Source organism: Cibotium barometz, chromosome 49 (assembly GCF_041138505.1).
Source record: "Cibotium barometz isolate CiBa-2024 chromosome 49, ASM4113850v1, whole genome shotgun sequence".
Lineage (NCBI taxonomy): Eukaryota > Viridiplantae > Streptophyta > Polypodiopsida > Cyatheales > Cibotiaceae > Cibotium > Cibotium barometz.
The window spans coordinates 7279469-7351557 of NC_141094.1; the positions used below are offsets into that span (position 1 = coordinate 7279469).

A 72089-nucleotide genomic window follows, 5' to 3' on the forward strand; every position below is an offset into this window, starting at 1 on the left:
CCTCCTCCCGGGCAGCATCACCGGCACCTGCCGCTTCATCTCCTCCGATTGCGACGAGGTTTCACGAGCGTCTGCAGGTTAGTATATGCCGTGGGAAAGCCCGTAGGGCTTGGTCATTTCAGAATTTTGATCTGAAGTCATTTCGCCCTCCGTTTTTGCATTCCAAGTACTGCGCAGGCAAAATCGTCCTACTGTGCAGATTTTTTGTCAAGATTAAAATCTGCAGGACAGGTGCCCATTCGTCTGTTTTGGGCTGTGCTACATAGCACAGGTCATTTTATACAGGTTTACCTCTTACAGACAGCATTTACATCTAGTAGTACAGTCATTGGCCATGGCTGACAACAATGATGTATTCCGCATGTTGGCTGCTGAGGATAAGTTGGATGGCACCAACTATCCATTGTGGGCATATATGATGCGACATGTATTGGTAGCAAAGGGGTTATGGAACATTGTGCAGGGTATTGATGCACGTCCTATTGTGGCTGGGAATGCTGCAAACACATCAGAAACAGGTACTGTTGATGATGGTGCAGGCACAAGTGCTGTAGCAGCTGTTCGAGAACCACCACTTTCAGCAGAGCAGATTCGTTGGGATGGTAGAGATGCGCAGGCTCATGCCTTGATTGCGCTGTCTGTCAAACGTACCATTATCCCACATATTCGCTCCTGCAGGACTTCTAAGGATGCTTGGGATGTACTTGCCACATTGTATCAGGCAAGAAATGAGGCTCGTGTTGCTTATCTCCGAAAACAGTTGGAGAGTGAGCATATGAATGAAGGTGATTCTATGGATAGCTTTTTGACAAAGATCAAGGATTTCAAAGAGCAGCTCATTTCTGCAGATGAAATCCTGTCAGACAGTTCACTTGTGCAGACTGTTTTGAATGGTCTACCAGATTCTTATCAGGGTTTTGCTTCCACTCTTCGCTTGATGATGAAAGGCAATCCCAATGCCTTATCATTTGAGGAGTTAGTTTCTGTTTTGCTGCAAGAAGACCAGTCAAGGCAAAACAGGAATATTATGCGTGTCGCAGATCAAGCTTTCGTTGCTAGTCAGAGAAGCGGGAAAGGTAAAGCTGGCTTTTCTTCTAGTAAGCAGAAATCTGCAAATGCTGCGCAACCAAAGAAGGAAGACAAAGATGAGAAGAAGGGTGACAAACAGAAGACATTTTGCAAGTACTGTAAGGGAAATGATCATGTCATCAAAGCGTGTCCTAAGCTGGCTGCGAAAGAGGCTAAGAAGAAAGAGGCTGGTATGGCTGTTGCAGATGCCTCTCCTTCTAACAATGAATCTGCTAATGTTGTGCTAGATACAGAATGGGCATTCAATGCGCAGTGCAGTTATGACCCATCTTTGCATGACACATGTATGTCTGCAGTAGATTCAGATGTATGGTACTTTGACAGTGGTGCCACTAAGCATATCACCTCGCAGCGCAGTTTATTCACTTTCCTTGAGTCTGCTCCCACAGGGAATACTGTCACTTGTGCCAATAACTCCTCTTATCCCGTTAAAGGAGTTGGACAGATTGTGCTGAATGTTGCAAATGGCAACACCTTTACACTTTTTGATGCATTGTATGTGCCAGGGATCAAAAAGAATCTGCTGTCAGTCTCCGCATTTGCCAAAACAGGTTTGGTTGTAAAATTTGTGGATGACAGATGTACTGTTCATGATCTCTCTTGTGGTGACATCATTGTAGCATCTGGTTCACTATGTCGAGGGCTGTATAAGCTCAATATGGATGGCAAATGTGTAGAGGATTCAGCATGTGCTATTATGGATACGCAGGCTATTTCAAATGCAAAACTGTGGCATGCACGTTTTGGTCATCTGAATTTTGCAAGTTTGCTGCGCCTGCAGAAATCTGAAATGGTGTCTTCTTTGCCTAAGCTTGAGGCACCTGTCAAGCATGTTTGTGAGGGCTGCATATTGGGTAAAATGCAGCGTGCTTCCTTTCCCAAAGATGGATCAGTGAGAGCTGAACGCAGATTGCAGCTTGTTCACAGTGATGTTTGTGGTCCCATGCAAACTCCATCATTTGGAAACTACCTTTACTTCGTGACTTTCATTGATGATTTTACCAGGCATGCATGGGTATATCCTTTGAAGGCAAAGTCCGAAGTGTTTTTGTGCTTCAAACAGTTTTTGGTTATGGCTGAAAATGTGTCAGAAAGTAAGATGGGCACCCTCCGTTCAGATCGAGGGGGGGAGTATATGTCTTCAGAATTTAATGCATTTCTGGCTGAGCGTGGGATAAAACACCAATGTACAGTGCCGTATACACCACAGCAAAATGGTGTGGCTGAGAGAAAAAACAGGTCTCTCATGGAAATGGCAAGATGTATGGTTAAGAGTCAAAGTCTACCACATGGTTTTTGGCTTGAGGCTGTCATGTGTGCCACTTATGTACTAAACAGGTGTCCCACCAAAGCATTACAGGTTGTCACTCCATATGAGGCTTGGCATGGCCGCAAGCCATCTGTTGGCCATTTACGTGTTTTTGGTTGCCTGGCATATGCATTAGTGCCTGTGCAACATCGCAGAAAATTGGATGACAAAGCTGTCAAATGTATTTTTGTTGGATATAGTGCTGAGAGCAAAGGCTATCGTTTGTATCATCCACAGACAAAGCGTATTTTGGTTAGCCGTGATGTTGTATTTGTGGAAGATGCAGTTCAGCCCTTGGTTTCATGTACTAAGGAGACAGATATCAGCTCACGTGATGTATATGATACATTGTTGCCTCTTTTCAGTGGTGCACAGTCAAGTGCAATACCTCATGAGGCATTTTTTCAGCCTATGCAGGTTTTAAATGATGGCACAGATCAGCCTATATCTGATGCAGATGTGCATGATGCACTTGACGATGAGAGACAAGAGATTGAGGGCTCTAGGAACATGCCTAGATGGCTGGTGCAGACTTTGCGTGACAGCAAGTTGGATGCCCCTTTGTCTACTCGCACTCGTTCTGGCTCTCATGGTGCCTCTTATGCGTCAGATTGTTATGCATTGGCTGTTTCTAGTATGTGCAATGAAAGTGAGCCTGTTTCATTTGATGAGGCACAAAGTTCAGAAAATTGGCTGGCTGCTATGCAAGCAGAATACGATGCTATTATGAAGAATGGTACATGGTCTTTATGTGACTTGCCCCCTGGCAAGAAGGCCATTGGCACTAAGTGGGTATACAAATTGAAGCGTAAGCCTGATGGCACAGTGGATCGCCATAAGGCTAGGCTTGTTGCAAAAGGTTATGCTCAAGAGAAGGGCATTGATTTTGATGAGACTTTTGCTCCCACATGTCGTATGACCACTGTTCGTAGCATCTGTGCATTAGCAGCTCATAATGGTTGGAATGTACATCAGCTGGACATAAAGACTGCGTTCTTAAATGGAGATTTGCATGAGGAGGTGTATGTATCGCAGCCTCGTGGTTTTGTTCAAAGAGGGCAGGAAAACAAAGTGTGCAGGTTAAAAAAGGCTTTATATGGTTTAAAGCAACCTCCACGAGCTTGGTATGAAAAAATACATGCATATTTGACTGCACATGGGTTTCAGAATAGTCCAACAGAAAGCACTTTGTATGTTAAACGTGTGGATGGTGTACATCTAATCATTGCTCTCTATGTCGATGACATGCTGCTCACAGGACCAAATGAGAGTCATATTGCTGATTTTAAGGCTGATTTGAATGCCTCTTTTGAGATGTCAGATTTGGGGCATTTGCATCATTATTTGGGGATACAATTTAAGCAGTGTGATGGAGGTATTGCTTTGTGTCAGACAAAGTATATTGAAACATTGTTGCGAAGATTTGGCCTTGAAGACTGCAAGCCTATTGCTACTCCAATGGAGACAGGTTTGAAGTTGAGTCTTCATGATGCTGGAGATCACTTTGATGTCACACTCTATCAGACAGCTGTTGGTTGCCTCATTTATGTATGCATTACGAGGCCAGACATTCAGTTTGCAGTCTCACAGGTGAGCAGATTTATGCATAGCCCAGGCATTAAGCATTGGCAGGCAGTGAAGCGTATCTTTCGCTATTTGAGTGGTACTCGGCATCTTGGGTTGTTTTATCCCAAGGGGGGATCATTGCCGCCAGATTTACATGCTTTTTCAGATTCTGACTGGGCTGGTTGTTATGACACACGCGTGTCCACGAGTGGTTTTTGCTTCATGCTTGGAAGCTCATGCATATCATGGTTGAGCAAGAAGTAGCCTACTGTGGCCACTTCTAGTTGTGAAGCTAAGTACAGGGCAGCTTTCACAGCTACGGTTGAGTGTGTGTGGCTCAGACGCCTTATGGCTGATTTGGGTGTTGGGCAGCCATCTGCCACCACCATCTTCACTGACAGTCAGAGCGCATTGGCAGTTGCGCGGAACCCAGTGTTCCATGCTCGTACGAAGCACATTGAGGTGCACTACCATTATGTCAGGGAGAGACTCTCTGCAGGAGAGATCAGTTTGGCTTATGTACCAACACAGGATAACCTTGCAGACCTTTTCACAAAGGCTCTGCCTCGTGAGAAGCTCGAAGCTTTTCGCAAAGCTTTGGGCTTACTCCCTTTTGTGGATTCGTCCACATAGCTAGACACTTCCCTATACATGAGTGCTAGCTCTTGTTCACCGCATCACTCCAGGGGGGATTTGTTACCATATTATAGTAGTGATGTGTGTGAACACACTTAGGACCGCCGGGGCACTTTTTCCCTCACTAGGAGGTTTTTTCCCCCGTGCATTGTATATACGCCCATTATCTTCTAGGGCTTGTTATCTTTCATTTTTGGCACTTATAATACACTACTGTGTTGTGCTCAAGCTTCCTCATCTTCTTGAAGTTGTGTGTGCATTCCTGCAACCCTAATTCCAACATCTAGAGCCCTCAATCTCTTGTCTCTCATCCTCAAGTGCATCATGCACATCTGCATCAGATATAGGCTGATCTGTGCCATCATTTAAAACCTGCATAGGCTGAAAAACTGCCTCATGAGGTATTGCACTTGACTGTGCACCACTGAAAAGAGGCAACAATGTATCATAGACATCACGTGAGCTGATATCTGTCTCCTTAGTACATGAAACCAAGGGCTGAACTGCATCTTCCACAAATACAACATCACGGCTAACCAAAATGCGCTTTGTCTGTGGATGATACAAACGATAGCCTTTGCTCTCAGCACTATATCCAACAAAAATACATTTGACAGCTTTGTCATCCAATTTTCTGCGATGTTGCACAGGCACTAATGCATATGCCAGGCAACCAAAAACACGTAAATGGCCAACAGATGGCTTGCGGCTATGCCAAGCCTCATATGGAGTGACAACCTGTAATGCTTTGGTGGGACACCTGTTTAGTACATAAGTGGCACACATGACAGCCTCAAGCCAAAAACCATGTGGTAGACTTTGACTCTTAACCATACATCTTGCCATTTCCATGAGAGACCTGTTTTTTCTCTCAGCCACACCATTTTGCTGTGGTGTATACGGCACTGTACATTGGTGTTTTATCCCACGCTCAGCCAGAAATGCATTAAATTCTGAAGACATATACTCCCCCCTCGATCTGAACGGAGGGTGCCCATCTTACTTTCTGACACATTTTCAGCCATAACCAAAAACTGTTTGAAGCACAAAAACACTTCGGACTTTGCCTTCAAAGGATATACCCATGCGTGCCTGGTAAAATCATCAATGAAAGTCACGAAGTAAAGGTAGTTTCCAAATGATGGAGTTTGCATGGGACCACAAACATCACTGTGAACAAGCTGCAATCTGCGTTCAGCTCTCACTGATCCATCTTTGGGAAAGGAAGCACGCTGCATTTTACCCAATATGCAGCCCTCACAAACATGCTTGACAGGTGCCTCAAGCTTAGGCAAAGAAGACACCATTTCAGATTTCTGCAGGCGCAGCAAACTTGCAAAATTCAGATGACCAAAACGTGCATGCCACAGTTTTGCATTTGAAATAGCCTGCGTATCCATAATAGCACATGCTGAATCCTCTACACATTTGCCATCCATATTGAGCTTATACAGCCCTCGACATAGTGAACCAGATGCTACAATGATGTCACCACAAGAGAGATCATGAACAGTACATCTGTCATCCACAAATTTTACAACCAAACCTGTTTTGGCAAATGCGGAGACTGACAGCAGATTCTTTTTGATCCCTGGCACATACAATGCATCAAAAAGTGTAAAGGTGTTGCCATTTGCAACATTCAGCACAATCTGTCCAACTCCTTTAACGGGATAAGAGGAGTTATTGGCACAAGTGACAGTATTCCCTGTGGGAGCAGACTCAAGGAAAGTGAATAAACTGCGCTGCGAGGTGATATGCTTAGTGGCACCACTGTCAAAGTACCATACATCTGAATCTACTGCAGACATACATGTGTCATGCAAAGATGGGTCATAACTGCACTGCGCATTGAATGCCCATTCTGTATCTTGCACAACATTAGCAGATTCATTGTTAGAAGGAGAGGCATCTGCAACAGCCATACCAACCTCTTTCTTCTTAGCCTCTTTCGCAGCCAGCTTAGGACAAGCTTTGATGACATGATCATTTTCCTTACAGTACTTGCAAAATGTCTTCTGTTTGTCACCCTTCTTCTCATCTTTGTCTTCCTTCTTTGGTTGCGCAGCATTTGCAGATTTCTGCTTACTAGAAGAAAAGCCAGCTTTACCTTTCCCGCTTCTCTGACTAGCAACGAAAGCTTGATCTGCGACACGCATAATATTCCTGTTTTGCCTTGACTGGTCTTCTTGCAGCAAAACAGAAACTAACTCCTCAAATGATAAGGCATTGGGATTGCCTTTCATCATCAAGCGAAGAGTGGAAGCAAAACCCTGATAAGAATCTGGTAGACCATTCAAAACAGTCTGCACAAGTGAACTGTCTGACAGGATTTCATCTGCAGAAATGAGCTGCTCTTTGAAATCCTTGATCTTTGTCAAAAAGCTATCCATAGAATCACCTTCGTTCATATGCTCACTCTCCAACTGTTTTCGGAGGTAAGCAACACGAGCCTCATTTCTTGCCTGATACAATGTGGCAAGTACATCCCAAGCATCCTTAGAAGTCCTGCAGGAGCGAATATGTGGGATAATGGTACGTTTGACAGACAGCGCAATCAAGGCATGAGCCTGCGCATCTCTACCATCCCAACGAATCTGCTCTGCTGAAAGTGGTGGTTCTCGAACAGCTGCTACAGCACTTGTGCCTGCACCATCATCTACAGTACCTGTTTCTGATGTGTTTGCAGCATTCCCAGCCACAATAGGACGTGCATCAATACCCTGCACAATGTTCCATAACCCCTTTGCTACCAATACATGTCGCATCATATATGCCCACAATGGATAGTTGGTGCCATCCAACTTATCCTCAGCAGCCAACATGCGGAATACATCATTGTTGTCAGCCATGGCCAATGACTGTACTACTAGATGTAAATGCTGTCTGTAAGAGGTAAACCTGTATAAAATCGACCTGTGCTATGTAGCACAGCCCAAAACAGACGAATGGGCACCTGTCCTGCAGATTTTAATCTTGACAGAAAATCTGCACAGTAGGACGATTTTGCCTGCGCAGTACTTGGAATGCAAAAACGGAGGGCGAAATGACTTCAGATCAAAATTCTGAAACGACCGAGCCCTACGGGCTCACCCACGGCATATACTAACCTGCAGACGCTCGTGAAACCTCGTCGCAATCGGAGGAGATGAAGCGGCAGGTGCCGGTGATGCTGCCCGGGAGGAGGAAGCCTGCTCTGATACCAATTGTTGGAATTAGGGTTGCAGGAATGCACACACAACTTCAAGAAGATGAGGAAGCTTGAGCACAACACAGTAGTGTATTATGAGTGCCAAAAATGAAAGATAACAAGCCCTAGAAGATAATGGGCGTATATACAATGCACGGGGGAAAAACCTCCTAGTGAGGGAAAAAGTGCCCCGGCGGTCCTAAGTGTGTTCACACACATCACTACTATAATATGGTAACAATTAAGAGTAGTATGAGTCTTTTTCATTGGAATCACATGAGTGACTTTCATTAAACGATTTACCACGACCAAGATGGAATCATATCTTGCATTTATTGAAGGTAATTTATGGCATTGACTTACGAGGAGACATTCAGACTGATTGCAAGAATACACTTAGCTTAGGGTCCTTCACAATCTCTTCCTAAGCTAGAGACTTATCTTGCCCGATGGAATGCAAATCCATCGGTTGTAGGAGTTTGGTATGAGTTGCTTGTTTGATTTGTACGCTTTTTTTTTCTTTGAACAATGGAGTTGCAATGGATCATTGGGAGTAATATGAGCTTTGAAGGCTACATCAAAGGTGTAAGCAACAAGTAAGTGCTCTAATTTTGCCATTGATTGCATTGATTTTTGGTTTTTTCTTCAAGAAGTAGATAGAAAAATTGCATGCTAGCTTAATTTCACCTTTAGTCCTAGGATATTAGGTTAAATTAGGCATTCCTTGCATCACTAGGTAGCTTAGGACTAGCCTAATCTATGCATAAAAAGAAAACCTCAAAAAATCATCATTAAGAGGGAAAAATTAGGGAAAAACCCTAAGGAGAAAACTAACCGTAACAACTCACTCTCGGGTTGCATTTCTGTGAGAAGTGAACGCCCGTCCTTCATAGAGGAATGGTTGTACCTGATTGATCCCCAACCAATGAGAACGTTCTTTTCCCATGCCACCCCATGGTCTCACTTTCTCCAAATCGAATGTTCGTTCCTTTGTGAAAGAACGTCCATTCCCTGATCTATCCATGGCCGCATTTCTCCGTACTAATAAATGTAAGTTCCCCTGTCTACCTATGTCTAACCATTCCTCCACAAGAGAACATCCATTTCTCCGTACTAATAAATGTAAGTTCCCCTGTCTAGCTATGTCTAACCATTCCTCCACAAGAGAACATCCATTTTGAAATCCAGTCCATGATTGTACCCCTATGTTTGAGAAGACGAACAGTCCTCCGCAGCTCTTATTGAGCCTCACCCATACTCCCACAGACGAGTGTCTATTCCTCTAAGAACAAATGGCCATTTCCTAATTTTCAGAGGGCAAAAATCTCCCTGTTTGAGAGTGTGATCCTACACCTTCACATAACACATTCATGCACCTATGCTCAGGGAGGTTGGTGTGAAACAACCCATTCTTTAACTATACTAAAACTTCCTACATGCATTCTCTTGCTAGATCTGACCTAGCGGGGTCAACATCATGTGGAGCCAAATAGTATTGGTCTTTGATAGCATTAGTGAAATTAAAGAGCACCAAGCACAAAACAAGAGTGATTGGTTGATTCCTAGAGGGACTTGAAGTTGAGGCCTTGCATAATTCCTTAAATGCTCTTGGACACACCTCCTTTGAGCAGTGCTATAGAAGCGCCATGGACTTTGAAGACAATTTCAAGGGAACTCATTCTTGAGAATTGCATAAGGCACTTCCGAAGCTTCCTTTAAAACTACAAGTGAAAAATCTACAGGAAAGGGGAAGGAATCTGCTTCAGGGAAACAAGTAGACCAGCTAGCAGTTGCATTGATGCAAAAAATGACCTAACAATGGAGGATAAGTCAAGGCCATGACCAGGTCCTTCCACCACAATCTCCATTACCTCAAGTGACCCCCATTCACTAGTTGAATTTGATAAAAATTTTCAAAGAAGATGAGGGGAGAGAGGTGACTGGCAACACTTTTTTAGAGCCCCCTGAACCAAGTAGCCCCCCCCCCCCCCACAAATCTTGAGTCATTATGTGATGGAGGGTGAGCACATGTACCCTGTATACCTAGAAACCACAACACCACGAGGGAAAGACTTAAAGATTATGTCTAAACGACCACCTCTGTAATGATACCATTGCACTGGACCTCACCAAATAGTTGAGTGTCTAGTCAGGAGAAAAGAGATGACAAGTACTTTTTTGAGTAACCCTGCTTTAACTCCCTTATGGATAGGGTGTGGGATAGACCACATGTTTGAGGATTTCCCATTGAGAACAGGTGTACTTGGAAAAGGAAATGAAGCTAAACCAAGCGCCAGTATTAACTTGTTGAATGTGCGAGATGGCATGCATTTCTCAATACTATCACACGAGTGCAGATTAGAAGGAGAGCTGATGCTCATGTTGCCGCCTCCGACTTCGTAGAAGTAGGAAACCCTAAGACAAGCAAGGTCTTGTCTTCTAAAGAGGTTCCTGAGCAAGCATGAACGACTAGGTGCACTTGAAAGAAAAGGGCCACAAAGATTGGCAAGAGAGATACCTGTGTTACTATAAAAAGTGGATTTGGCAAAGGTACGACTACAAATGTGTCATCTTCCTCATGTGATGAAGGTACTAAAGGTTTTTTAATGACAACCACCCTTACTCTACCACAAATAATTCAAGTAGTAAATACTCTTAAGAAAGCATTGCCCAGTGCTCCCATTTTGAGATCCCCCAAATGGGAAATAATATTTCATGTCTATATCGATACTTTGGCTTTTACTATTGGTTGTGTATTAGCTCAACCCCGAGAACATAACAAATATTTCCTTGTTAGCTTTGCCAGTTTCCAATTAAATGAAGCATAATGAAATTACACCACCACAAAAGGAGAAGGGTTGTCCATGGTCTATATAGTTAAAAAGTTTCATCATTATCTTTTGGCAAAATAAATTTGTTTTCTTTGCAGACCATCAAGCTCTTCTTTACCTCATGAATAAGCCTTGCACCACGACGAGTAGAATCACAAGATGGCTCCTAATTTGGTTGGAGTTTGATTTTACTATCATGGTATGCAAAGGTTTCTAGCATGTACCGGCTAACCACATGTCGTGCATCCCTAGTGGAGAACCACTGGTGGGAGTCGATGATGATGCTCCCTAGTTCCAAATATGCTTGATTCATGAATGGGTAGAGGAAGTTATACATTTCCTGGCTAATGGCCTACTCGCCAAAATGCTGATCAACAAGGATTGAGAAAGACGGCCTATTAAGAAGATGTTCCCCTCTATCAATTGATCGTGTGGAAATTACACAAACAAGGAAAATACGGAATAATGAGATGAGAAGTCCATGAGGATGAATACGTCTCTATTTTAGAACAGGCCGACTCTGGGGTTGTAGGTGAACACTTAAAAAGATTCTCAAAAGACGCAATTGAATAAGGTGATACAACTGCTCAAAAGATTCTCCTAGCAAGCTTATGGTGGTGGCCAACCTTGTTTGGAGACGCGACTAAATATGTCAAATGATGTGATGAATGCCAACAATAGACCGCAATTCCACATAATAGAGATAGGATGCTGTTCTATCCTATGATTTCCTTACAACCATTTGAGAAATGGGGCATTGATTTTGTCAATCCCATTAGCCCAGCTGCCGGAAACACCCAAGCACAATATATCATAGTGGCAATAGACTACTACACAAAATGGGTTGTTGAAGCGTGAGCCACAAGAAAGGCCGACATAAGGTCCACAACCAAATTTCTTACGAGTGTCTAATCACTCGATTTGGGTGTCCTCTTGATCTTGTCTTAGTGACAATGGCACCCATTTCATAAATGAGGTAGTATGATTCTTGCCAAGAATTTTTGGTCATGCACTGTAAATCTTCACCCTATTATACCCAAGCTAATGGCCAAGTAGAAAGTACCAACAAGACTCTATGTGCCATCTTAACCAAGACCATAGAAAATTACCCGTTGCACTCTCGGCTTATCGGACGGCATACAAAGTGGCCATTAACACAACACCCTTCAACTTAACATATGGAACTGAAGCAATCATTCCCACCATGGACCATAGAAAATTACCCGTTGCACTCTCGGCTTATCGGACGGCATACAAAGTGGCCATTAACACAACACCCTTCAACTTAACATATGGAACTGAAGCAATCATTCCCACCATGGACTTCTTGGTGCCAAGCTTAAGGTTTACATTAGAGGAAAGGCTCAAGAAACTCAATGAAACACATCTAAGAGCTTTGTATGGCATGATTATAGAAAAATTAAGGTGCAAGCAATGGCTTGACGACGACTAGCTCAAAAACAAGGAGGTGAGTGGGACTTTGTGTCACATCTTTTGGTGGAGTTAACGGGCGGGCAGGTTTTACTTAGAATTATTCTATTTTAACCTCAAGGTCTCGCATGATTAAAAAAAGTTATTTTGAAATAAGTAAATTTCCCTTATTGCTACTCATCTTTTGGTGCAAGATGTTCAACATTCCGGTGTTCCAAGGATCGGAACGAGAAGACTCGGGGAGTTATCTCCGAGAGTACCGAGCATGCCGCTTGATGGGTTGGTCTATGAAGGAGAGGGAAGAAATACTTCCAGATTTCTTGGAGGGTGTGGCCTTAACTTGGCATGAGGCTTTGCCAGAGGAGTCCAAGAATGATTGGGAAAGGTTGACCAAAACAATGAAGGAGAGATTTAGGACAGTGGAGTCACCAAATGCTTTACTATTGCAATTGGATCAGATTTTCCGAAAGAAAGGAGAGTCAGTTTCTGCCTTTTCAGTAGTGAGGTATGATGCCTTGTTCATCAAATATCAACAAGTTGCTTTACATGTTGTTGCTTCTTCTTTTTCACCTCCTATGGGAGATTCAAAGAGTTCTTTAGTAATGGAGCACCTTAAGATGAGCAAGTTTATCATGGCTTTGGATCCCTGCTTGCATGGAAAAGTTCTAAGCAAAAATCCCACTAATTTTAAAGAGGCTCTTTGTATTGCTTTGAAGAAGGAGGCCACTCTTCATATTGAGTCCACATTCCAATCTTCTCCGAGTGTGCCGACCCCACCACGAGTAGAGATAGCCTCAACATCTCAGGTACAAGCTCCATCCTTGGATCATAACATTGCACAACTTATGGCAGAATTTGTTGATTTGAAGTTACACTTAGTCAATGATGCAAGGCCACCTAGGGTTCCACGAGTTGAGGATAAACCTAGGGATAGAAGTAGTGTCACATGCTATGAATCTCAAGAGAAGGGGCACTATCACACCGAGTGTCCAAAATTGAGGAAAAGAGAGGATAAAAGTTTAGAACTTTTAGACGAAACATGCTCAGAAGAAGAAGAGGAAACATTGATGCCATCAATGGCAAAAAGGGGGTCGTAAAACTAGGAGCCAAGAAGAAGAAGAAGAAGAAGATAAATTTGAAGAAGAGAAAAATAAGAAGAAGAAGAAGTCGTCTAGGAGAAAAATTAGACAATCTGACTTTCCTCTTAGACAAGGATATCTTAGTTATGACCTCTTAGCAGATCTTAGGGAGAAAATGGCATAAATCACATTTGGGTAGCTTTTGGCACTCTCTCCAAAGCTCAGAAAAGAATGGGGTAAGCTAGCTAGCACAAGGGAATCTAAGAAAAAGAAGAAGAGGGATAATGGGACTCCTATGGGGCTCAAAAGGTGGATATTGATGTAGGAGATGATGTGCCTGTGAGATTGATATCATCATTGAAGGGCAAACAATTTCTAATGCATACATTAATGGAGGTGCGTCAATCAATGTCATCAGTGAAAAAACAATGAAAGATGCCGATTTAAAGTTGTCTTCTACTAACTCTCCCTATCGCATCAAACTTGCTAGAGTGAAAACCTTAGGAATTTTTAGGAATTTGGGAGTGGATGTATGTGGTATTTATATGCCTACAACTTTCCAGGTCATTCCTACAAAGCCTGATGCTAGGGCTTACCCATTGATATTGGGTAGGCCATGGCTTCGCCAAGTGAAGGCAATTCAAAAGTGGGAGACAGGTGATCTTATTCCTACAAGGTGAGAATAAGAAGGTCCACTACAGCATCAAGAGTTGTCGCAAGAAAGTGGTAAGAGGTAAACCTTCAACTTTCAAAAGTTCAGAGTCAGAGTCATCTGACTCTGATGAAGAGGAGACAAGTGGTAGCTCCAAGGATTCCATCTCAGAAAGGGAGATGGAGGGAGTTGCATTTGGTCTTTCCCTGGTGGGAAGGGATCGAGGGGATGCTGAAGACAATGGAGCCTTGGAAGGGGAAGCTTCTTCAACCATGTTCAAGAAAGGAGATGTGGACCTCACTAGTCTTCACCACAACAGAATGAACTTCTTCTTGATGAGATGAGTCCATAGAGCAGGTGCTGAAAGGGAGAATTACTTAAAAATGTTGGATGGATTTCCTAACCTTTTTGCACAAGTACGCCAAGTTACCCTAGTAGAACACAAGATTGATCTTAAGTCCCAAAGTAAGCCAGTAGTACGGTGGCTAAGGCTTTGGGAGTAGTGCAAGCAGAGGTGCTTAAGAATGAGGTAACTAATTTGCTTGAAGCTGGATTTATTTTTCTAGTAGAGAATTCAAAGTGGATTTCCCCAGTTGTAGTCACTCCCAAAAAGGGTGGAAAATGGTGTGTGTGTGAGGACTTTCACCCTCTGAATGCATGCACAAAGAGGGATTATTATCCTCTACCCTTTTAGGATGAGATTTTGGATCAAGTTGCAGATCATGAGTTGTATTCAGTGTGTAATGGATACTCTGGATACTTTCAAATCTGGATTTGTGAAGAAGATCAAACGAAAATCTCATTTATTATCCCTTGGGGAGTGTGCCTATAGGGTGATGCCATTTGGCTTGACCAATGCACCAGCAACTTTTCAATGCTTCGTAAGTTAGGTATTTGCACCTTACTTGGGAAGTTTATAAGGGTCTTTTTGGATGATTTTTGCATTTATTCAAGCCGCATGGATCACTTGGAAAAGTCGAGGTTGGCCTTGCAAAAAGTATTGATGATGCAAAAGGGTGTCTTAATCTTGGAAAATGCCGCTTGGCATGAAGAAAGGTGGTTCTCTTGGGACATGTTATCTCAAAAGAAGGCATAGAGATGGATCCTGAGAAGGTGCAGGCAATTGTGGCCCTCTCACCACCAACCAATGTAAGGGAGGTAAGGAGGATTTTGGGTAAAACAAAGTAATACCAATGCTTTGTTGACATGTTCATTGAGAAGATGTATCCTATAAATCTGTTGACAAAGAAGAATGTTTCTTTCCAATGGGAGCCCGATCAAATTCAATCTTTTTGTTTGCTCAAGGAATGCATGAGTCAAAGTCCAATTGTGCAGCCTCCTAGGTGGGGGGAGGATTTTTATGTAAACCCAAGTGTCTCATCACATTCAATGGGTGCTATACTCTTGTAAAAGGGAGAGAAAGGGCATATGCAACCAGTGTATTATGCAAGCCGACAACTCACTAATGCCGAGGAGAGGTATGGTGAATTGGAGAAAGGTGGTTTGTCTCTTGTTTTTGCAGTAAAGAAGTTCAGGTCATACTTATTACCTCGCCCTTTTTTCTTCCTCACATCTCAACCTTCTTTACAATTCTTAGTCCACAAACCCAATCCTGCAGGAGAGAAGTTTGCAAAGTGGATTTGTGAGAATTCTCTTTCACTTTTATTATAGAAAACACCATTAGGGCCTCTCTTGCAAATTTGCTTACAACCAAAAGGAAGAGGAAGAAGGAATAGGAACAAAGAAAGAAGTATATGAAGATTTGGAGACACCACAACTGCTTTCACTATGCATTTTGATGGAGCCTTTAGCCCTTCCAAGCAATGTGGGGCTGGGGGGATAGTTTTATTTGATCTAGAAGGAAAAGAAGTATGGGCCAAGGGTAGGGAATTTCCAAAGGCTATATCAAATAATGTGGCTGAGTACAATGTATTAATTTGGGGATTAGAAGACTACATAAAAGATGGAATTAAAGAGGTAGAGGTTAAAGGGGATTCACAATTGGTCATCCGACAAACGAAAGGAGAATATAAGGCAAGGAGTCCTAATCTCCATAAAAGGGAAATGGAGTTCAAAGAAGCTTTTAAGTTTTGTAAATTTATGCATGTTAACAAGAAGGATAATCAAAAGGCTGATGAATTGGCTACTAAAACTTTGGCTTCTTTCAAAGTAGCTATTCTTGCATTAATGGATATAGGTTGGCTTGAGCTCCAAGATGTACACTATTTAGATACAGGATACTTTCCTCCTAGATTGAATCCTCAACAGAAGCAAAGGCTTACAAAGGAAAGCTAATCCTTACACAATTCTAGGGGATGTTCTTTACAAGCAAGGTAAGGATAAGATTCTCAGGAGGGTAGTGAGCCTGGAATAATCTAAAAGAATTATGGAATTATGTCATGAATGTTTAGGTCACTTTGCCTCAGCCAGCACAACTTGGAGGATCCTTAACACAGGTTATTATTGGCCTCGAATCAGCAAGGATGTCTATGAGTGGTGCAGAAGCTATGAAGTATGCTAGGCATATGGGCATAAGCAATTGGTTCTCGGACCCTTAAACCCTATCCCAGCATATGGTCCATTTGAAAGGTGGGGATTAGATTTTGTGGGCCCACTTCCTCATTCCTCACATGGGAAGTATTACATATTGGTGGCCACAGATTATGCAACAAGGTGGGTAGAAGCAAAGGCCATGGTCAATAATAAAGCAGTGGCTGTGGCATCCTTTCTCAGGGAACACAGATGTGCCCGATTTGGGTGCCAACCATTAGAAATCCTTACGGATGGGGGAAGGTCTTTTAGGAATGACTTGATTGAAGCTTTGGTGGTGCAAAAATTAAAAATAAAGCATGCTATGTCAACTCCCTATTATCCCCAATGTAATGGTTTAGTAGAAAAAACTAATGGATTGCTTTGTGGATCTTTGTCTAAGCTAGTGGATACTATGAAGAGAAAGTGGGATGTGCATTTGCCAGAGGTCCTATGGGCCTATAGGACAACTCACAAACTCTCTCTTGGTTTCACACATTTTTAGTTAGTTTATGGAATGGAGGCTATTTTGCCAATAGAATTGGAAATCACAAGCCTTCGCACATCTTTTGCACGCTTGAATAATGAAGAAGAAACACATGCCCAATGCCTAGTACAACTGGAGACCTTGGATGAGAGGCGACTTCAGGCACTTCAAAATTTGGCCTGCACGTTCACAAGATTCCAGTTCACGGCCTGCACTTTCACAAAATTCTATCTCATGGAATTCTAGTTCACGGCTTGCACTTTCACGGATTTCCATCTCACGGAATTACATCTCATGAAATTCCAGCTCATAGCTTGCACTTTCACAAAAACACCATCTCACGGGATTAGGCCATCTCATGGAATAACCCTTTACGGTAAAAAAAACTTGCAATCTCACGAGTTCAGGTTTCTCACAAACTACAATCTCACGGCTTAAGAACCTGCACTTTCACGATTTAAGCCTCATCATCATGGATTAAGCCATATCACACATTAACACTTTTCCAACAATCTTCAATAGCCATTATATATTTGTTAAGCTTATTGCTTACTATTCTTTTGGTTAAATTAATGTAGCAACTGCTCCATGAGTACATATCCATACTCATGCACTGGAGAACATTTGCACCAAAGCCTCACCATCGAGACAACTTCCAAGTACATCCCTCGATGGGGGAGCCATGGTGGGCGAAATCCTGGTCAATGGTACAACCCATCGCATGGAATTTTCCTTTAAATTACAAACCTCTCCAAACGACACCACCATCTTCACCAATCAATGATCTTCAATCCTTCATGAAGATGTCTATATTAGTCTCGCAAGTCGACGTGATTCTTTCAATCCTCACCAACAAGTGGCTAATTCAACACAGAGCAGTTCAATATAGAGTAGTTCAATAAGAGTCTATATGACTCAATTCTTGTACTTCATTAAATCTGCTTCATAATAAAAGGACTTGAATATACATAAAAACATAAAAAGCACATGGTCAGAAGAAGATAGGAACAGGTCCTACTCAACAACATTCGACAAGAATCCTGCCACACAAAGGGACATCATCAAAGGGCAATTTCTTCAAATGATGAATGTCACTTCAATGAATCAAATGAAGAACTGAGAATCACCATCTTGTTTTGATTATTAAGTCTATGTTCCTCTGGATCCTTTCCTCTCTTCTCTCCCATTATTAACATCTCTTAGTGTCCCCACTAACAAAAATCACATGTAACCTTGCTGATGATTGCCAAAAACAAATTAAGGCCAAAAAAAAGAAAAAAAAAGGGGCTCACACAAATATAAAAATGCAATAATTCGTAAAAAAACTCCACCTCCCACCCCGTTAGGAATTCCCAATATACCACTAACCTCTTCATTCATTAACTAGCTTTTCTTATTCCTTTCGAAGGAATAAAGACCATTGAATGTCACTCAAAATCAAAGCCATCGACAAAGCTTGTTCATTCTCCCTACACAAAGGTCTTCAACGCGGACACGATCGCCATCAGGAAGGAGGGGATGCTAACCCAATTCTAGGGTTAACAAGAGCTACCGCCATTATCTTACTTTAAGGAGTCACAGTAGATACACCAAAGGGTCATACATTCAAGATATGAAGCAATAGTGTCCAAAGCTGCAACTTGGACGGGCACCCGTAATAGTGTGACGGAGTATTTATGGTAATTCCCACTTCAAGAGCATGTGGTAGCAAGTTAGGATGAAGTCCTAAGTGATGTACTTCATGGATATATTATGAGAGTAGTCATTGTAATAGCATTAGGCCTATTATAAGCCTAAAGTGCCCACCCAGCCACAATTTAAGTGAGTGTGAACACTTATGGCCATGTATATAAGTGAATATCTCTCATAATACAACATACTCTCCCATTGTGCAATTGAGTCTTGCTCTTGCTAATCCTCTTGCTAATCTCTCTCCCTAATGCATGCTAGTGAGTGTGTGTGAGTGAAGTGAGGTGAGAGAGGAGGGACGAGTACCCGTAGTGCAACGCAACAGTGTGACAACGCTCGCCAGCACGGTGGAATTGCTTCTCAAGGAGTTGTAGAGCTTAGAGACCTTAAGGGTTACGAGCTCGGCCATTGGAAAGGTTCTCACGACAGTTGTGGTTCACTAGAAGGTAATCTCTTTTTGGATGTGTTTCAAGGAGGGTTAGGGTGAGCCTTAACACATGTCCACCACCTCTTGCACCTTGGTGCATGGAGGCTTTGAGAAAAATACGATGCTAGCTTTGGGCAGTTGGCCCTAAAATGTCCCGGTTCATTACATTCGAAACATAGAGGGGCCTCTCTAGAAGAAGCAGCATATGAGCGGGGAACAAAAGAGTTGGTTTTCCAAGCTCAGTTGTAGTAGGGAGCATTCTGCTAAGGCTTCTTGTAAGATTGATCTTTAGGGTTTTCTTTAGGGTAAGATCTCTTTTGAGGCTTAGCTTTACTAGGCTTTAGCTCTTTCACGAGAGGCTTTGCTCATATAAGAGCATCTTGCAATGTGCTTGGCCTCATTGCTGTGAGGTAGGAATCCAAGGGTTCTGAAAGATCCCTGTCCCCTCCGCGCAACGAATTATGGGGTGCTAGCAGTGGAAGTAGCACTTCTTGTGCAGGGTAGGGTCCCTCACTCGGGGCCTCGCCCACGTATATCCGGACAAGAGACTAATCCCTCGGTTCTTCCAAAACCGAACTCGGAAAAACTTTCCTCGCCCGAAAAGCACGGGTGATTCCTCCAGGTTATTTTTACTCTAATGTAGTCAAGAGCCTTAACTAACTGAACTGATCTGACCGAACCCGTAAGTCCCATAGTCAGATCAAGGAAAAGACTTGCACTTGGATCATAGAGACCAACGCTTTTTTCCTCATTGAGAGGCACGGTCGCCGTTGATTCTTTTCCATAGAACAATTTTTATCCAGGATTTACTACATCTATCGTACCATAACAGAATTGAGTCTCATTTTAGGGATCCATCAGTCCAGCCTAACCCTATCCAGTAGTCCCGTGGGTTAGCCAACCGCCCAACCACTGTGGTGATGGGATCCATTTAAGAATTTGGTTAGGTTTTATCCCGCACCCTCTAGGATCCTTTACAGGTCACCTAGCGCTTCACTCATAGGCCGCTTCTTTAGTCCCTCATCCACCATACCGGAAGCTCACCATCTAAATCAAACCGAGGATGGTCAAGACCTCGGCCGACCTTGCTACGCGAGATGTCCTCCATTGACTCTCCGTCAGCTATTGCAACTTTATCAGTTAGGTCTCCACAACCTCATTCACAAGATGGTCAAAATGCTTCCCCGGCATTCTTGACATAAAACAGTCATTTAAAAATAGGTCAAAATGCTTCCCCAGCATTCTTGACATAAAACAGTCATTTAAAAATAGATCATAAATACAGTTTCTACTCGTCTTTCCACATTGTTCCACATCAATCCACATTATTTAATCCACATCCATTTCATATGTATTCCCATTCTCATCCAATCACATCATTTTCATGTCATCACATCTTTTCTCATTTATCCTCATCAGATCTCATTCACTCACATCTACCTATATCCACATCTCATCCATTCATATCTACCCCGATCCACATCACATCCATTTCACCTCACATCTCATTCATTCACATCTATCCCGATTCACATCACATCACATCACATTCATTCACATCTATCACATCACATTCATTCACATCACATACCATCCATTCACATCTATCCCAATTTACATCACATCACATCTCATTCATTCACATCCTGATTCACATCACATCTCATCCATTCACATCCCATATCATTCATTCACATCCCGATTCTCATGACATCACATTCACTCACATCCATCCAATCGTTCACATGTACGACTACCCACATCTATCCATACATTCATATCTATCACTTCACATCCACATATATTCATGTCAAATCACATCACATTCTTTCACATACATCCAGATCCATTCTTTCACATACATATCCACATCCATTCTTTCACATACACATCCACATCCATTCTTTCAGATACATCCACATCCATTCTTTCACATACACATTCACATCCATTTTCATCACATACATCCACATCCATTCTTTCACATATACATCTACATCCATTCTTTCACATATACATCCACATCCATTCTTTCACATACATATCCACATCCATTCTTTCACATACATATCCACATCCATTCTTCACATACACATTCACATCCATTCTTTCACATACACATCCACATCCATTCTTTCACATACATCCACATCCATTCCTTCACATATACATCCACATCCATTCCTTCACATACATATCCACATCATTCTTTCACATACATCCATATATGACATCACATAAAGATAAAGAGAAAGTGGTTGAGCCCCTTGGTATGCCTGATATTTCTATAAGGCATTCTCTTGTTGGATGGAGAGTCTAGTGGCTCGGAGATGAGCTGTGAGACCCCTCTGCCCCCTCCAGCATTCTGGCGTAAGACAGTTCTTTAAGAAAACAGGGTTTCTATGCAAGTTTTTAGTTTGATTTTATTTTAAATACAAGGACTATTTCTTGAATCAATATCCTCAAAACTTCTTGATCAGAATTCTGAATTTCATACCAGAATTCCTCGAATTTTATAACCTTGATCCTTAGATCAATTCAAAGGGTCTCAAACTTAGTTTCAGATTTGGCAGGAGTTTTGAGTGTATTTTTCTAAACTGGTCACACCTTCTTTCCTCGAAACTAACGAAAGAGTTTGGTCTTGGTCATAGTCTGATTCAAGGTTCGAGTCGGATAAGATTTTTCCTAAACTATCTTTCTTGAAAAGGTTTGATAATTCAGTTACTATTTTACTAAATTTCTTTCTTTGAATATTCACTTATCTGATTTCTAAATTAGTTACGAATTCCAATGAGAAATAAATTAATCATTTATTTGAATATTTTGATCTCGATAGATTTCTTGAATTTTCTTTTTACAATCCGTGTGAATATAAAACGATAGAAATTTCTCTCCAAGAGTATTTAATGATTCATTTATCAAATACTCATAGAATTTAAGAGAATTCTAAATTTGATATAAAAATTCTTTATGCATCTATTTATGCATAAAAATCAACTTCAATGGGAATAACACTTTTATAAAAAAATCCTTTTATGTATCTATTTATGCATAAAATCAAATTTAATAGGAATAACACTTTTAAAATATAAAGAATTTCTTTATGCATCTATTTATGCATAAAAATCAATTTTTATAATAATAACGCTTTTATAATAAAAAAATTCCTTTATGCATCTTTCTATGCATAAAAATCAAATTTAATAAGAATAACACTTTTATAATAATAAAATTTTCTTTATGCATCTTTCTATGCATAAAATTAAATTTAATAAGAATAACACTTTTGTAATTAAAAAATTCCTTTATGCATCTTTCTATGCATAGAAATCAAATTTAATAAGAATAACACTTTTATAAAAAAATTCCTTTATGCATCTTTCTATGCATAAAAATCAAATTTAATAAGAATAACACTTTTATAATAATAAAAATTCCTTTATGCATCTTTCTATGCATAAAAATCAAATTTAATAAGAATAACACTTTTGTAATAAAAAAATTCCTTTATGCATCTTTCTATGCATAGAAATCAATTTTAATAAGAATAACACTTTTGTAATAAAAAAATCCATTATGCATCTTTCTATGCATAGAAATCAAATTTAATAAGAATAACACTTTTATAATGAAAAAAATTCCTTTATGCATCTTTCTATGCATGAAAGTCAAATTTAATAAGAATAACACTTTTATAAAAAAAATTTCCTTTATGCATCTTTCTATGCATAAAAATCAAATTTAATAAGAATAACACTTTTATAATAAAAAATTTCCTTTATGAATCTTTCTATGCATAAAAATCAAATTTAATAAGAATAACACTTTTATAATAATAAAAATTTCTTTATGCATCTTTCTATGCATAAAAATAAAATTTAATAAGAATAACACTTTTATAACAAAACAATTTTCTTTATACATCGTTCTATGCATAAAAATCAAATTTAATAAGAATAACACTTTTATAATAAAAAAATTTCCTAACACTTTTATAATAAAAAAATTTCCTTTATGCATCTTTCTATACATAAAAATCAAATTTAATAAGAATAACACTTTTGTAATTAAAAAATTTCTTTATGCATCTTTCTATGCATAGAAATCAATTTTAATAAGAATAACACTTTTGTAATAAAAAAATTCCATTATGCATCTTTCTATGCATAGAAATCAATTTTAATAAGAATAACACTTTTGTAATAAAAAAATTCTATTATGCATCTTTCTATGCATAGAAATCAATTTTAATAATTAATATCAGTAATATCCATGCATATTCATAGGTGAATATGTACATGGAGTAATTAGAATATTTTATTTAGATGTAAAAATGGTGGGAATTACTCTTTTGGAATAACATAAAAATAAACTTTTTTTTTCACAAAATTCTAGAAAATTTTACCATAACCTCCTTTGTATGGCTAACCATTTCTCATTTTTATCTTTCTATAATTAACTTAATTAACCCAATTTAGAATTATAAAACTCTAATCTATATAATTTTCTAAATTCAAGAGAGTAAACAATAAGAAGATTTTAATTAATCACTTAGTTAATCTTTCTAGGATTAAGAAAGGTTGGAATGTAAAGAAGAGAAAGGGGTGACCTTTTCATCAAAGGCATATTATTTGAATTTAATTCAATCATATGCAATTCATAAAAATCAAGAAAAACATAGATTTTTCATTAAAATTTTTAAACAAGTAAGAAAAGTAGCTTACATGGAGCTTGTAACTTCTCCTTTGGCTTGAGGGATTGAGGGTTCTACTCTTGTTTGAAGCAAGAGTGGCCACCAATTCACTTTGGAGAGGATTAGGCCAAAAATAATTAAATTATTAAAAAATTCAATGTAGATGGCTCAGGGACAGGAGTAGAGTAATAGTGCATAAACACCATTAAGCTTTTACAAAGGAGGAGGCTTCTATTTATAAGAAAAAGTGAGCCTCTAACCAAGCAAACTGATTCTAGAATTTTTCAGATAGTTTGAATGTTTGACCATTTTTGGGTCAGTTCAGCTTACTTTTTGGATCTAGTTTTGAAATAGGAGAGAGGAGAGATGAAAATATCTCATTTTATTGATTAAAAATTGGAGGTAATGATGAGAAAAAGGCGCCTACTTCATGAGCGGAGATCCCCACTCTGAGGTGTCAAAATTTATTTTTTTAATTCTTTTCTTTGGTCCTTAGTCCACTCTTCATCTTATGTGAGCATTTACTCATTTTTGGGGGGTTTTCAATTTATCTCCTCCCTACACTTGGATTGATCCTATTAGCCCATAGGAACCTTAATTAGACGATAATCCCAAAAATTTCTGAAAATCTGGACCCTTAAGCTAAGGTCCTTTATACCTATTTTCAATTAATTCCAATTGCACATTGGAAAGTTCTTTTTGAATTTGTGTTTCAAGGGAAACCATTTTAGACACTAGGAGGATTTTTATATCCAAAAATATCTCAATTTTGAATTACCTCCCTCTAGTAGACATTTTCTCTGTCTAGGACAAAACAGGGTAAAACAGGATCTTTCTTTTATTTCAGAGAGGGGAATAATTATAAGATCAGAAGGGGAGGTTCTTACACATGCACACCTCAAGGCTGGAGGGAGGAATCTTACAGGTTCATTCAACCCTTAGCAATTGTTGGGAAGTAGTCATGGTTGGGGCATACTTCCAGAGAATGATGAATTTAGAATAGTATTCTTCCAAGGTCAAATTTAGCTGCCTGAGACTAAAAAACTCATTCATCTTGATGGATTCATGAGATGGCGGGAAATATCGTTCCTTCACAGCATGATATCCTCCCATGTTTGGGAGTGTTCAGTGACTCACTTATCATCACGACACCATTGCTTGCACTAGCGTTTAGCATCCCCAGTGAGGCAAAATTGTGCAAGCATGGACCGGTTTAGCAGCTCGAGTACTAGAGCTGAGAAATAATCATACATTGCTTCAATCCAAACCCTAGTATCCTTCTCAATCTTTGAACCTAGGTTGCATTTGATTGAGTAGGAGCTTCTTCTCCTAGACATCTGTATATAGCACATTAGGGAGTGGAGGATGATCGTCCTGGCCAAGATTAAATTTTAGGATTACAAGATTCATACTTTACATTACGCTCATGCTTTTAAAAGTAAAACTTTGAAATCGTTTTATTTTTTAAATATTTACAAGGATAAGTTTTATTACAAAGATTTAAGACTAATATAATTAGTCTTTGAATAAGACTAATATAATTAGTCTTTATGATGAATAAGACTAATATAATTAGTCTTATTCATCATAAAAGAAAATCCTAGGCTCAACTAGACATGAGACTAGAGGGGTCCACATAGGTGAAATATGGGGGTTCCATCGTAGTTTCTAAGACACGAAAGATTGATGGTAAGGGTGGTAGATTCTCGATTGAGTTGTGTCCCAAAACAGCTACTTTGTCGGCGCAGGTAAGACCTGCATTACTTGGTCATATACCCAACGATCCTGTGTGGTATGTGATTCCCATCTATGGTCACAGAGCTATCAAGCCTGGGAGTACCCACCCATGAACCAAAATAAACAGACCATCTTACACTTTTCAATCCAACGTTAATGGTGATGTTCCCAATTTGGTCCGCTCCCAAGGTTATCTCTACTCCACCCTCTTTGGGGATGCGAGAGGGATGAGCAAGAGACAATCTCTCAAGTATCTGCACCATAGTATCATCGAACTCGAAATTTAAAGGGTGACAAGCCGTCTCGAGAAGATGCACTAGAACATTAAGAATCTTGAGTAGGTGGCGTCACCCTCTTCCTACAATCATTCAATCACCAATTCAAATTGTTCTAGTAAGTTATTTTATCAATCAGCATTAGGTAAAACATACATTCCAAACAATCTTAAATAACAAGTCCTAGGAACTAAGATCAGCCTTTGATACCAATTGTAAGGTCCCCCCCTTCCTAAATAGGGAAAACCATTAAGCTAGTCTACTAAGTCTAACTTAGGATAATTTCCTACTCGTCGACACCTTGACCATGTAAGATACAAGGATACAATTAAGAGGTAAGACCTAGTTCTATCTCGCAGGGGGAGCATGGTCTTTCTAAAGGATTCCTAAAATCAAACCACTCATCGAGTGATTGACCTTAACTCGGGCAACCTCTATTCTTGACTTCTAAAAACAACGCTTTTTTTCTCATCTATGTAAGACACATCTGGCTGATTTAGTCTTTTAGAGTAGGGTTGCACAGGGACTAATTTATCTAACATAGAGCTTCAATTAATTTATTGGAAAGCTACCCAAACTAATCAGGTCCACCCATCCATAGGATGTTGCCATCAGGTCATTCCATCCTCCCACTTTCCACCCAACTCACGCGTCAATTTGTTTTCTAATTAATCCTATCACAAAGTTTGATATAAATAAATAAGTTCCTTAATTAAAGGCCTTAGACATTGTTCGGTTAAACTGTCTTTATCAATGATACACAATTCTTACAAATAAAGGATTTCATTATAAAAATAGATACAATGTTCAAAATTATTCATAGCCAAATCCAGGCTCTTTACTTTATTCTGTCAATGATCTAGAATTTGGCCTTCTAGCCTCTATAGATTGGGCAATCCCTACAGGACCATACACCTCATCATCGGCACTAGTGAGGACTCAAGCCGGCCTGTCGCCCTCTCAGGCTCCATTGCTTGATCCTCCTACCCCTCAAAGGGATGCCTACACGCTAGGGAATGCAGCGCTGAGCAACCCGTTTTGACACTGCAAGGTATAGAATAAACACTATGCGCTTTTTATTGGTAATGATTTGATACAATGTGAGACATTGATCTTAATTTTTTTTCCATTTTGGTAGGTGGCTCCTTGTCTTAAGAAAGATCCTATTTTGAAAATGTCTAGAGAGAGATAATTCAAAATTAAGATATTTTTGGATATAAAAATCCTCCTAGTATCTAAAATGGTTTCCCCTGAAACAAAAATTCAAAAAGAACTTTCTAGTGTGCAATTGGAATAAATTGAAAATAGGTTTTTTTTTAAAGGACCTTAGCCTGAGAGTCCAGATTTTTCGAAAATTTTGAATTAAGGTTCCTATGGACCAATAAGATTAATCCAAATGTAGGGAGGATATAAATTGAAGAATAAAAGGAATCCTTTTGCATACATCCACATCCATTTCTTTCACATACATCCACATCCATCCTTTCGCATACATCCACATCCATTTCTTTCACATACAGCTACATCCATTCTTTCACATACATCCACATCTATTTCTTTCACATACATCTACATCCATTCTTCACTTATACATTTACATTCATTTTCATCACATATCATCCACTCATATCCCATATCATTTATTTACATTCTGATTCACATGACATCAGATCTCATCCATTCATTCACATTTATCTGATTCACATCACATCTCATCACATTTATTCACCGCACATCTCATCACCTCTATTCACATCACATCCATCTATCCATTCATTCCCATCTATGTAATTCACATCTTATCACATCTACTCACCTCATATTCTCATCAGTTCTATTCACATCACATCCATCCATCCATTCTTCTCATCTATCTAATTCCCACATCTCATCATATCTATTCACCTCATATTCTCATCTATCTAATTCCCACATCTCATCATATCTATTCACCTCATATTCTCATCACTTCTATTCACATCACATCCATCCTTCCTCTATCTAATTCACATCTATTCTCATCACATCCATCCTTCCTCTATCTAATTCACTTCTATTCACATCACATCCATCCTTCCTCTATCTAATTCACATCTTATCTCATCACATCTATTCACCTCACATCTCATCACCTCTATTCGCCTCATCACATCTTATCTCATCACATCTATTCGCCTCATATTCTCATCACTTCTATTCACATCACATCTACTATTCATTCACATCTTCTAATTCACATCATCACATCCATCCATCCAATCATCTATCTCATTTATATCTTATCTCATCACATCTATTCGCCTCATATTCTCATCACTTCTATTCACATCACATCCATCCTTCATCTATCTGATTCACATCTTATCTCATCACATCTATTCGCCTCATATTCTCATCACTTCTATTCACATAATTTAAACATAGAATTTAAGAGAATTCTAATTTTTGATATAAAGATTCTTTACGTATCTATTTATGCATAATTCAATTTAAGAAAAATAACACTTTTGAAATAAAAATAAATCCTTTATGCATCCTTCTATGCATAAATTTCATTTTAATGAGAATAACACTTTTGAAATAAAAATAAATCTTTTATACATCCTTCTATGCATAAATATAATTTTAATGAGAATAACACTTTTGAAATAAAAATAAATCTTTTATGCATCTTTTTATGCATGAAATCAAATTTGATGAGAATAATACTTTTGAAATAAAAATAAATTTTTTTATGCATCTTTCTATGCATAAAATCGAATTTGATGAGAACAACACTTTTGAAATAAAAATAAATTTCTTTATGCATCTTTCTATGCATAAATCGAATTTGATGAGAACAACACTTTTGAAATAAAAATAAATTTCTTTATGCATCTTTATATGCATAAAATCGAATTTGATGAGAACAACACTTTTAAAATAAAAATAAATTTCTTTATGCATCTTTCTATGCATAAAATCGAATTTGATGAGAATAACACTTTTGAAATAAAAATAAATTTCTTTATACATCTTTCTAATGCATAAAATCGAATTTGATGAGAACAACACTTTTGAAATAAAAATAAATTTCTTTATGCATCTTTCTATGCATAAAATCAAATTTGATGAGAATAACACTTTTGAAATAAAAAAAAATTTCTTTATGCATCTTTCTATGCATAAAATTGAATTTGATGGAGAACAACACTTTTGAAATAAAAATAAATTTCTTTATGCATCTTTCTATGCATAAAATCAAAGTTAATGAGAATAACTCTTTTGAAATAAAAATAAATTCCTTTATGCATCTTTCTATGCATAGAAATTAATTCTAATGAAAATAACGTTTTTATAATAAAAACATTTTCAATATGTATCTTTCTATGCATAGAATAAAAATAACACTTTTAGAATATACAAACGGAGGGGATTACTCTTTTTGAATAACATAAAGATAAAACTTATTTTCACAAAATTTAAGAAAATTTTGCTATGACCTCCTTTGTATGGCTGACCATTTCTCAATTTTAACATTCAATTTATGACTTGAATTAATCCAATTTGAATTCTAATATCTCTAATCTACTCCATTTTTCAAAAATCAAGAGAGTAAACAATGAAAAGAGTTTAATCAATCTTTTAATTAAACTTTCTAGGATTAAGAAGGACTGAATTGTAAAGAAGAGAAGAGTGTCCTTTCCATCAAGGCATAGCATTAGATTTTAATTCAAACATTTACAAAGCATAAAATTTAAGAAAACCATAGATTTAAAATTCACAATAAGCAAGAAGTAAGCTTACATGGAACTTGTAAGCTTTCCTTTGTCTTGAGGGATTGAGGGTTCTACTCTTGTTTGCAACAAGAGTGGCCACCAGTTCTTTTGGAGAGGATTTAGTCAAAAGTCCGAGGAGGAGGCTTCTTCAAAACCAAAGGATGAGTGTAAAGGAGATGCATGTATGCGAGTCTCATCTTTTTTCATTTCTTGGGTCAAGTGCACACCCAAGGTGCTTCATCATATCACGCCACATGTACAAATTGAGAAAGTTTCCAACCAGGTCTCTAAGGTAGAGTCTTCATAGTTACCATTTACACTCAATGGAGAATCTTTGGATTCAATGACAATTTGGGGTCGTTCAGGTGGACTCTTTTTCACTTGTGGTTTGCATTGAGTGGAGTATCTTCAGTGCTTGATGTCATGGAGACACCACAAGAAGACATGTCATTAGATTTATCTTCATCTTGGGAGGATAGGTTAGTTGGTGTTTCTTCATAGTACACAGATTTATTGGAGACTATACCGACAACAACCAAGGTTTTCACTTCAATGTATCAACAGATGTATTCCTTTAAGTATGTTCCACAAGACATGGGTGGTTTAGACATACAGGTGCCGAGCAATACTGAATGGATACAGATTTGGTGCACAGTTTTCAAGGAGTATTATTTTTGGTTCTGCTTTCTTTCTTCAAGGTGTATTGGAGCCGATGCAAGCAATTATTGTGGTCCCTGTGAGCCGATGCATTAATAGCTGAAGTTTGGATAGAAGAGTTTTGGTTGACCATTCTCAAGAATGTTCTTCTTATGTTCTACCAAAGGATACTCGAAGGTTTGTAGCAGATTTTTCATGGAAGGTTGGACGGACGAAGAGTACTCTGTGTTTATGGTCATCCACAAGTTTCTCTATAGATCTTTGTATTGACGCAGGCGAGGACAAAATGTGAGCCTTCATAGTGGACGCAAGTGGTCTCGCAATGTTTTGGATCTTGAGTATCTTGGATGAACTTTGATTGGACCTTTTCCTTTTATGAAATGTTAACTTATACTACGATAACTGCAATGCAAGTAAGGGAGAATGTCACACCTAGAAGTATGCAACGTAGAGCCAAACATCACATATGAACTAACAAGCAAGGTTGGACGATGCAAACACCTATGACACATGGCTCTACCACGTGGCATTGGTGATGTGGCAACCAAGTACAATTAGCCGACAACATTACTACCAACCAACAAGGAGCATTGGTGCATATATATACATAGGTGGCCAAATCGTCATATTCATGTGTTCCTCAATGTTCACAAAGTGTTTCTCTATAGACGAAGTGCTAGCCAAGAGTGTATAGCAAGTCACAAAGCTGTGATTTGACGTCTATGTGTGAGATTCCCCACTCTTCTTTCTATCTCTAGAAAACCCTAGCACATAGGCACAAGTACAAGCCCAATGGATTGAGAGAGAGAGAGAGAGAGAGAGAGAGAGTCATGTGTGTGTGTTAAATCCACAAGTAAGTCTTGATGATGATAAAAATGGCTGTTAATAATATACTTTACTCAATACAGTGCACTGCACGACATCAAAGTAGAAGAGAAGTTTGCACATAATGACAAAAGTCTGGACTCTTTTAAAAATTGTTCTATATCAAATATAAGGGCAGCAAGTCTCGATCAAATAACATGTTTGAACCTCATGCAATGATCATTTCCTACAGCTTAAACAATAAAATGAAGCATGCAAGGGGACCAGTACAAAGACACCGTGTCAACACGTCATAAAGCACTAGCCAAAGCTCATGTGAGTACAGTCCCTTCAAAAATTGAATGGGTTTTTGGTGCATTTATGTCAACTCCTCCCCCTGGGGTCACAAGGAGCTCTGTGACAGTATGTCCACCCCCATCTGCTGAAGAAAGAAAGGTATTTAAGGTTAATGGAGAGTTACCAGAGCCAAAATGCACATATCTTAATTTGAGAGTATGTTTACAAGAAAAGTTGCCCACGTTTTGGGTTTCTTCTGTGTCACCTCCTGATCCTGTAAGACGCAGCAGCCCATACAGCCACAACAGACATGCAGATATTCACAAGTGCTTGCTTCTCATCAGAGACTTCTAATCAAAATTTCTCAGCAGGAGAAATGATTGCTTATATACAGGAATGTTACCCTCCCATGGTTCTTTTCAGAACACTGCTATCTCTGACAGTCTTACTCGAGATGGTTTTGGTTTGCTCCTACGATCCTGTAATGAGCAGTCATCAAACATCCGCCTAAGCTTCTCTCTGTACTCATTCAGAGATTTCCCAGGCATGTGAGGTGCCACCTCGACCAGGTCACCCATCTTTAGTTTTTGGTGGATGTCCTTCACATCTTTATGATTGACTTTCAACCTTGACTTCTCCCAAACTAAAGGATCTTCCTTAGAAGTCCTTTCTAGGTCTGCAACAGTGGAGTTTCCTGGCAGCTCCTGGACCATCATCTACTCCACAATATCAAAAATATAAGAAGCATTTATGGGACTGACACCAGAAAAAATAGCAAAAACTTCAAAAAGTATTTATAAGACTCGTACCAAAAACAAGTGAAAATTTATCTACAAGGGGCCTGCCTTTGTTGGAGATATATATATACACACACACATATATATATCCTGCCTTTGTTGGAGACATACATACATACATATATATATATAGAGAGAGAGAGAGAAAGACAAAAACATAAACAGAGAGATAATATTGGAGATAATAAATGAGGGAGTTCTTAATGTTTTCTAGATCCCTATTATTTTTATCGCTTTAACAACGACAGGCTTTTCTATATTTTCAAACCCACTATTTTTCTCTCTTTTTATAGCTGTTCTGTAAGCAAATATTACACACTGCTTAGACCTAAAGATGGTTGATAGAACCACAGCCAAAAAAAGTTATCATGATTGAGAAGAGAGAGGATGGCTACCTTGTCTTCTTCTACGACGATCACAAAGAGAGGATCATCTTCATGATAAGGTGGCCCATGTGAGCAATCTGAGTATGGGCACCCTTCATTGTGGAAAGGAAAAGGACAAGGGGGCCTTATGTCTCCCTCCACTCGAGACAGCCGTAGCTTCGTGTCCATGATCTCATTTTGCCAAGTCAAGACCCATCTTGCCCACTCCACCCTTTGAAGAACAAATGAAGAGTGTGGCACATTGCCCTCTTTGTACCTCCAGTGTGCGGCAACTCCAAACTCCGCTTGATGGTGCATCTCCATGGTTCTTATCTGAATCTCAAGAGGAAGTCCATCCTCGCCCCAAACCACCGTATGAAGGGACTGGTACCTGTACACAAAGTATGCAGAACATGAAAAAACTTAAAATTCTTCCTTCAGAAGAACCTTACTCAAGTTTGAGGAATTTCAACTGCAACATGTGGAACAACTGAGGGGCTTTTCACACATCTAAATGCCATGGGCAGATAAGAGACAAGATGGATCGGCAGCTTTGCACGTCCACAAAATTCCCATGCATATCAATTGATCTTGCAACATTTCCAGCACCCACCATGAGTGTGAAATCTCCCTAAATGCATCGCGTATTGGTGATTTGGTCCTCTCTAGAAGATCTTACCCGTTCACTTTAGGTTGGCTTATGTAATCCTTTAGTTTCCCTGGAACACATGACCAGGTCTGATGAACAACTTCCAGTGCAGTATAGCAATCTTCCACATTGGCAACAATTAGCCGCAAACCTTGGACATCATAGATCTCATCAACCTTTCGCCCTTTCCTGTAAAAGGTTAGCAGGAAAAAGTTTAGAAAGATATGCAGTTGAACATCTGAATGCTGATACTACATCACATTCTTCTTGCTTCACACCAACCCTACAGTAGAATTAGTTTTACTTACCCAGTCATCTTCTTGTAAATGCTGTACAAATTTTTTGGGCGCCCACAAAGATCTAGGTACTGTACCCCTCTTGCAAGCAAGGATTCATCCAATGTCTGTATGGCCGACACTATTGTTTTTTCTCTAAGGCCCTCTGCTAGTTTGATTGATAAGTCTTGGTGATCATGGTGCTTGAGATGCTTGAAGCACAAGTCCTCCATCTCAGCCTTCCAACTCCATATGCCTAACCTACCCGCAAGGGGAGCAAACACTTCCAAAGTTTCCTTTGCAATGCGGCATCGCTTCTCTTTCCGGAGAGCTCCTAAGGTCCTCATGTTGTGCAGCCGGTCTGCCAGCTTGATAAGCACTACACGAACATCTGCCATGGCCAAGATCATGGTATGCAAGCGATCAGCCTCAACTGATTTGTAAGCAGTATCATTGTCACGAGCCAGCTTGCTGAACTTACTTAATCTTGTCACCTGTCAAAATGGATGTGAAGATAAGCATGCTTGACTACAAACCAAAGTGTTCCACAACATTAAAGACTCAAAAGACGGAATGCAAGCATTACACACCCCTTCCACAACATTAAAGACTCAAAAGAGGGAATGCAAGCATTACACACCCCTTCCACAAGATTGGAAACTTCTGATCCAAAAAGATCTTGAAGATGAGTAAATTCAAGAGATGAGTCGTCGATTGTATCATGAAGCAATCCTGCTGCAACAACTGCCTTGTTAGCCCCGATTGCAGCCAATATTGTTGCCGTTTCCACACAGTGTACAAGATAGGGATCACCATTAGCACGGAACTGCAGCAATTAGGGAAAACTTGAGTCGCGTGGCAAAAACATCCTATCCCAAGCCAAGCATGGGGCCTACCAGAAACATCTCCCCGAACAGAAGCAAGAAAACTCAAAGGCATTCATACAGTCGGCAAACCAAAAAGTATTCAATTGTAGGAAACAATCATCTTACTTGGCCGTTGTGAGCTTGCTCAGCTTCTTTGAAGGCTTGGATGACAGAGGGATCTTTGAAAATCTCGTGTTGGCACTGGGCATTCCACAAAATGCCTTGGGAGGTGTTACAAGCCTCCGGAAATAGGGGCTTACAAAAGAATTCTGAAAGAGAGGAGCAAGCCAACTTCGTAAGACGAGGGGTTCCCGGCCTCATCTCTAGCCCATCTTTGCTAATATCCAAGTCACTCAAGAATGAAGCTGGAGACCTTTGATTCAGATAATATAGATCTAGATCGCCATCCGATGATATAATTTCTTCCTGCTTGAATGGAGAAGTTACCACATGAGATGTTAAAGAGTTTGTGACGAGGTTTCTGTCACTGTTAAACCTGCTGGTAGAGCTCTGGGTGCTGCCAAAGGAGGGCAGGCCTTGCAAGGAGGCAATGGGGCTTCTTTCTCTGATTTTTGGGGAGGTAAAAGAATCAGGATGATTTTCACAAGAGTCCAATAAGGCACAGAGGTCCGTGTGGGACGTCCGCCGTGAGAGAGAGTTTCCGTCAATGGTGGTGGCGTCAGAGGTTGAGCAGGGAGGGAATCTAACAGAGGGGCTGGCAAAGAGGGAGGAGAGGCCACCAATGACTGGCCTTGGAACATGGTGGTGGTGGCCGGAGTGGGTGCGGGTGTGAAACTCTATTTCTAGAGGGGAGGAACAGGGCACACAATGGGAAGAAGGGTGGTGGTGGGGAGAAGGAATGGTGGGAGGGGAGCTGGAGTAAAGCGAAGCCATAGTTGCCATTAAATTACCTTTGATGTGGGTTAGATTGATTGAAAGGACTCCTCTGGGTTCTGTGTAAACTGTATGTTTCGTTAGAAACTACAACCCAATAAGGCCTTTGATGTGGGTTTGCGCTGACAGGCGGCCTGCTTGACCTTATGCGAGATGGGTATATGTGCACTTGATGTGGGCAAACTTCTTATGGGTTCTTATTACAGCCCAAGTCCCCTAAACCTCTGTTAGCTTGCAACCCAGTTCTGTACTTGCAGTCCAGAATTGAGCTCCTTCAGTACAACCTTTCGGAGGCAATCCTTCACAAAACCAAGGAATCCTTCGCAGCACACAAAAACCGACCTCTTTTCACAAAGATCTTAATGAGTGAAGCCTTCGGCAAACCCTTCTTACACAAACTCCTGTAAGAGTTCACGCCTAGGCCTAGATCCAAAAGGTCCAGAAACCCTTTTTTGCAAAAGAGGGCAGCGACAGTAGTACCCTTACGAAAAATTGAATGAAACTATGAAGAAATACCGCGTACAGGAAGGCTGTGCTGGCTCGCGTTTTGTGGGCGATGCTTGCTTTGACTGCCTGCAAACTGATGTAAAATGGCTCGCTCTGCTTCACGTGTAAGCTCTGCACTGTTGAGCTTCACAGCCGCGTGGGGAGAGGGAGGCGCTGTGTAAAGCTTGGAAATGCTGTGGAGAACTGTAGCCCTGTGCGATTTATATCTGTTGGGAAAGGGACAGAGAATTTCCTCTTCGTTTCTGTTCGCCTCTAGCCACGTCCTGGCACGCTGCGTACCGGCTGCTGCCACGTGGCCCGTGAACGCTTCCACGGTTCCAGCCCATGTACCATGTGGGTTTTGTCCCCCGTTCACGTTTCAAATCGTGAAGCTTTTGTGCAATTTGCCTACCTTAGTGTCAACCCCCCAACTATTGCTTACAACAAAAAAAACTTTTTTCTAAACCGGTCCCTACCCGGTTTTCATTAATAAAAATCTTTCTCCTTGCCAGTTTTATAACTAAATATGTAAAAATTGAGGTGGGGGAGACAGCGCAGCGCGGTAAGGGCTCTTGACCTACACCGCAAGGGCTTGGGTTCAATACCCGCCCCCTCCTCCCGTATGCCATGAGGCATGGGGTCTGTCCATTTCGGCACTTATATAAAAATAAAATAAATAAATAATATCCTCTCAACAAAAAAAATATATATGTGTAAAAATTTCACCGATTTTCTTAAGAATGAAGTTAAATTCTTGCCGAAAATTTTGAATTTCAGCCGACTAAAGGCCAGTTTTTCGTGAGCAATGCACCCAACGTGTCTTCCTCAATCCTTTGCAACTTGCAACATACTTTCAAAAAGCATAGTACCGAAAGAAATCCTCATTCAATGGGTTTGAAACCTCATATATTTCTTTAGCCTCCTACCATTTCAAAAGCGACTTGAAGACAAGATGTAAGGTCGAAGCCTTGACCTCCTTAAGAGATGCAGACCACTATTAGAGCACCTAACATTTTCACCCAAATAACCTTCATTGAGAGAAAAATTTGTTTCAACAAAAAGGCGCTCACGTCCAAAAATGGAGCTGTTGTTGAGAAAGATGGAGAAGTGGTGTGCTCTAATTTGTGAATGTGAAGTACGAAAACACCGAGGCTTGAGTTTTAGACAAGCAGTGCACTCATCAAAAGTCTCCATTGTTGGGAAACGTGTGCCTCAATGCATCATCATGCTAGCTAAGATTTTGCATTCATTGATTGAGTTTCCCAATGCACTAGTGTGGTCGTTAGAGCTCACAAGAAAGTGGTTCTCTTTGTGGGTTTGGAAATACTCCACTTGGATAAGTCTCATTGGCCCTTCACAGCTAAACTAGACTTGGGGATGTTGCAACCCCATACATGATATTATCTTGTAAACTTTTGATCTCTGCCTAAGCATCTCAGCGGTATTGTTGAAATGTTTCTCTCTCTTCCCACTTCCTTTTGTACACTATAGAATTCAATATTGCTTCTCTTGATCTCTAGTTACAATAGTTATTAAATATTCAATATTGCTTCTCTTGATCTCTAGTTACAATAGTTATTAAATATTCAATATTCTTGGCCAAAGTGTTTAAAGCAATCACATTTAGTTCTCTATATTTCTCCTAGCATATTCTCTGCTCCTGAAGACATTACTCATGTTAGTGGTCAAAGAAGAAATATGTATTATAAAAACTAAAATGGGTCCATCTACCCTATGGTGAGATTATGAATCTTGATGAGCCCAATTTTAAAATGTGAAGTGCAGTATTACTATGGACTTCTGGCAGGTGCTCTCGTTTGATCCCTCTACCGCGGGCTCCATATAAGCCCTTGATGCATTTGTCATAACAAAGGGTGCACGTGGGTCGTCTCAAGGAGCCCTTGTTATATACTCATACCAGTCACACACATAACCTACTTATAGTACACATTTGTATCTATATTGATTTACATAATATGATTACATAAATACACATGATGTGTGTGTGTGTGTGTGTGTGTGTGTGTGTGTGTGTGTTCTACACATTACACACACACAAACACACATAGATGTATACACCATTTTACCACCCCCCCCCCCTTTTTTTTGATTCACTATACGTGTTTCAAATTGTGAAGCCTTTACAATTTGCCTACATTTGCACAATGAACATCAACCCAAGGTGTTGACAGCCCTACATGTTTGTACCAACATGTTTTCCTTGGTTCTTTACAACTTGCAACTTCCTTTCAAAAGTAAAATACCCAACAAGGTCCTTATTCAAAGGGCTTGAAATCTTAGGTGTGGTTTAAACATCTCAAACTCCTTAAAGTATGGGCCCAATATTAGTACATGTAACATTTTCACCCACACACCCTCCCTAGTGGGAGCAAAAAAGGAGGTCATGTCAAAGATGGAGTTAATGAAGCAAATGGAGAAGCATTGTGTCTTATTTTGCATGTCTCAATTTGTGATAGGTGACTAGTGAGAATTGAAAACATCGGGGCTTAGGTTTGAGTGGCAAGGCTAATGGTAGAACATTTGTAAAAAGGCCCAATGTTAGGAAATTGGGTGCTTTGTCTCAGTTAACACGTAAATAGTATATATGCATTAGGAGAACTAAAACATTAGGGCTTAGGTTTGAGTGGCACGACCGAATGGTAGAACATTTGTAAAAAGGTCCAATGTTAGGAAATTGGGTGCTTTGTCTCAATTAACACATTAATAGTATATATACATAAATTATATACTATTAATAAATTATTAGTATATATATATATATATATATATGTTAACACATATATATATATATATATACATAAATTATATACTATTAATAAATTATTAGTATATATATGTAAGTTAACACATTAATAGTATTTCTATGTAAATTATACATCTTAATATGTACGTATGTATGCATGGATAAGAGAGTCGTATAGTACTATATAATATGTGTTTCTTTTGTGTGTGTGTGTGTGTGCGTGCACGCGCTATCCCTGGAGGACCAATGCAGCAAAGGCAAATAGAACTGGACATAGGACATTACAATGGACTGTACTATTCTGAGCCTGACATGAAGAGGCCAAGTAGAAATCTACCAGTATTCCAGTTTATGTAGAAGTCTTTGGAAGATCCATTTTAGCTGCTGCTTCCTGGTGATATACCATCCTATGGGATATCCCAAATGCCTAAATACATCTTTGGAATGCACCACCTGACCCGGCCAAAGAATAAAATGCCAGTCACATTGTTTCAGGGGAAGTAATTTAGATTTGTCAAAATTGACATGCAATCCCGCTGCTAAGCCATACAATGAAAGAGTGGTCATAAGCATTTGAACTTCCCAGGAAGAATTCTGTGGCATAAAGAAGGAATCATCAGCATATGCTTGTGCCAGATAAGATGTAGCCCCAGGGATTTTAAGACCAGTCATCTGTCCTGTGTTTGTAAGATGATCAAGATACATTAAAAGGGGATGGGTCGCAATGGCATAGAAGAGAGCACTAAGAGGACAACCCTGTCTAACCGATTGACCCAATGTCCATGACCGAGACAGATGACCCCCAAGAATGCACTGAGAAGTAGAGCCAGAATAAAGCCAGTAAACTGCATTTGCCATCTTGGGACCAAAGCCCAACTTGGTCATGATTTGAGAGATAAAATCCCATTGAACAGTGTCAAATGCCTTAGCAATATCCACCTACAATATAAGCACATCTTGATGCGAATACTTAGCATATTCAATTGCAGTCAAGGCATTGGATATATTGTCATGGATTTGTCTTCGCGGCACAAACCCATACTGATGAGGATGAAGTCCCGCATCCAGTATCCTGTGAAGCCTATGCACAATCATTTTGGTAATGAGTTTGTAAACTACAGGCATCAAAGTAATAGGCCTCCAATCTGACATATGGTCACACAGATGTTTTTTGGGCACAAGTTTGACTATGCCATGCTTCCAAGAGTGCGGCAACAACTGATTTTCTTGCTAGGCAACATTGATCATTTGCAAGAGGACTTCTTTCAAATCATCCCAAAAAGAAATATAAAATTCCACTGTAAGGCCATCCCAGCCAGGGAACTTATGTTTGCTGAGGTGGAACAAATGCATTATCAAGTTCTGTGTAAGTAAAAGGTCTCTCCAAGGTAAGAGCATCATCCATTTCCCTATTCCAGAAACATATTGGAGAAATTCAATCCTAGCCTCAGTCATTTGATTTGATGGGGAAATAGGAGCGGAGAATAATTTCTGGAAATAATTCTGGCATTCATCTTGGAGATCAGAGAAAGAGTGCGTCCAAGAGCCATCTAGCTTCCTTACCCTTAGGCATGAGTTTTTCTTTTGAGTAGCATGCAAGCCCTGAAAAAAGGCTTTTGATGAGCAGCCCTTATCCATGAGGGGCTTCATTCTTGCCCTAATCTGCCATTTGTGCAATTTCCTCTGATCATTAACAGTCAATTTAAACTGAGCAAGTGAAAGGGAATCCTTTTCAGAATCAAAGAGTGGCCTTAACTGAGAAAATTCAGTCAATTGTTATTGAGGACAAAAACTGTGAAAGCATTGAGACTGATGAAGATGGAAATGGTGTGCTCTCCTAGGATGCATGGTGGATTTAATGTCCTCAATATAAGATATCATGTACTTGCAAGGAAGGCGACTATGCTGCATACTTTTTTCCGCCAACAACAGCCATGGACTTGTATGCTAGCATCCATGTGTGTCAACATGAGGACTTGTATGCTAGCATCCATGTGTGTCAACATGAGGACTTGTGCTTATGGTCATTGGATTACTGATCATTGGGAGGTTATCATTGGGAGATTTGTAGGGAAGATACCTGGCTGTCCTTTCTCTACTACTTCGATACTTGACTGGAAACAAGTACTTTCTAAGGTCAAATGGGCTCCTGATAATAAATTGCTCGGGGACAAACTCAATGAGGAAAGAAAGTATTCATTAGAGTGCCATCTTTGACATTCCACTCGCTTTACAGGAACCTGTTCGGGCATACAATCTCATGAAATTGGGAATTAGATACATACATGATGTGGTAGATGATCAGGGCTATGTCTTATCTTTTCCTCAGGCCACTGCTTCCTATGCATTGGGAATGCATCATAGGTCTATATGGAAGAAAATTGTGGATTTATTACATCCTTTTCTACCTGTTCCTCCTGTGGTGGCTGACACAGACAGGCTTACGGATTGGCAATTGCAACCCTCTGCTACATGCACTCATCCTGTTCCTCTTCCCGCCTTAACCTCCATCAAAGCTTACAGGCTTCTTCAGCCTGCTCCATGGATTCAGCAACATGCTAATTCTCTATGGCATATAAGGAAGCCCCTCTCATGGTGGCGAAAGAATCTCAGGATGTTATGGAAGTGTAAAATGCCATTGAAACAAAGACTTTTTCTTTGGAGATGTATGACAGGCACATTGTCAGTGGGGGGCACACTTGCTAAACGTCGCATTGCACCATCCACATGTTTAAGATGTCAGGCTCCTTCAGAGACTGTTCTTCATTTGCTTTGGCACTGCCCGTGTTCTAGGATCCTCCTCAGGAGAATTTCAGATTATCTTCGGCTCCGTTTCCCGAGTCACAGATTTGGGAAACATTTCTGGCTCTTTGGCAAATTTATGAAGTCTTTGTCTCAATACTCACTATTTCTCTCTTGGGTGAGATATTGGGCTCTTTGGACAATCTAGAGTGAGCATAATTTGGCATACTTGGGTCGGCACATTCACAAGTCATATGAATCTTTCCGAGCCTCATTGCAGCAATCCTTATATGATGCTTGCCATGAGGGTGATATGGATGCTTCTTGCATAGAGCTTTTCTTTTTATGTTTCTGATCTTTGGGATACTCTCCATTTCAGAGACCTCCCATCATGTAAATTTATGAGCATATAAATATACTGCACTGGATATTACCAAAAAAAAAGTGTGTGTGTGTGTGTGTGTGCACACACATGTTTGCACTACATGTTAGTGAGTTTTTGTGCATCATGTTTGCACATCTGAGTGCATGTGCATCATGTGTGCATGTGTAAGTGCATGCATGCATGCATGTGTGTGTGTGTGTGCGTGCACGCGCATGCACACGTGTGCATGCGTGCGTGCGTGCATGTGTGTGTGTGTGCATGTGTGAATAATTAAGTGAATGAGTGAGTGAAAGTGTGTGTATATGTGTGTGTGCACACTCTGTGAGTCACATGTGCACGCACACACATGCACACATGAATGCATTTGTCTTTACTAAAAACATCAATCTTGATATGCCTTTTAATAATAGATTTTGGTTATTACACATAATCGTAATATCTATAGATGGTATGTCAATTATTTGCAAAATTTATAATATTAAAATTTTGATTGATTGGTTTAATTATTCATCATAATTACTTACCACTTATTTTTAATTTTATCCAAATTGATTACAAGAGAATAAGTGTGCATGTGTGTGCGTGTGTGTGCATGTGTGTGCGTGTGTGTGCATGCATCACATGTGGAAAGAAAGAGATTCACTATTTTATACAATGTAAGCTACAAGTTTGGTTTCATTGAATTTGTCCCAAACATTCTTCAAACCTACCCTTTAATTTTGAAGCACCAAATCTACCTTTTAATTTGTCCCAAACATTTTTCAAACCTACCATTTAACTTTGAGAAGCACCAAATTCATTTTATTGAAACCATTCCTTGATCTCCTTTGCCTCACAAGGATATATAATGTGGTTCAATGTATCCACCATTTTCTACATGTGATGTCTTAACATGAAAGCCCCCTAGTCTCCTTGGTCAACCTCAATGCTCATCATTTCTCAATCATGTAGTGAAATTTTCACGTTAAATTCTATTATAGACAAATAAACAACCAATCATGTTTATGGTTTAAATATACATATCGTTGTTGTCCGATAATAGGTTACCCTTTTTTGTGATTCTTCTACAATTTATGAGTGTAACGTACCCCTCTTCACTAATAAAGAAATGTCCATGTAATTATGAGTTTTTATGGTATAAATATCAATAATTTTATTATTTGAGTCATTTCCACTTAGAATCTTCAAATTTTGAGCCCAAATTTGGAATCTGCGCGCGATTTTACCCTAATATAGGATTTTACAGCATCCAAAACGGACACCGGATCAAGCCTATACGCTAATTTCAATCATTTTAGTTAGAAAACGACGACCTTTAAACCTTAATAAATGCACGACCACACGTCCGATTGACGAACGGTCTGAACCCCTGCGACCAGGAGAACCTCCCGGACAAAAAAAATTTTCGCCCCCCGGGGCGGTCCGGCACGCAAATCGAGACGGGCGCCCCAAATTTGGGTACCCCGCCCCAAAATTTGGTCCGTACACACTTACTAGGGCGCCCGTACAATGGCCGCACAAGGACCAAAGGACGGCCGCCCACTGTTTGGTCCACGCGTACCCTTGGGCGGACACCCAGACCGGATAAGGTACATGCGTACCACTCCTTTCCCAGACAACCGACACCGTACCTTTCCGGTAGACCCATGCAGGCCACTGATCCATAGCCTTTGAAGGTACACCGTCCTTTCGTCCCTGCTTTGCGCAGCGCCCGTACCCTCACCCCTCAGCTATATAAACCCCCGGGGTGCTCCTCAGTCGGCACGCACTTCTGTGTAGCGCATGCCCTGTTGTGCCGCCGTCCGTACCGCCGTAGCGTACTTGCTGCAAGTACAGCCGCCCTTGCAGCCACCCCTCTCACACCCCCTCATTTGGCTCTTTTCAGATAAGCCAATTTTCCTCCATCCTCCTCTTGCCATGGACCAGTGTCCTTAACTCTTCTCCCCCCCCCCCGTGTGAATAGACTTACAGAGAGCCTTGCAGCAACCCCTCCCAGCCCTCTCCACGTTTTTGCCTTTGGCCTTAAGGACATCTCAACAATTCCCCCCCCCCCATTTGCGTAGACTTTAGTAAGGGATTTTTGGCTCAAGCGAGGGTTCGTGCGCCATATTCTTTTGCTCATACGGTGAGCAAACGAGCTCGGAATTCAGATCCGACTGAAGCGTTTCGATCGCAGCAGAGCAGCGAGCTCTACAAGGCGACGCCTAAGATGGCCTCATCCCGGAGACGGCAAAATATTGCCTCAAGAGGCGCACGTAACAACGAGATGGAGGGAGATGCGCCCAACGCGGCTCCAGTCCACCCTTTTCAACCCCCTCAAGGAAACGGTGGCCAGGTTAGCTTGGTTAATTTTCAAAAGAAGAGATTTTTCCTTAAAATTAGTATTAATGAATGGTGTCTTTTTCTTTTAAAATGAGGACATAAAAATTATATGAAATTACGAATGATGTGATGTTATTTTCAATAAATTGCGTTGAAATTGCTATCCTCATGAATTGTGAATGCTATACTTAGAAAATTGCATTGAAGTTGTTATCTTTGGAATTCAAGATTTTTTTTGGCTTCAACGCTAACTCCGTTCCGTGCTTGTGTAGCCGGGCGGCGTCGTTAGCAAAGCCCGGTAATGGTCCAAGGTATCCCTCATACCTTTGGAAGAATAAGGATCGCCGATTGAGGCGAGAGATTATGAGGCTGCCTAGTTCTGAGGGCCCAGGCTAGTGCGGTAAATAAGCCCACCCTAGTGCGCAGACATCCCTCTGAGGGGCGGGAGGATCGAGCGATGGAGCCTGAGAGGGCGACAAGCCGGTTTGAGTCCTCGCCAGCAGCCGAAGATGAGGTGTATGGTCCCGTAGGGTTATGCCCAGCATGTAGAGGCTGGAAGGCCGAATTCTAGATCATCCGGCAGAATAAGAATAAGAGAGCCGGATTGGCTTGTATGGAAATGGATTCATGTATAAACTTTTTATATAATTGCATCTTGTCTTTGGTATGATTGTATTGTGTAAGAAGGCTGTTATAACGAACCTTGTGAAGAAGGGCCCTAATTAAGGAATATGCTTATTTATGTCAAACAGTGTGGTAGAACTAATTAGAAAACAAATTGATGCGTGAGTAGGGTGGAAAGTGGGAGGATGGAATGCCCTGACGGCACCATCCTACGGATGGGTGGACCCGATTAGTCGGGTAGCTTTCCAAATGATTAAGTGATAGCCCCACGTTAGATAGTTAGGTTCTTGGGCAACTCTATTCTAGAAAACTAGGTCAGCGGCTGTGCCTTGCATGAGATGAGGAAAAAAGCGTTGTCTCTAGACATCAAGTCTAGTAGTTGCCCAATTTTTGATCAATTGCCCTATGGGTGATTTGATGTTTAGGAAATCACGCTCCCCCTGCGGGATAGAGCTAGGTCATACCTATGAATCGTATCCTTGAATCTCTGCAGGGTCAAGGTGTCGATGAATAGGAAATTTTTCCCAAGATAAGACTTAGCGGACTATCTTAAGTGTTTCTCCCATTTTTAAAGGGAGGAACCTTACAATTGGTATCAGAGCAAGTTTGACTCCTAGGAATTGCAGTTTAAGGATTGTTTTGTAATAAATGTTTTACCTAACATAATGCTAATTAGTAAAGACATCCTACTAAAACAAATAAATTAAATTGATGTTTAAATGATTGTAGGAAGAGGAAGATGCCTACTCCAAATTTCTAGTTTTCCAATGCATCTTCGAGACTGCTAGTCACTCCTCGAATTTCGAGTTCCGCGACACCATGGTGCAGATATTAGAGAAGATATCCCTCCCTCATTTCTCTCGTATTCAGAGAGGATGGGGTAGAGATTTATGGAGTCGTGGGCCGAGATACTTCTTCATCCGAGCAGATCAGACTGGGAACCTCACCACCGACCTTAAGCGGATTCGTTGGATTGAGAAGCTGAAGATGGTCCGCTTATTTTGGTTCGTCGGTACCCCCAGGGACGACACCTCGGTGACTATAGATGGGGTTCGCATACCTCAGGATCGTTGGGTGTATGATAAAGTGATGCAGGTCTTACCTGCTGATAGAGTAGCGGTGTTGGGACCTACCCCAATCTAGAGTTTACCACCCTTACCATCAGTTTTTAGGGTCTTAGAAACTACAGCGGAACCCCCATATTTCACATATGTGGACCGCTCTACCCTTATGTCACAGTGAAGCCTAGGAATTTCCCTTGATGTCAAATAAGACTAATTATATTAGTCTCAGATCTTTGTAATAAAACTTGTCCTTGTAAATATTTGGAAATAAAATAATTTCAATAGTTTTGCTCTCCAAAAAAATTAAGCGTTGTGCAAATATGAATCTTGTAATCTTAAAAATTGTTTTTACGATGATGGCCAGGATGACCACTCTCCACTTCCCAATGCGCTTTACACCGATACCCAGGAGAAGAAGCTCCTGCTCAAGCAAATGCAACCTCCCTCCTTTAAAGGAGAAGGTTCAAAGGTTGAGAAGGATGCTGAAGTCTAGATTGAGGCGATGGACGATTATTTCTCTGCTGCCGGTACTGGAGTAGCAAATCAGTCTATGCTCGCACGGTTTCGTCTCACTGGAGATGCTAAACTCTGGTGGAAACAGTGGTGCCGTGACAAGGAGGTCACCGAGCATTCTCAAACGTGGGAAGACATCAAGCAGGCAGTGAAGGAAAGATATCTTCCTCCATCCCATGAATCCATAAAGATGAATGAGTTCTTTAGTCTTAGACAGTGCACCTTAACTCTTGAAGACTATTATTCCAAATTTATTACCCTTCGGAAGTATGCCCCAGCTATGACTACTTCCCAGCAAGTGGCTCGTTTCTGCCAAGGGCTAAATGAACCCCTAGATTCCCGCCTTGAAGCAATGAGGCCAACCACTTTACAGGATGCTCTCATACGAGCAAAGCCCCTTGTGAAAGAAATGAAGGCTAACAAACCGAAGAATCAAAAGAGATCTTACCCTGAGGCAAACCTTAGAGATCAACCCTACAAGAAACCTCAACAGAATTTCCCCTACTACAACAGAGGGCGACAAGGCAACTCTTTTGCCCCCCGCTCGTATGCTGCTTCTTCTAGAGAAGGCCCTCTGTGTTTTGAGTGCAATGAGCCGGGACACTTTAGAGCCAACTGTCCCAAGATGGCAACATCATTCCCCCAAGGTAACAGAGGAAATCAAGGCCGTGGAACCCCTACCCACCAAGGTGCAAGAGGCAGTGGTCGTGGCAGAGGCCGCGGAGGACCAGTTGCTAGAACTGCCTGTGTTATAAGTGAAGAACCAACCTTGGAAGAGGCTGAAGAAGAGCGCGCCACCGTCCATGCGGCAGTAGAACACCAAGGTCCGAATAAACAATTTGGTGTAATCCAAGCCCCCGCCACTCATCACGGTAAGCCATTTCAGCTTTTGATCGATTGTGGCAGTACCCATTCATTCCTTTCTCCTAGGTGCTTGCAAAAATTAAACTTGAGTCAAAAATCAGCTAGAAAAATGATTGTAGAGTTAGCCAGTGGGAAAGAAGTAATATCTCGCCACTCTATAGGAAACCTTGATTTTGAGCTGGGTAATGAGCAAACTCATGGTCACTTTAGAGTCTTGCCACTAGGAATTTATGATGGAATCCTTGGGATGGATTGGTTAATTGCAAACAAAGCTAGCATTCATTGTAACCAGGGGAGTATCACTTTTGAAAATGAGCATGGCCAAGTAATATCTGTTCAGGGGATCACAGGAAAACCTAAGTCTAGGGTAGTCAAGGCAAAACATCTTCTCAAGGGGACACGTAAGGGTCAGCAAGTTTTCTTAGTCAAACTCAACAAAGTCATTGAACCTAGTATGGAGACAGAACCCTCTTGGCTCCAAGAATTCTCTGACATCTTCCCTGACGAGCTTACAGGGTTACCGCCTCCTCGAGAAGTCGACCATGAAATCGAGGTGATCCCTGGAGCTCAACCCGTCTCAAAAACTCCCTATAAAATGTCCCTTCCTGAAGCCATTGAACTTAAGGAGCAACTTTCCCAACTCATTGAACAAGGATTTGTATGCCCCAGTAGCTCTCCTTGGGGAGCACCTGTTCTTTTCCAAAAGAAGAAGGACGGGACTCTCCGCCTCTGCATAGATTATCGAGGGCTAAATCAAGTCACTGTCAAAAATAAGTATCCTATCCCTCGCATCGATGAACTTCTTGACAGGCTTCATGGGGCCAAAGTCTTCTCAAAAATAGATTTGAGGTCTGGTTACTATCAGATCAAAGTCAAGGAAGTAGATATACCCAAAACAGCCTTCAATACCCGTTATGGCCACTATGAGTTTACTGTAATGTCATTCGGGTTAACCAATGCCCCTGCAACCTTCAACCGCCTAATGCAAGATATATTCCGCCCGTACTTGGATGAGTTTGTGCTTGTTTTCTTTGATGACATCCTAATCTATTCCAAATCAATGGAAGAGCATGAGGAGCATGTGCGTAGAGTTCTGCAATTGCTGCGCAGACACAAACTCTATGCCAAGAAGAGCAAATGTACCTTCTTTACTCATCAAATTGAATATCTTGGATTCATCGTCTCCAAAGATGGTATCTCAGTAGACCCTGCCAAGGTCAAGGATATTCTAGAATGGCCACCCCCTAAATCAGTTCGTGAAGTTCGTGGATTCTTGGGAATCACGGGTTGGTATAGGATTTTTATCAAAGATTATGCCTTGGTAGCTGCACCCTTGACAGATCTTCTTAAGAAGGATTGCAAAATAGTGTGGCTGCCAATCCATCAAAACAGCTTTGATCGGCTGAAAGTCATTATTACTTCTGCCCCAGTCTTAAAGCTTCCTGATTTCTCCAAGGAATTTGAAGTGGTTATCGATGCTAGTAGTCTAGCACTTGGTGGTGTCTTAGGCCAAGAAGGAAGACCAGTCGCTTATACTTCCCGCAAGCTGAAGCAATATGAAGCAAACTATGCCACCCATGATTTGGAACTCTTAGCAGTTGTTCATTGCCTTAAATTATGGAGACATTATCTCTTGGGAGGCAAATTCCAGCTTGTAACTGACCACAAAAGTCTAAAGTGGATCTTCACCCAGCCTAACCTCAACATGCGGCAAAGGAGATGGATTGAAATTCTACAAGAATATGATTTCGACATCAAATTCCGTCCTGGGAAAGATAATGTGGTAGCAGATGCACTTAGCCGCAAATCTTTCTTGAATGCAGTTTCAATGCCAAATAATCCCATACTAGTCAAGGTGGAAGAAGTCTCATCTCATGACCCAGATTATCAAAGGATGATAAAGTTAGTAGAAGAAGGGGGACACTCAGAGAAAGAGAAGAATCTAATCAAGGGATACTCCACTCATGAAGGAAGCCTTTACTTCAATCACACAGGCTATGTATCCCTAAGGATCCTGCTTTAAAGAAGCTAATCCTCCATGAAGCTCATGATAGCCCTGCTGCTGCAGGACACCCAGGTTATGCAGTTTCAATGCCAAATAATCCCATACTAGTCAAGGTGGAAGAAGTCTCATCTCATGACCCAGATTATCAAAGGATGATAAAGTTAGTAGAAGAAGGGGGACACTCAGAGAAAGAGAAGAATCTAATCAAGGGATACTCCACTCATGAAGGAAGCCTTTACTTCAATCACAGGCTATGTATCCCTAAGGATCCTACTTTAAAGAAGCTAATCCTCCATGAAGCTCATGATAGCCCTGCTCTGCAGGACACCCAGGTTATGCAAAAACATTAAATGCAGTAAGAAGGAGCTTTCATTGGGCAGGCTTGAAAAATGATGTGCTTCGGTACTTGAAACAATGTCTCTCATGCCAAAGGATCAAGGCTGAAAGGGTCAAGATGCCTGGAAAGCTTCAACCCTTAGATATTTCCCAAATGAAGTGGGAGTGCATTAGTATGGATTTTGTCACAAGTCTCCCCACTGTTCAAGGAGGATATGACTCCATTCTAGTAGTAGTAGACTTACTTACCAAAGTAGCTCATCTTATACCAGCAAAAAGGACCTTCAAAGCTTCTGATGTTGCTCGTATATTCATCAAGGAAGTCTTCAAACTTCATGGTGTCCCAAAAAGGATAGTAAGTGATCGGGATTCTGACTTCACCTCAAAATTTTGGCAGTCTTTATTTCAAGCTCTGGGGACTCAACTTTGCTTTAGCACAGCTTATCATCCAGAGACCGATGGGCAGACTGAAAGAGTCAATCAAGTAATTGAAGACATTCTCAGAGCATACTGTGGACGGGAACCCAGAAGGTGGATTCAATACCTTCCTCTGGTAGAATTTGCCTACAATGCGTCTTATCATCAAAGCATAGGAATGTCACCATTCAAAGCACTCTATGGGCAAGAATGCTTGTCTCCTCTAAATTTCTCTGATCCGACCATAAGAGTTGAGGCATCCAGAAAAATGCTCGAAGAAATGGAGGAACAAACCAAAGCTATCCAAAGGGATATTAAAGCTGCCCAAGATCGACAAAAGCATTATGCTGACAACAAGAGGTCTGAAAGGATCTTCAAGGAAGGAGACAAAGTTCTTCTACGAGTGCGCCCCAAACGAAGTTCTCTATCACTTGGGAAATATAAGAAGCTCAGCCCTAGGTATTGTGGTCCTTATACAGTTATCAAGTGTCTAGGTAAAAGTGCCTATAAACTCCAACTTCCAGCCCATATCAAAGTCCATAATGTATTTCATGTAAGTTTGTTAAAGCCATATGTCCCCAGTCTCGATCATATTCTTGATGATGAACAAGTTGTAATCCCTACTCAAGGAGTCCTTGAATTACAGCCCAATAGCATCATAGATTCTAGGGAAAGGCAACTCCGAAATAGAACTCTTGTAGAACATCTAGTTCAGTGGAAAGATTACCCTGAAGAGGATGCAACTTGGGAAGATGAAGCTACACTCTTAAAGGATTATCCCCAATTCATGACGAGATGAGGACATCTCGATTTCTTTAAGGGGGGAAGGATGTAACGTACCCCTCTTCACTAATAAAGAAATGTCCATGTAATTATGAGTTTTTATGGTATAAATATCAATAATTTTATTATTTGAGTCATTTCCACTTAGAATCTTCAAATTCTGAGCCCAAATTTGGAATCTGCGCGCGATTTTACCCTAATATAGGATTTTACAGCATCCAAAACGGACACCGGATCAAGCCTATACGCTAATTTCAATCATTTTAGTTAGAAAACGACGACCTTTAAACCTTAATAAATGCACGACCACACGTCCGATTGACGAACGGTCTGAACCCCTGCGACCAGGAGAACCTCCCGGACAAAAAAATTTTTTGCCCCCCGGGGCGGTCCGACACGCAAATCGAGACGGGCGCCCCAAATTTGGGTACCCCGCCCCAAAATTTGGTCCGTACACACTTACTAGGGCGCCCGTACAATGGCCGCCCAAGGACCAAAGGACGGCCGCCCACTGTTTGGTCCACGCGTACCCTTGGGCGGACACCCAGACCGGATAAGGTACATGCGTACCACTCCTTTCCCAGACAACCGACACCGTACCTTTCCAGTAGACCCATGCAGGCCACTGATCCATAGCCTTTGAAGGTACACCGTCCTTTCGTCCCTGCTTTGCGCAGCGCCCGTACCCTCACCCCTCAGCTATATAAACCCCCGGGGTGCTCCTCAGTCGGCACGCACTTCTGTGTAGCGCATGCCCTGTTGTGCCGCCGTCCGTACCGCCGTAGCGTACTTGCTGCAAGTACAGCCGCCCTTGCAGCCACCCCTCTCACACCCCCTCATTTGGCTCTTTTCAAATAAGCCAATTTTCCTCCATCCTCCTCTTGCCATGGACCAATGTCCTTAACTCTTCTCCCCCCCCCCCCCCCCCCGTGTGAATAGACTTACAGAGAGGCTTGCAGCAACCCCTCCCAGCCCTCTCCACGTTTTTGCCTTTGGCCTTAAGGACATCTCAACAATTCCCCCCCCCCCCATTTGCGTAGACTAAATTTAGTAAGGGATTTTTGGCTCAAGCGAGGGTTCATGCGCCATATTCTTTTGCTCATACGGTGAGCACACGAGCTCGGAATTCAGATCCGATTGAAGCGTTTCGATCGCAGCAGCGAGCTCTACAAGGCGACGCCTAAGATGGCCTCATCCCGGAGACGGAAAAATATTGCCTCAAGAGGCGCACGTAACAACGAGATGGAGGGAGATGCGCCCAACGCGGCTCCAGTCCACCCTTTTCAACCCCCTCAAGGAAACGGTGGCCAGGTTAGCTTGGTTAATTTTCAAAAGAAGAGATTTTTCCTTAAAATTAGTATTAATGAATGGTGTCTTTTTCTTTTAAAATGAGGACATAAAATTTATATGAAATTACGAATGATGTGATGTTATTTTCGATAAATTGCGTTGAAATTGCTATCCTCATGAATTGTGAATGCTATACTTAGAAAATTGCATTGAAGTTGTTATCTTTGGAATTCAAGATTTTTTTTGGCTTCAACGCTAACTCCGTTCCGTGCTTGTGTAGCCGGGCGGTGTCGTTAGCAAAGCCCGGTAATGGTCCAAGGTATCCCTCATACCTTTGGAAGAATAAGGATCGCCGATTGAGGCGAGAGATTATGAGGCTGCCTAGTTCTGAGGGCCCAGGCTAGTGCGGTAAATAAGCCCACCCTAGTGCGCAGACATCCCTCTGAGGGGCGGGAGGATCAAGCGATGGAGCCTGAGAGGGCGACAGGCCGGTTTGAGTCCTCGCCAGCAGCCGAAGATGAGGTGTATGGTCCCGTAGGGTTATGCCCAGCATGTAGAGGCTGGAAGGCCGAATTCTAGATCATCCGGCAGAATAAGAATAAGAGAGCCGGATTGGCTTGTATGGAAATGGATTCATGTATAAACTTTTTATATAATTGCATCTTGTCTTTGGTATGATTGTATTGTGTAAGAAGGCTGTTATAACGAACCTTGTGAAGAAGGGCCCTAATTAAGGAATATGCTTATTTATGTCAAACAGTGTGGTAGAACTAATTAGAAAACAAATTGATGCGTGAGTAGGGTGGAAAGTGGGAGGATGGAATGCCCTGACGGCACCATCCTACGGATGGGTGGACCCGATTAGTCGGGTAGCTTTCCAAATGATTAAGTGATAGCCCCACGTTAGATAGTTAGGTTCTTGGGCAACTCTATTCTAGAAAACTAGGTCAGCGGCTGTGCCTTGCATGAGATGAGGAAAAAAGCGTTGTCTCTAGACATCAAGTCTAGTAGTTGCCCAATTTTTGATCAATTGCCCTATGGGTGATTTGATGTTTAGGAAATCACGCTCCCCCTGCGGGATAGAGCTAGGTCATACCTATGAATCGTATCCTTGAATCTCTGCAGGGTCAAGGTGTCGATGAATAGGAAATTTTTCCCAAGATAAGACTTAGCGGACTATCTTAAGTGTTTCTCCCATTTTTAAAGGGAGGAACCTTACAATGAGCTCAACTTTCAAAATGCATATGAGTCTTGTCTGCTTAGCGACCCCACTATCACACGTGTACCATTCAAGATCTTTGTATGTTGACCTTCACAACTCAATAAGTAGCATACTTATATGATGTTTCATGCATGGCCAAATTTTAGCAGTCAATGACCTTGATTTGAATTCACATGTTTCATATGACAAGGAAGCTCTCACAAACTAATTGAAGCTAACACGTGTTTCATAATCTCTACCCTAGTTTTGTAGGCATTTGTAAAATTATTTTGAGTCGTGTAACTAGTTTTTGCTATAGGAAAATTAAAAGGCTTTAGATGTTTTTTAAAGTCAATCACACTTTTTCTAAATTGTTTAGATTTATCTTATAAGGGATTCAAAATGTTGCAAGTTTTCATGGATTTTTCAATGATAAAGATATAAGCAACAAAGTTTTTTCAAGTCATCAAAATTTAAAGTCAATATAGCACTGACCTTGTGCAAGAAGGAAATGCAACGGAATGAACTATTTCAATGCAATAGAAAATGTGTGTTTTTTTAAAGTGAATATAGCACTGGCCCTCTGCAATAAGGAAATGCAAGGGAACAAACTATTTCAATTCAATAAAAAATGTTGTCGTTTTTTTTTACCTCAAAAAAAATTGAGTCTCTAACGCAACAAATTTGAAACCACAATAATCTTTAATTATCTCAGGGCTTTCTTTCATTGAAGTGTAGAATTTATATAAACATTCCTTTAAAAAGAATGTCGTATGGGTGCTAGGCATTCTTGCATAGAAGTGTAGAATTTATATAAGAATTCCTTTAAAAAAATGTGGTATGGGTGCTAGGATGAAGAAAATGTATGAACATTAAGTGGTACAAAAAAAAGGGGTTTTAAGTACACAAGAAGTTTTTAAGTACAACAATAACTCAAAAAGGGTTTTTAAGTATACAAAAAGTTTCAACATTAGTATCTCCTTGGCATAACATTAAAAAATCATCTTCAATGAAATTGGCATGGATTTATTGTTTATCAAGTGATTGTTAATAATAAAAAATAATCTTCAATAAAGTTGGCATAGATTGATTGTTTATCAAGACTTGACCGTTGATGTTATGGGCTACCACACCTCCAAGAGGGAACTCAATACATTCACCTACTAAGGGAAGAGCAATAGAACACAACAGTTGTAGGGCACTTACCAATGCTTCGAACTTGTGTCCCTTGAGGCCTCCAAGCTCACTTAAGAAGCTCCACCTCCACGTTGTGATCGTAGAGTCGCTCGCACCATCACATAAGGCAATCACACTCTCTCACTCTCCAACCACCACAAGCATGCAACATACAAGTATAGAAGAGGCACAAGTACTGGAATGCTCTCTCTCAATCTCTCTCTCAAGACACAACAAGAGCTCTCAAGCACAAAGGGGGATTGTGTCCATTCATTATGAGAAAATGCCTTGTATACAATTGGCCCTTATTCACACTTGGGCACCCAAAACTTATTTAACTAAGGCCTTGGGTGGCCAAAATCTCAAAATGTACAACTTTATAGTGCCTTTGCATGACACTTATTAATGTCCTCAAATGGAGGAGCATACTTGTTAATCCAAAATGATTAACATCCCCCCCTACCTGATGTAGGTTTTGTCCTTAGAACCTTTTATCGAGATCAAAAAACCTGGTCGCCGAATGCATGATAGTGGAAGTTACAGCGTGATTGAAGCTTTTTTAGGGTTCTTCGGAATGCCGAGTGTGATCTCTAGAACCCGGTGTCGACCATGTCCTCAAATGTGACATGCATATAGGTAGGAAGGCACCTTAGGCAATGATAATACAACGTCATGCCTCTGTCTGAGGGTCCTTGATTCATGTCAAACTGTAGCTTCTCAGCATCTTACCCATCATAGCATTCCTTGGGTTGATCGATCAGGACCATGAGCAACTTTAAGAATCAAATGTTGGCAACTATTACCGGGTACATTTGTTCAAAATGCAAAACTTTGATCGAAATGCAAAGACATTGTTTGCCCAAGTCATTCAATTGATTACAATCAATGTTTAAATACATGAAAGAAAATAAAACACAAAGAAGGGCCCAAGCTCCCACCTCAACACGTAGGTGTCGATTGAACTTGAAGAAGTGATGAGGAAGGTGATGCAAGGAAGGCTCGATTGCGTTTGTGCACAGGATGATCCACAATTGCAAAATGACAGAAAAAGGAAAGAATTTCAAATTTATGGCACAGCCGTCGAACTGGGCGGTCTCCTTAATGAAGAATGCCACATGTCTTTTTACGATTGGTCTAGAACAAGGAACCGTTTCATGGCGTAAAGCATTTTGGACCAGCTCACGGCGTGACCTTTTAAGATCAGTTCACAGCGTGAAGCATTTTGGATTAGTTCAAGGCGTGAACCTTTTTGGATCATGTGTGTGCAAGATTGATACCCTATATTTCTCTTCATGCTCAGACATTAAAACATGCATTTAAAGGAGTGAATGATACCCAATTTTACCTTGTATCCATTTTGTGACTAATGGATACCTTCATCTTTTTATTGCCATGGAAACCAAGGTGGTGCTTTGGCACTTTTGGGTAGGTGTTGTTTGCAGGCATTTTAACTCCATGTGGGAGTGCTTGATTCTTCCCTCCACCCAATTGAACAGTGTTTCTACTAAGTCTTGTGGATTGGGGCTTGTATCAATTTCCATTTATTGAACCTTCTTTTTTCTCCTTTCAAGGTCCTTGTCTAGCTCCTTGATCAAGGTGGTTATAGGTATTGGTTTGGTTATATTTAACCCATCTTGTTGGGTTGGCTTCTTCCTCCACAACATCAATGTTTGTGCACTCTTAGCATTGGTTTTAGTTGGGAGTTGGTTCTGAATGCCTTTACTACCCTTTCCTTTGTATTCGGAGGTGTTTGCAACGGTGACCATTGGGTGGAGTTTGGGCACCCATACTATTGTATTGCCTTGGTAGTAACCTTGTGCCATTAGCAAGTCCTTTCAAACCCATTGCTTACGAATGCTTTGTGAAGTGTTTTTTGTTTGGAGTACCGCCAACTTACCTATGAAGACCATTTATGTCCCTTGTCTCCCTTTTGAACCCTTCTTATTGATTCCTTATTGACCCCCTTCTCATCCTTGTAGAGCTGGATTCCAAGTTAACCCTTAGGCACCCAATGATGTATACCTTGTGACTTGGGATGCTTTTTGCGTAGGGATTGCAGAATTGCTGCCTTTTTTGCTTCATGAATTGATGTCACCGTGTTTGGTTTTTCTATCTCCTCAATCATGGCCTGCTTCCCTGTGTTTATCGAGCTCCATAAGGGTACAAAAATGACATTATTTCCCTTGTTCCAATAGTGATGTCCTCTTCTCCCATTAGATATTACAGTCGCTGGCACAAATCCAGGATCGTCCTCCTCCATGGAACCTACAGCATGATAAGCACCTTCCCAACCAAGGAATTATTTCTGATGGAAACATTAACAATTAAAAATCTCTCAGTTTTTGTAGTTGTCAAGTGCACACTGCGTACTTATGCATTGGTGGTTTCAAGGTGCAATTTATCCCAAGGCTACCCATGTCTCATATGATATCAGGTTATGACTTGATCCTGTATCTATCAATGCAGTGCTCATTGTATGACATTTAGTTGTAGAGAGTCCCACACTGAGTCATGCTGGCTCAATGTTTAGTTCCTCTTCATCTAGGAGAGTTAGTGAAGCCATGTTCAAGTGCAACACTGCGTAGTCAAGTGCACACTGCGTACTTATGCATTGGTGGTTTCAAGGTGTAGTTTATCCCAAGGCTACCCATGTCTCATATGATATCACGTTATGACTTGATCCTGTATCTATCAATGCAGTGCTCATTGTATGACATTTAGCTGTAGAGAGTCCCACACTGAGTCATGCTGGCTCAATGTTTAGTTCCTCTTCATCTAGGAGAGTTAGTGAAGCCATGTTCACGTGCAACATTCTCTTCTAGAGTATCTATTTGGCTTTGGCCTCCCTTTCCTTAGCCTCTTCTTGAGCTTGCTGGATGTTTTCTTTTGTGATATCCTTCCATTATTTTAAAATATGTTCTTGCAAGATCATTTCTTGGGTCAGTGGTCCAAAATATTTTTTAAGTTTGCTCCCATTGATGTAACCCTCCATCTGTACGGCCATTGTGTCAATTCTAACCGACCCCTGAGGTGTGATCTTGGACACTCGGAAGGGTCCTAGGCCTTTGTACTTGAGTTTCTTTTTTCTGGTTCTCCCCACACCATACATGAGGACAAGGTTCCTCGTTTCTAGTTCTTTTTTAAGTTATTGTCAAACCAATGTTTTCTTTGTAGTTTTTTTTACCATAAGTCATGCGATGCAATTAGTCTGGTCTCATCAAGCTTCTCTAAATCGATTAGCCTTTTAGCTAATGCATTTTGTCAAATGTTCTTACACCACAATTCTTAAGCTTGGAACTAGGTATTCCATAGGCATTACTGCCTCAACACCATAAGCTAGACAGAAGGGAGTGTATTCCGTCGCTACCTTATATGATGTTCGGTATGCCCATAAGGCTACTGTTAGCTTATGCTCCCAGTCCATTTGACTTGCTTCCACCAATGTTTTTGTCAAGATAGTACACAAAATCTTGTTTGTACTCTCTACTTAACCATTAGCTTGTGGATAATAAGGTGATGACTTCCGGTGGACTACTAGGAATCCAGCAAGTAAGTGATCAATCACCTCATTAATGAAATGTGAACCGCAATCACTGACCAACTCTAAAATCTCGAGATAATTTTCTCATATAAGAATTTTGTTGTTGTTCGTGCATCAGCTCGCTTAAGAGGCTCTTGCTTCTGCCTATTTTGTGAAATAGTCTGTGGCCACAATTACATATCGGGCTTGTGTGAACGGATGCGACACTGGACTAATAGATCCAAAAAAATCAATCCCCCATTTCTCGAAAGTTTATCTGACAATAACAGGGGTGAGTGGCATCCTGTCCCTTTGTTTGCGGGATAGCAAATCGCTGACATTCCTTGCACCTTTTGACAAACTCTATGGCATCCCTAAACAACGTAGGCCACCATAGTCCTACTTGAAGTACCTTGCAAGCCATAATCTCTCCGGCACAATGTCCTCCGGCTAGTATCGAACGAACTCATCTTCTCTTATGCATCTTCTTAAGACATTGTCCTTACCTAGCTTATATAGTTCTCCTGCAATTAATTGATAAGGTGCAGCAAGCTTGATAAGCCATTGCATTTTATCTTTGTTCAAGGGTCTTTCTTGCGGAAAACCATAAGCTAGATAATCGGATATCTCCTTGCTCCATTCGGGCACCATGTCCAATTTGAACAAACAAGCATCAGGGAGGTCATATGAACAACAGTTGGTGCTGGTTCCCCATTTGGAATTCTTGGCATATGATCGGCCAACACATGTTGTGCGCCCTTTCTCACCGTAATTGCAAAGTCAAATTCCAATAGTAATAGCAACCAGTGTGTGATTCTTCCCGTGGTGGTGGGTGCAAGGCTTGTTCATCACCAAATATAATAAGGCTTGATGGTCTACAAAGAACATGAATTTGTTGGCCAATAGGTAATGTCGATACTTCTTGACTGCATAAACCATGGCCCCAATAGGTAATGTCGATACTTCTTGACTGCATAAACCATGGCCCCAATAGGTAATGTCGATACTTCTTGACTGCATAAACCATGGCCAACCCTTCTTGCTCTATGGTAGTGTAATTCACCTCTGCATCATCTAGTGAAGCAAACTGGATAGTCCAATTTGAACTCACCAGGCTGTGCTAGTATGTATCCAATAGCAAACTTCAATGCATCGATATACACATGAAATGTAAGGTCCCAATTGGGTGGTCTTAGAATTGGCACGCTAGCCAATGCCTGCTTCAACCGATCATATGCTTCTTGGCATTCCTCAATCCATTCAAAGACAATGAGTAGCTTGTATAATGGCCTGGCGATTTCAACGTAGAAGATTATGAAGCAGCGGTAATACCTAACGTGGCCCATAAATCTTTGCACACCTTTGTAACTAGTGGGTGGTGGAAGTTCCAAGATCAACTTGACCTTGCTGTCATCCGTGGATATACCGTTCTTAGAGATAATGAGTCCTAATATCACACCGTGTTTGATCCAAAATTGGCACTTTAAAGGGTTCAGGGATATACGATATAATCGACATCGCTTAAACACCTTCCTTAAGCAAGCCAGATGGTCTGCCCATCGAGAGTGTGCACATACATCATCAGTGAATACCTCCAACCACTTCTGCAACTAGTCTTTGAAGGCTGTGCACATTAATCATTGGAATGTTGCTAGGGCATTGGTGAGACCGAAAGGCACGACTTTGTAATAAGCAAACATTGTATTGAAGGCAGGACTTTGTAATAAGCAAACATCCCCCACATTGAAGGCTGTCTTATGCTGGTCTTCTAGTGTTACTACAGACACCTGATTGTAGCCTAAAAATTCATCCAAGAAGCTGTAAGCTTCTTCACCAGTCACTCTCTCCAAAACGTGTTCCATATAGGGAAATGGATAATGGTCTTTCCTAGTAGCTACGTTGACCTTTTTAAGATCGACACATACCCTAAGTTTCCCATTCTTTTTTGGCACTATTTACGATTGGTGACAACCAATCCATATGTTCTATCTCATAGATGAAATCCATAGCAATGAGTTTATCAATTTCCTCCTTTACAATTGCCGTATATTTAGGATTCATCTGGTATGGTTTTTTCCTGGTTGGTCTTAATCCTTCCATGATTGGGATCATATGTTGCACCACTTCAGGTGGTACACCCTTCATCTCATTGTAGTTCCATAGCAAAACAATCCTTAAACTCCTTAAAGAGAGTAATGAGCTCATTTTCTTCAATCGAAGTCAAGTCCTTAGTGATATAAACAAGTTTGGCTTCCTCCCTTGGTCCCACGATATCAACTTCCTTGACTTCAGCGGGGCCATCATATGATGTGGACAGCCCATCTTCCTTAAATCTTTTTGTCGTCAGTCAAACCACCTTTTGTTCATCAATTGTGTAGGTTTTGAAATGGTCTGGAACTAAAAGCAAGTTTGGTTTATCCTCATTCTCACTTTTTGTTTTAGCCATAACTTTGCTGGCCTCTCGCTCAGCTTCTGCCAAGGATTTGTTTTGTTTTTGGCGCCCAGCTTTCATAAGCTTAGGCATTTCTAGTTCTTGAAGGATGACTTTCTCCTTATGTTTCCCTTCAAGTGATATCTTAATTCCTCACCCCAATCCTTAGAAAACTCATCGTGTACCTTAGTGGCTTCGAGGTATCTCAGCCACCACTGGGCATCCGCCGTGGGTTTTCTTTATAGTAAGGCATTTCATCGAGCAATATATCATTTCTGCTTTAGCCATCTTCTAAGGCGTTGGGCGCTGGTACGGCCTTGTGATCCAATCCCTTCTATGCTAGAGACCTTCTCTTTTGATTCCTCAATCATCAAACGCCACAACTGACCATACAGACAGAGGTAGTGGCAACAGTTCCAGATTCCACATATTGGGTTCCTCGAGGTTGCATCACATCTATGGTAGCTAGCATATACATCCAATTTTCATTGAAATATGGAGGAGGAAGTGATGCATACATTTACATTTCCTCTTCCTCTTTGGAATTTTCCACCGTGGGTTGGCATATTTATATGGATGTGGTCCGTTCGGTTGTGACTGAATCATTACCGAACAGTTGCCCTTCCATGGGGTGTGCTCTCCATGTTCTCAGATCTATCTTTAAAATTTGTGAATCCCTACGCACACACATGATCTAATGCCCAATCGTACACCAATTTGGACTCAAAAGAAGGTATGGTTATGTGAATTTTGTGGACCATTAGATCAAGATTTGGATCAAGGAGCTAAAGCAGAGAGATCCTCATAGGGGGAGAGAGAGAGAGAGAGAGAGAGAGAGAGAGAGAGAGAGGGAGTGAGTGAGAGAGAGAGAGTGAGTGAGCGAGACTGTAAAACTTTGTTGTGTTGCAGGTTTAACACAAATCCGTTTTTCTAAGTAGAAAATGATATTTTTGATATACAAATATACTAACATGGAGTTTTTCATCAATAAATTACATTTATGAGAAAATTTAAAAAATAATAATTTTTGGGGTCCCCACAATTTCGGGATCTCATGGATGTAGTGGTTCGTGAGACAGTTAGTTATGTTTATGGGGTTGTGAGGACCTGACAGTTAGTTATGGATGTACTAGCTCTTGATAGGCTTCTGACGTGACCCTTGAATTACAAGCTTTTTGGAGGGAAAAATTTATTTTCATCATACATATTGGTTGGGTGGTGTTTTTTCTACCTCAAAATGTAAAAAAATAAAAATAAATAAAAATAAATCACTTTTTGGGGCCCACCTAAATACGAGAATGTTTTGCTGATGTGGAAGGGAGATATGGTGGGAGTTAATGAGAAAGGAGATTTTAAACTAACAAGAAAGATTCAATTTGTAGAGAGTGAAGATAAAAAATTCAAAAAGTAAGAGAGTGAACATTCAATTTGTAGAGAGTGAAGATAAAAAATTCAAAAAGTATGAGAAAGTATGAGAAAAGTCAAAAAGTAAGAGAGAGAGAGAGAGCATAGGCCTTGACTTGTCGAGGACAACACCCACTACACACCATCTTCACCCGCGTCCCAACCATGCCGCTATGACGTGAAGTAGTTCGACGGACTTATAGTAGGGGTCTAAGCAGACCACGCGGGGGGGGGGGGGGGTCGATAGGAGAAAGACAGGTGGAAGAGTTGGAAGGAACACAGACGGGGGAGGTGGATAGGAGAAAGAGTTGGAAGGAACGGAGCTTCATTCGCAAAACGGAGAGCCTCCTATCCCAACTACAGTTCCATGAATATACCCTCACTAAGGGCGACGTCGCCCTTAGTGAGGGGCTAAGACACCCGCCCCTCTCTCTCTCTCTCTCTCTCTCTCTCTCTCTAGTAGTTTGGGTACTATGCTTTCTAGATCCATTTTTATTATCAACTTTAATGTTGAAAAACAGTAAATATATTATAGTAATATGCCAATGTACTAAATATTTGGATGATAAAAGGAATTGATAAATGCCACATCCATTTCTTCTGTGTAGCCCACAACCTCTCTATTTACTTTCACTATCATGAGAAGGTTATATAACCAATCAAGAAAAATGTCCTTGAGCCCAATACTCTTCCCAAATAGGGAACATTCTTTTCATCCTTTTAAATATAACTTTAGCATGAAATCAATCTCATGTAAAATATTTCATCTCTCATCTCATATCAAGTTTTTCTCCCTCCTCCACCCCCCTCTCCCATTCTTTATCTTTTTCCCAGCTTTTTCCCTTCCGCTAATTGCCTTTCCATGTTATTTTCCTTGTGGCTCCCCCACACCATCAACATGGCCAAAAAGTGATGTATACACACACACACACACTAATATATATACACGCACACACTAATATATATGTACATACATGCACACACACACACACACATATATATACACACACACACTAATATATATGTACATACACGCACGCGCACACACACACACACACACAAATACACATGCACACAGTACCCGAGGGGCGAGGATACACACACACACACGCACATACGTGCACATGCGCACACACAAACACATAGACACACACACGTAAAAATATGCACATACACACACACACACACACACACACACACACACACTATCCTAGGGGCAAGGGGGGCACACACACACACAAATAGGCACACCTGAGGGGGAAGAGATGGTTTTTTTGGGGGGGGGGGTCTAGGAGGGCAGGAAGCGCAAGGTTAGGAAAAGAGGGGGGCCACACACACAAATACACACCGAGGGGGAAGGGGGAGCATAGGAGGGAGGGAAGACACACACACTCCCACTACCGGAGGGGGAAGAGAGTGGGGTGAAAGGGGGGGGACACACACAGTCACACTACCCGCCGAGGGGGAAGAGAGTGGGGTGAAAGGGGGGGGGACACACACACAGTCACACTACCCGAGGGAGAAGAGAGTGGGGTGAAAGGGGGGGGGGGACACACACACAGTCACACTACCCGAGGGGGAAGAGAGTTGGGTGGGCGACATGGGACCTCAAGGAGGAGGGGGCTCCAAAAATGACACTTTTTTTTTGTTAGAGAGAGGGGCTTTGTGGTTAGGGGGTGGGGGGGATCTAGGAGGGAGGGAAGCGCAAGGTTGGGAAGAGAGTGGAGAAGAGGTGGGCACACACAATATATATATACATACATATATAATATAATATAATATAATATATACATACATACACACACATACATACATACATACATGCATGCATGCATTAACATGCAAAAGGATAATAAAGAGCAGGTAATGTCATGTAAACACAAAAATATAAATGCTGAAAATAAACTCACATGCAATGCTATGCAAAGACGTGAAAATGAGGTGAGAGAGACGAGGTGAAAGAGAGATTAGGGGACAAAGGGAGGGAGAAGGGTTGAAGGGTTGAAGATGAGCATGAGAGAAGGAAGAAGAGAGTATGCATAGGGAGGGTGGGAGAGAGAGAGAGAGAGAGAGAGAGAGAGAGAGAGAGAGAGAAGAGGGTGGGAGAAGGAGAGAGAGGGAGGATGGGAGAGAGAAAGGGAGGGAGGGAGAGGGAAATGAAGGAGAGAGAGGGGGGGAGGAGGGAAGAGGGGGGGAGAAGGAGAGCGAGGGAGGGCGGGAGAGTAAAAGGGAGGGCGGGAGAGGGAAATTAAGGAGAGAGAGAGAGAGAGAGAGAGAGAGAGAGAGAGAGAGAGAGAGAGAGAGAGAGAGAGAGAGAGAGAGAGAGAGAGCGAAAAAGAAAGGGAAGAGGGTGGGAGAGGGGAAAGAGAGAGAGGGGAAAGAGAGAGAGAGAGAGAGAGAGAGAGAGAGAGAGAGAGGGTGGGAAAGTCATCACATGAAGGTATCTAATATGACTTTAAGTAAGAAAGGGTGAGAAGGAGGGAAGGAGAGATTATGCATAGGAAGAGTGGGAGAGGGAGAGAGCAAGGAAGGAGAGAGAAAAGAGGGTGCCAGAGGGAGAGGAAGGCAGAGAGAGAGAGAGAGAGAGGGAGAGAGGGAGATAGGGGAGAAAGGAAGAGAGTGGGAGACAGAGAGAAGGGAGGAGCTAAGTTGGGCTAGAGGGGAGAAAATGGGCTGGGCTGAGAGGTGGTGGGCGAAGGTAGTTGGAAGAGATGGGAGGAGGTAGTAGTGGAGGGGCTGGAGAGATAAATTCCACATTTTTAAGAGAGGAGTTGCTAGAAAAAGCCCAAGCTCCCTCAAAAATCACACTCCCTTAACTTGTTGAGTGTATAAAGAGGACTTATTTTATACAGTCCCCCATAATGCCACATCTCACAAGGCTCCAAACCAAGATAAGGGCAGTATCCAAGGAAAAAGAAAAAAGCTTAAGCTTCAAATTTAAAGAAAGAGCCTAAGGCAAAAGCCCCAAAGGCTATACTAGCCTAAGGCAGAAGCCCCAAAGGCTATACTAGCCCCAAAGGCTATACTAGCCTAAGGCACAAGCCCCAAGGATCAAAACCAAAGGTCCAAAAAAAGAAAACATCAAAGAGAACGTGGAAAGACATCATCATCACCAAAAAACACATGGAAAGACATCATCAATTATAAGGAATAATGACATCATGACCATTGAGAATTCCCTCCCTGGTGGAGTTAGCAAGCAATCTCCCACTCAAATCAGCTCTTCCCAAAGAAAAGAAGCCTATGCACTATGCAAACCTTCCTAAGAAACTCAAAGAGTATCCCAACCTTAGATTAGAGAAGGAGAATATGAAACAACCCCAAGAGCTTATGAGGAAGGTGCGATTGAATTAGAGCCCATCCTTGAATAAGTGGTTGAGCACAAACCGTTGACCCCACCTGAGTGTATCCCTTACCTTATTTTAGAGGCAATCATACAAGTAGTGAAGGAACCTCAAAACTTGCCACATGCCTTAAACTGAGCCCATAACCATTCTTAAAGACTATAGAGAGCCAGTTTGGAATCCTCTACCTACCACATGCCTTAAACCAAGCCCATAACCATTCTTAAAGACTACAAAGAGAGCCACTTTGGGATCCTCTACCTCCATAACCAATTCAACCAGGCCCGACATTGCAAGATACAGTGAGGAATAACTCTCAAAGAGAGGTGAAAGTTGACCTTTCATGGGTCATCATAATCACCATAACTTTTCTCTGAGGTGATTGGTGATGACTTTATTTCATCTCTGAGGTGATTAGCAATGACCTCAATTTATCCATTCAGAAGCACTGCCTCCTAGGGAAGGATCAATGCATATCCCTTACACATTACCGAGTCCTAGTCTACCTTCGAGTGTGTGCGTTTAAACTAAGTGAGTGCGAATATCACCTCTAGGATATAGCATGTCTCACATCCTTGTTGTCCTCATAATTCTAAGTCTTGATAAGTTCTTTGTTATAAGGAAATTCTTAACTTTGGAGAGACTTATGTGACTGGATGACTAGGAACCTAAGAGTCCGCACATTTGAACCTAAAGCTATGCCACATTGAGCACTCTTCCTCCATACCCAAAACCAAAGGACACCCAAAAGTGACAGGAGAGACTTATGTGACTGGATGATTGTTGGGAACCTAAGAGCCCACACACCCAAACCTAACTCTATGCCACATTGAGTACTCTCCTTCATACCCAAAAACCAAAGGATAGCCAAAAATTCCCATGAACAAGTTGGGGCACACTACTTTGAAAGCAACAAAATGAATTTTATGTTACCTATTGTGTACAAAGGAATGATGATCTTTACAACCTTGAATGGTGGTGATAGTAATCACCAAGGATTATCGGAGGCCTGGAAAGCCCACCACTTGTAGGCATAAGCCTTGTGGTCAAGATTGTTGATCAAAACATAACCAAACTAGTGGGCATCTTGCAAGATGCAAAGAGAAAGGCCTTTGGGCTAAGCTTCCACCACACATTTGTGGGTATGGATTTCTAGAGAAGAGAGTTATACATTATGATCCTTGCAAGGCTGGTTCCATGGTGGAAAACCATTCACATTTATATATGCGCAGCACTAGTTCCATAATTGAAAACCAATCACAATTATATATGCAATAGTTCCATAATTGAAAACTAATCACAATTATATATGCAGCACTAGTTCCATAATTGAAAACCAATCACAATTATATATGCAAGGGTAACCAATATTTGAAAATAGATTTGAAAGTAGGAAAATCGAGGCACTCTTGCCAATGAGTCTGACACAACCGTTCTCAAATAACTTCAATGAGTATTTGTAGAGAGAATGAAACACAAAATCTCACACAACTTTGATTGATGTCTGTAGAGTTAATGTTGGTGGATGGGGAAAATAAGGACCCCAAATACGAGCCTCTCCCAAAGCCTGACTACTCCAAGTATTCAATTTATATTTTGGTAAATATGGGCACTCATTGGACAAGGTTTGCACGATTGGATTGTGCAAAAATCGTATCCTTGTTTGTGCTAGTAAAATGGAACCTATTTGTCTTGAGCTAGAGTTTCCCCCAAAGGAACCACTTGGCTATGTAGCTAACCTTTTGACACGGGGGCTAGTTGCAAAATTTTATCTTGGGATATGTGGATCTCATTAGGCCACCCACCTCTCACACCATCAATAGTTACCCTTGTTGCATGAACAAATCCCAAACCATAATTGGATTGGTGGATCTCATCAGGCCACCCACCCCTCACACCACCAATAGCTACCCTTACTGCGTGAACAACTCCCAATCCAGAATTGTCAATTGTTTTGAGATAGAGTTTTACATTGGAACTAAACCTGCGCTCGCAAGTTTTATATGACATTTATGTTACATTTGAAAGAGAGTATCATCCTTGGGAGGGGATGGATTATAGCTGCCCACATTGATTGTGTAGTCAATTGGTGGAAACAAATGGCAATAATCAAGCTTCCCCACAAGAGGCAATGGATTATATCCATTGATTATGTAGTTAGTTAGTGAAAACAAACTGCAACTTTCAAGCTTCCCCATGATGGTTGAGTATGTTCAAAGTGAGTATCCTCCTCGGGAGGGGATGGATTGCAACCACATTGATTGTTTAGCCAATTAGTGAAAACAAACAGCAACACTCAAGCTTGCCATACCCTTTGTACATGAGACACCTCGAGCCTACTATCAACATCCTAGGCCTCATCCTCCACTTAATATAGGCCATCACCTCAGCTAACCCCCCTAACACAACACTTTGTTTGTCTCACCAAATTGACCATCCCCTCAAGCCATTATGGAGATCCAAAACCTCACCGATGGAGATGAATCCCACCCATCAAATGTCAACCTCAATGAACCTACATGGAGGTCACTAAGAAAGAGTGGGTACCCAAGGGAACCCTAGCTAGCCCCAAGGTAGGAACAATGGTAAAGCAAAGACGTGGCAACCACTATTTGGCTAGAAAAATCGACCAAGCAAGAGCTCCAAGCAACAAAAGTTTACCCATAACTCAAGCCCCATTGGATCCCCCCATCGAGATGTTAGAAGCTCAAGGCTTCTATGGGGGGGAATCTAAAATCCTTGGAGTTCTCACCCTAATCTCCTAATCCAAATCGAATCAAAGTAACCTCATTTCGAGCCTAGATAACATTCTATTAGATCCTAGCCTCAGTTCGAGCCTATTAGATGACATTATATTGAGTCCCAACCAAGTTTCTAGAAGCATAAGGCTTCTATGAAAGGGAACCCCTACATCTATCAAGAAAAATCAAACCACAATCCTCTACAAGCACACTATCAAGAGTTGAACCAAAGATAGAGAGGCCTAAAACTGTGCCTATGCTAACTGCAAAGCTTAAAATAGGGAAAAAGGAATGGAGAGAAAATTTTGACTCATGTGGCAACACTTCCAAAGGAGTCAAAAGAGTTCGTGGGGACACACCAAGCAGTAAGAGGCAATGCCAACTTCATGTGTGAGGTTCCCTTAACCAATTCCGTTCTTAGTAAAAAAAGAGCCACCCATGTTACCAAGCCCCCAAGAGAGTTCTGCACATGCTTCCGTGGCACCACCAAGCAACCCCAAGGCTTAAAGGGCTCAAAGGGATCACCACGATCCCACAAGACTCCCGTGTGCCATGCACACCAACTTGCAAGCTAGAACTAGAAGGACAAAGCTCAATCAAGTGCGCTAGTGACAGTGACATGGATGGCAAGTGGCTGTCTACACTCACTCATTAGTGAGCCTCATTGTAAGCCTAAAACCTTAATCCGTACATATATAACGTAGCACATGCTATCAACAATTGTATATACACATATACTTGAGAATGTTTTTTTAAAATTCAAAACTAAAGACACGTGCACGTGCTTATAACATGCACACATACACATGCATACAATCATAAAATTATGCTTACACGCACGTGCACACAACACTTACATAACCACTTGTATGTGCACACACAACACTCACACAATGAGCCACGTGCACAATCACAAGAAAAAAACACCCACATGTGCATTCTTTTTTAGTTTTTATTATGACCCCCCTACTTTTTTGTTTTTCCCATTTAATAAAAAAGCTCTCCCTAAACATTATTTTTGGAAAATATGGTATGAAAAATGAGAAATGGAAAAAATAATTAAAAGTCAAAAATTTAAGGCAAAAGACTTGCTTAGCTCCTTGTGTTCAAATCTTGGTCATGTGGGTACCTACATGTTGACATCCCCTGCGTGTACCTATTGTGGGTGTAGCCAACCTAACCCATGCATGGGGGATAGAGGCCCATGTCTGCCCCTCATATAGGGGCCTTGCCCAGTTATATCTCATGCTTGCCCACACCTTCCCATTGTGCCTAACGACTCTACACCTCACACCCACGTGCGCTCACTCATGCCGCCTTACTGGTTCTCCACCAATGCGCATGGCCGTCCGGTTGTATTTTATGCCCACAACTTTCCATTACATTGATGACTCTACACCTCCACACCCACGGCCCTCCCTCATGTCGCCTTATTGGTTCTCCACTAGCACCCCCATGGTACCTCTTTACCATCCAAGCCCCTTTGCCCACAACCCTGCCTTTCGCATGTAAGGTTTCCACACCCCTCATGCCTTCTCTTTACTCAAATGCACCCATGACAACTCATCACCCATGTTCGTAAGCTACCCAGTGCCACATCACCCCTATTCCATGTGCATCACATACTCACCCTGTCTACGTCTTCTCTACAATAATGCCATGCTAGTAGCATGCTTCCCCACCATGACCCTCTATCTCTACTACCTCTCCACCATTGTCAAAGCAAACACACCACCGAGACACATTTTAGCATACAAAGGGGGAGAGAGTGAGTAGTGAGAGACAAGAAGAGAAGAGGGAGTAGTGAGAGACAGCAAGAGAAGAGGGAGTAGTGAGAGACAGCAAGAGAAGAGGGAGCATGAGAGAGAGAGAGAGAGAGAGAGAGAGAGAGAGAGAGAGAGAGAGAGAGAGAGAGAGAGAGAGAGAGGGAGCAGTGAGAGACAGCAAGAGAAGAGGGAGCATGCGAGAGAGAGAGAGAGAGAGAGAGAGAGAGAGAGAGAGAGAGAGAGAGAGAGAGAATTAAAAAATAAAACAAGAACATCCTCCTCGGTGCTACCCAAGCATAAGAAGAAGCTCATCATGGTGGCAGGAGAAAAAGACAAAACCATTGAAGAGCGAGAACAAAGGTGGCAAGTGCAATGCCAACTTAAAGAATCCAGTCAAGAAAAATGACACATCCATAACATACACGAGACACACCAAGTAAAGATGCTAGCAAAAATAAAAGAAAGAAGGCTGGTAAGAAGAGATGCAAGTCTTATACTAGTAAGAATTCAAGTCCCACCAAAACAAGAAAGAGAAGGAACCAAGAAGTTAGAAGACAAAGTAACCAAAATGTAACATGAGCAAGAAGAAGATCACGTGAAGGCAATAACAACTCAAAAGTTAACCACAACCATAAGCTGGACAAGAGAAAACAATCCAAAGAAAGAACAACAAAGAAAGTTGGCCCCAATACAAATGCGTAAGACAAAGAAAGCTGGCCCCAACACAAAAGCGTAAGAAAAAGAAACAAAGAAGATGGACACATGGAACAAGCTATGTCAAAACCGACATTAAGAAAGGATGAATTCAAGCAAGCATTAGCTTCAAAATCTCCTCAATTCATCGGCCCGCTTGCATCTTCTTCATGTAGATTCGGCCCCATTCTCTTCATCAACACTCTATAAAGCAAAACACATATTGTTTGCACACACTAAGGTAAATTTTCTTTTCCACCATCAACACACACCATTGACACACACAATAGGGTTATAAACATCCAAAAATCACCCTACCATGACACTCTTCACTTGGTTATTCCATTCCATTCATGGACTCATTGTTGCTTATGCTTGAGGCAACCCACTTCTCCACCGCCCCCTCCACGCACTTCACATAAAACACATAAGGACTGACCTCAAACTAAAAGCAGAGTACACCACCAATAATGTCAAAAGCTTCTCTACACATTTTAATAATGCAGAAGCTCATGGTTCTCTTCTTGATCAAATAGCCAAAAATTGTGTAAGTAGCAAACCAAACACAATAGTCACTCGCTTGACCCCAAAGCACTACAAAGTGTGCATGCATCATCATAACGACAATCCTTTAAATACATCTCTGGATGGGGGAACCATGGGGCAGAGCAAGCCTGATGCATAGTAGTAAGCCTGACCCATAGTATGACACATCACCTAGATTTCATTGAATGGTGCATGCACAAGAGTGGTTGTCCTACTGTTCTTTTTAAGATAAGTAGTTGGCCCATGGTACAACCCATTTCTTGGATTCCATTGACTAGTGTTACATCATGCATAAGTGGTTGTCCTACCATTTTTCTTGACAACCCATTTTTCTTGACAACCCAATTTCAACCAACATACTTGGCATGAAAAGGCACTCATTTCCTCTCAACCAAAGCAAAAAAACATCAAAGAAAGGAGTAAAGAGAGTCAAAGAAAGTAGTTAAGCTGGAGAAATCTTCAAGATTAGAGGAATACACACGGGGCACACATTCAGCTCATTGCCCATGCATGTCACCTACATACTTCACTAAGGGCATCACATTTTGTTTGCATCTTGCACGTCATGCACATGCACCTTCAACAACTAATCCCATTAATGATAACCCTCCAGGTATATCTATAGATAGGGGGACCTTAGCGGGCATAAGCTTGGCCCATGGTATGACCAATCACTTGGATAACCATCGACCTTACAAGTACCTCCAAAGAACTTTGACTCCAACTCAACACAAACATAACCTCACCCTAGCCAACATATTAGCCATGCAAAAAGCCCAATCTCTAAGCATCACATTAGGAGATCTGGAGATAATATCTTTTCATGCACCAAGAAGGTCTAAACCACCAACAACCCATGCAAATCATTCAATGGGGTCTTGACGCTAAGTCAACCAATCAAAAGGCATAGGCCACTTCTACCCCCACCACTTAATTTTGATATGTCCCAAGCTATCTTCACCATCAAAGGAGGCCATGCAAAGCACTTCCACATCACATCTACCTTTCATGCCATCTTGACAAGCTACCACCAGTAGGGACTCCCCAAATATTATCACCACATATACCTTCCATGCCACCTTAACAAGCTACCTCCACCAGGGATACCTATAGGTTATCACCACCATGTCTTGCATCCGGATACAGATTGGTCTCGAATCTACCACTTAACCTCACATACCAACTTCAGGGCATATCTTGGACCATCCACATCTCTCCAACCTAGTAACAAGCTACCACTGCCCTAGGTGATGTGAGGATGTCACCGCCGTAGGAAGGGGGATATGTTAACCACTTTGTAGGTTAACATGGTTTCACCCGTTAAGGCATTTTGCCATCTTATCCACTCGAACAGGCACCTATCTTTTGTAAGGCTATCTGGTTCTCTCTCACCAAAGGTGGGTGATGAAGAGTCTAATGAGAGGGAGAAGCATATAAACAAACTTATCTAGCAGCAGCACAGCAGGCAAGATTCAATAAAGCACAATCAAAAAAAGGTTGGGAGGAGAAGACCTCACATATTTTATATTAAAAGGGAATGAAGATGTAGTACTGGTCAATGTCAAAAGTGACTTATACACAAGTGACTAGCTTTTGTGTCAAGGATAAAACTTAAAAATAGTCTTGACCTACTAGTTCTAGTCAAAAGCAAGTATGTACACGTGAAGTTAGTGACTTCCCTATTTGGCAT

At 41.1% G+C, this 72089-nt stretch overlaps 1 protein-coding gene and 1 long non-coding RNA gene across 2 annotated transcripts; both read right to left on the reverse strand.

Moving 5' to 3' along the window:
• Window positions 1–31003: 31003 nt before the first annotated feature.
• On the reverse strand, window positions 31004–31229 carry LOC147610242 (uncharacterized). Its single transcript, XR_015263997.1, has 2 exons — window positions 31100–31229; window positions 31004–31067 (listed from the first exon to the last, which is right to left on the reverse strand). It is a non-coding gene; the product is annotated as an uncharacterized LOC147610242 (long non-coding RNA).
• Window positions 31230–31321: 92 nt separating this feature from the next.
• Window positions 31322–35838, reverse strand: LOC147610243 (putative GTP diphosphokinase RSH3, chloroplastic). The gene is made up of 6 exons (XM_086785918.1): window positions 34215–35838; window positions 33863–34048; window positions 33256–33716; window positions 32978–33136; window positions 32329–32689; window positions 31322–31852 (listed from the first exon to the last, which is right to left on the reverse strand). The coding sequence occupies exons 1-6, from the start codon at window positions 34989–34991 to the stop codon at window positions 31556–31558; spliced, it is 2241 nt and encodes a 746-aa protein (XP_086642044.1). The 5' UTR covers window positions 34992–35838; the 3' UTR covers window positions 31322–31555.
• Between the last annotated feature and the right edge of the window lie 36251 nt (window positions 35839–72089).

Coding starts and splice junctions, on each gene's coding strand:
- LOC147610243 (XM_086785918.1), bottom strand. CDS start 34,991: ATGGCAACTATGGCTTCGCTTTACTCCAGCTCCCCTCCCACCATTCCT. Junction 33,717..33,862: donor TTTCCAATCTTGTGGAAGGG/GTGTGTAATGCT, acceptor CCATTTTGACAG/GTGACAAGATTAAGTAAGTT. Junction 31,853..32,328: donor TCGTCGTAGAAGAAGACAAG/GTAGCCATCCTC, acceptor ATTGTGGAGTAG/ATGATGGTCCAGGAGCTGCC.